Source organism: Glycine max, chromosome 2 (genome assembly GCF_000004515.6).
Source record: "Glycine max cultivar Williams 82 chromosome 2, Glycine_max_v4.0, whole genome shotgun sequence".
Taxonomy (NCBI): Eukaryota; Viridiplantae; Streptophyta; class Magnoliopsida; order Fabales; family Fabaceae; genus Glycine; species Glycine max.
The window spans coordinates 32853853-32925941 of NC_016089.4; the positions used below are offsets into that span (position 1 = coordinate 32853853).

General features: G+C 34.0%; 3 protein-coding genes and 1 long non-coding RNA gene across 6 annotated transcripts; 2 read left to right on the forward strand and 2 right to left on the reverse strand.

The window, feature by feature from the left end:
• Positions 1–9351: 9351 nt before the first annotated feature.
• Positions 9352–12195, forward strand: LOC106796306 (zinc finger BED domain-containing protein DAYSLEEPER). The gene is made up of 5 exons (XM_026125877.2): positions 9352–9575; positions 9740–9893; positions 11100–11500; positions 11583–11904; positions 12007–12195. The coding sequence occupies exons 3-5, from the start codon at positions 11270–11272 to the stop codon at positions 12078–12080; spliced, it is 627 nt and encodes a 208-aa protein (XP_025981662.1). The 5' UTR covers positions 9352–9575; positions 9740–9893; positions 11100–11269; the 3' UTR covers positions 12081–12195.
• A 1569-nt stretch (positions 12196–13764) lies between these two features.
• LOC100783624 (uncharacterized) lies at positions 13765–27500 on the forward strand. The gene is made up of 15 exons (XM_003519017.5): positions 13765–14176; positions 14665–15091; positions 15273–15366; positions 18319–18505; positions 18596–18851; positions 19585–19800; positions 19886–19972; positions 20064–20198; positions 21539–21652; positions 21752–21999; positions 22132–22212; positions 22440–22671; positions 25881–25979; positions 26123–26308; positions 26962–27500. The coding sequence occupies exons 2-15, from the start codon at positions 14738–14740 to the stop codon at positions 27058–27060; spliced, it is 2388 nt and encodes a 795-aa protein (XP_003519065.1). The 5' UTR covers positions 13765–14176; positions 14665–14737; the 3' UTR covers positions 27061–27500.
• A 6179-nt stretch (positions 27501–33679) lies between these two features.
• On the reverse strand, positions 33680–34992 carry LOC100808363 (dehydration-responsive element-binding protein 2F). Its single transcript, XM_003518062.5, has one exon. It carries the CDS (start codon positions 34924–34926, stop codon positions 33997–33999), a length of 930 nt encoding a protein of 309 aa, XP_003518110.1. The 5' UTR covers positions 34927–34992; the 3' UTR covers positions 33680–33996.
• A 9023-nt stretch (positions 34993–44015) lies between these two features.
• Positions 44016–48343, reverse strand: LOC102670520 (uncharacterized). 3 transcript variants are annotated; one of them, XR_005887681.1, is made up of 5 exons: positions 47890–48343; positions 47103–47293; positions 46376–46482; positions 45184–45271; positions 44016–44915 (listed from the first exon to the last, which is right to left on the reverse strand). It is a non-coding gene; the product is annotated as an uncharacterized lncRNA (long non-coding RNA). The 3 variants fall into 3 exon arrangements; XR_413211.4 differs by having other exon boundaries at positions 45376–46482; XR_413212.4 differs by having other exon boundaries at positions 45184–46482.
• Between the last annotated feature and the right edge of the window lie 23746 nt (positions 48344–72089).

Genomic DNA, 72089 nt, shown 5'->3' on the forward strand with positions numbered 1-72089 from the left:
GTAATTGGCGAGAGCTGAAGTGGAGCCCTAATTTTTCGCACCACGATGAATCCCTACTCACCCACACATCACATCTCCAATACTTGCCCACTCCACAAGTGACACGTATGCATGAGTGTCGTGAATGCCCCGCACACACCTGAATCAACGGGTAAAACATAATATTTTTCTTTAATGCATTCTCTAATGGTTAGAATATGACAGAGTTATCAAATACAGAGGCTTTCCTCACCTAACACGTCAGACCTCACCTGCAAAACCAAAAGTATGTCCACTGTTCACTCCGAACAACTTAACAGGAGCAACCCGAACAACACTTGTCTAGGCTAGGGGGCTTCACAAGCTTGACAGACCTGCAAGTCTCACTCTTACCGAGGCCACCACTCTCGGCACCGAATAACACTTGTCCATACGGGGGACTCCACCAACTCGTCACCCTCATACTGTAACACCCTAAAATTTTGATAACTGAAAATCAATGTTTAATGCATTTCTTATGTTATTTGATTATTTGATTGATTTCGATGAGTTGAGGTGTTGTTTGAATTAGCTATATGTGATTGCTTGATGTGGATGTTAGGTTATGTGGAGTTTGATTGACTTATGTTAAAAGTGTGAGATTTTAAGTTTTACCCAAACCTATTTTGGTAAAACCACAATCCCAAACTCGTTAATCGTCAGATCGGCTTCAAATTTGAACTGTAGGTTTCGTGACTTATGTTTGCATGTTTTGACCATTGGGATTTTCCAAATAACATTTTTGGGCAGCACACTTAGCGAGACGAGTGCACTTAGCATAATTCCCAACCCGAGAGGGAAATTCGCTTAGTGAGACAAGCGCACTAAGCGTAATTTCACCCCTAAAAGAGAAATTTACTTAGCGAGACCAACGTGCTAAGGGAAATTCCAACCCAAGGAGGTAACACACTCAGCGCTAGAGGTCACGCTCAACGCCAAAAGTGAAGTTTCACTTAGCGAGACGAGCTCACTAAACATGATCTGCATATTATAAATATGTCCAATAGCGTAAAAATACGCATTTTAGCTCTCTCTCTCTAAAATTCTGCCCAAAAACCCTAACGCCTCCTCTTCCACCACCCACAACCACTGATGGCTACCTCGAGTTGTCGTTGCTTGCTACCGAACCACTACACGGAGAGGAACGTTTTAATCAAAGTGGAATCCTCAAAATCCACCTCAAAGATTCGATAGAGAAACTACTCTCAACCCTTTCTTTCGTAGTTTCTCTTAGCTAACATTGACTTCTATGCCTTTCTCCTAGTTAGTTTGAGTTTCTCTTAGTATCTGTTGTGTTTTGGGTACCTTAATAGGATATGTTTACACTTCCTTTGAAAAACCCTTAAAAATGAGACATTATAAAAGTTACCCTTTTATGAAATTGATGATGTTTTCATGACCTTCATTGAACCCCGATCACATTGGTGTGATTGGATTTTCAAAATGATGTCTCTTTGATGTAGGAACCAAAAATGCCATTTTTTGTCCCTTTTAAAACTGAATGGGTATTTGACCCAAATGTTGATATTAACCTTGCCCTTGAAATCTATACTAAATTGTTTTCAATTTGGAATATATGACTCTGTGTTTGGACTAATGAACTTGAATGCGAGTGACCTCCACACGATGCAGAGAGGAGTTGAAAGAGAGATAATGATAGGGGAGGGGAGTTTATTTTGGTTTACCGCTTTGATACCATAGTTGGGGTCAGGGAACCCAACTATAGTGATGTATGTTTGTTCCTGTTGCATGCTAGTTTTCAAAAAAAATTTTGCTTTTTTACTAATGAGATACGATTTATTTGTTATTGGTGATTGAAATTGTAAATGATATTGTTGTTGTATGAGACTTGTGTTGTTTGAAGACCCGAGGAGTGTGAATCTCAAGCATAAAATTTATATGTATATATATGTGGAATGCGATTACTGGTGACATTGATAACATAGAGATAAGATGATGTTGATGTTTATGATAATAATGATATGAGATGATGTTGATGTTTATGATAATGATGATATAAGATGATGTTGATGTTTATGATAATGTTGATGTGAGATGATGTTGCAATGAGATGATGTTGATGTTGATGATGATATTGAGATGAGATGATGTTGATGTCATTGTGATGATGTATGTTGTGTATGTACATGAGGGGTGCAGTGACCAAGTTGGATGTCCATGGTGGGGGAAATAGCGTGGTTAAAGAGTTTTAAGCATCTTTGATGGAGGATGACTTACATTCTTTAATTATCTGCGGTCAGTGCATTGATGGTGCCTATGTTTCATACTTCATACTGCATGGAAATAGTATAAACTTTGTCAGTAAGTACTTGTAGTTTTCATGAGGGGAAATACTTGTACTTGGGGGCATGTCACTCAATTTGGAACTCCCTTGTGACTCAGGCTGGGGGGGGGGGGGGGACCTATGCACGACAGAGTGACCTCGACACTTGATGTCTAGTTTTTCTAAGTGAGAGTGTCGCATGGACACACTTAAGCTATTTCCTGACAAATGGCTCCACATTGCATTTGAGAGTTAAGTCAGGTGTATGCATCATTCTAAGCATGATTGATTGGAATCATGGAAAAATTGATGACTAGTTGTTAAGTGTATGTTGAACTGATGGATATTTGTGTATGGTTATGGTAATTGTTATTGTTTTATTGCTAATCATGGTCATTTGATGTTTGTTTATTTCTTTTATAATAAACTCACCCTTGCAATTTTGTACCATGTGGTTGGTACCTGTGATGATCGCGAACCTTCATTCGTGGGAGGAGATGAACAACGGTAGATGATCTGGAGAGAGATTCTTTTGTGGGAGCTGCCAAGCTAACGTGATGACGTTGTGATTATTTTGGGAGAAAGTTGTGTTTTTTTATCAACTCCTCCATAGTGGTTCCATAATTATTTTTTATTTGGGCATGTAAATCTCATATTTAGATACATGTAAAAACTAAATTATTTTTTGTTATGTAAATGGTGTATAATGGTTTAAGATATACATATATATGTGTTTATTTAAGTGTTTGTGCATTGTTTGGTGAATGTATATCATGGAAAATTTACTCTCACTTTCATAATAAAATTAATGGATATTTCATTTAAAAAAATTGAAATTATGCGTTTTAGAGTTGGTGATATCATAGCGACGAGGTGGGTCGTTACACCTACTTGTCAAGGCTCCTACCCGGACACCAGACGAACTTCCTCGACATAGGATAATCTCCTTTGACACTAAACAACCTCTTTCACCTGCAAGCTAGCTCAGAGCTTGGGGGGCTTATGTACTGTCCAGGGTCCACAAAGTAGACGTGTCATGCTACATAGCCCTCTATTACACACGTCAACCCTCTATGCCAGCCCTGACATAGGAGCACAGACACCCAATCCTTAGTAACTGGGCTCCCCAACTAACAAGTTATCTCCAACCTCTTATTATTTGAATATATTGCCATCCTTTGTCTCTTGGCAGATATTCAATTATCTACAAGGCTACACATTATCTGTAAGTAACAATTATCTACTAGCTTTTGTCTCTAAGCTATACATTATCTCTAACTTTATTTATAAGCTATCGACTATTATCTACAAGTTGGTCATTATCAGCAAGGGATGTAACAATCCCTACAAACAAGGACCCGCAACTCCCTCTACACACCATAAGTACCAGGTTCCCTCGTACTCTCTCGACATGCTTACGCTTACACCTACGAGCATACACAACTCACACATTCATTTGTACTCAGTTAAGACGAACGCATTCACACCTACTTATATACTTATTCTTTCTTACTCTCCTAAATCATATACTTACTTAAGCATCAAAGTCATTTGTTTTGCAAGTTCCCCCTCTTGTCCTCCTAACAAAGGCCACTCTCAGCCATACACATGAAGTCTAGGAGCCCACCTTAGCCACGTTCACCCTGATGTGTACCAGCTCTGGATTTTGGTAAGTACAAATGTCAACCACTATGTTGTGAATTTGGCTAATGATAAACCAATCTATCCACACCATATCTTGGAAGATTTCAATGTTTCAAGCTCGTCAAATCCACCAGCAAGCCATAACAAAAAGGATACCAGCATGGCCCTACGATTTACTCTTCAGCCAATCTGCAAAGTGCTTGTCATCATCATAACCTGGTTGGTTAAGTTGAAGATTGAGAATGTTCTAGATTCTCTACACCTTAGTGTAATTAGACATGGCAAGAAAACCCGTACCCGTAGGTACTCGCCCGAATTCATCCCGACTTTGACGGGTAATACCCGAGTTGACCGGGTATGGGTTCGGGTTTGAGTTTTCCCCGATAACCAAAAGTCGGGTATGGGTACAGGTATGGGATTACTAGACCCGTCCCAACCCCAAACCCGAACCCGCCCTGCCACTTAAAATCTTTAAAATTTTTGCATAATTTAATCAAAAGGCATAAAATTTTTATTACTAGTTAATTTTATTTTAGAATTTTTACATAATTTAATATTATTTTCTTAACTATTTTTGTAGATACACGCGCTATAATAAATTTATTAATATATAAGTAGTTAAAAATAAATGTTTAACAATCAATTTATTTTTTATAAAATCAAATTTTTTATTTTTATTTTACAAAAAAATATTTTTCTAATTTGAATCGTGTATGGGACGGGGTCGGGGATACCCGATGCCCGACGGGTACGAGGATAAGACAATAAACTTAAACCCATCGGATATCGGATACAGGTATGAGGATATGTTGGGGAGTTAGGGTAAGGGATTGGGGAGACAATACTCGTACCCGCCCCGCCCCATTGCCGTGTCTAAGTGTAATCCCTTAGTACATGGAGAAGAGATTCAAGAACTGCACCACACTTGATGCAAATAAGTGTTGGCATCTAAAAACCTGTAACAACGAAAAACATTAGTAGGGAAAGAATTGTTGCTTACAAGCCACAAGAAGTGTTTAATATTTTCAGGGATAGACAAAGACCAAACCTAGGTTCTAGCATATAGTAAAGTGTTATGGGTAAAGCGACCTCTAATGATCCATCTATAGGAAAATTTGGTGTTAGGCCATCAGGAAGCATCCCAAATGACAATGTCGTGAGCATTGTTGTGAATGAAGACTAATCAAGATGTGTTTCACTGTTTAGGTAATAGGAGTTGGAAGCATGTTCCAGTGAATAAAACCATCATAAATAATGTCCTTTAGCATGAGATTAGTGTCACTTATATGAACATAATCAACCAATTGGCTAAGAGCACCTTGAGAATTCCATCTATCAAACCAAATAGTCAGTTTTCCCTCACCCACTTTGAGTCGGAAACCATCTTGGAGGATATTGGTAGCTTTAGTAATAGAGGCCCATAAGTAAGAACACCCATTGGGCAATTGCATGAATGGGAGATCACCTTAAGGTATTGGTTGTTACTTCCTGCACCTCCAATTGCTTCGTACACCCTTTCTGGAATGTTTTTACCTTTCGAATTGGTCATTTTGGAAACCAAAAAAAGGTGCATTTCGTAATGTAATTTTACATTCTGGAAGCCATAAAGGAGGTGTTGGAAGCAACTTGGGAGGTGCAGGAAACAATAGCCTAAGGCATTCGGCCGAAACAATATTGACCCAAAGCTTATTGGGCTCGTGGAGCAGGGTACAAAGGTGCTTTCCTAAAAGGGTAACATTCATATCCCTTGCAGTCTGGATACCAAGGCCACCCCTATTCTTTGGCCAAATAACTGTATCCCATTTAACCCAATGGATGTAAGGGGATCCCCAAAGGAAGGTCCTTGTCAATTTATCAATCTCATCACAAACACCTTGGCTAGAGTAGTCCTTCTAGCCTTACTCAACATATTCATTTTCCAGCCAGCCAGTTTGCTTTTTATCCTATCCAAAATATGAGAAAAATCATATTTTTAACTCTTCCAGAAAGAATGGGAAAACCAATGGGTTTTAATAATATCTTTAATGAGTGGTATTTTTTTACGTCATTGTTAATGGGTATTTGAATTAATGCATTTAATAATTGGTTACTTTCATTTAATCCTTGGGTCTTGCTACCTGTTGGTCTTATGACATTGGTTGAAAAGTTTTCACTTTACTGTGAAGATCATAGGAGAGCGTGAAAAAAATCATGAACAATGCAATTTTGTACGTCCTAATAAAAATCTTTTTCTTTTAAGTTTCTTAACCAATGTGTCAAGGACACTCATTAGTACTTGTCTTCCTCCTTTCATCCCAAACTAAGTGTTGTCTTAAGTTATTTTATATAGACCAATAAAATCTAATAAATAAATGAAATACAATAGTAATTGTACAAAACTAATCTTATTATTAATATATTACATAGAAAAGCTAACAAAATATTTATTTGGGTAAAATATGTTTGGGCCCTTATAAAATTTAAAAAGTATTAATTTTATTCTCATAAAATTTTTCATATTAATTTGATTCCTATAAAAATAAAACATATTTTTATGGTTCTCAATGGTAACTCTATTAGATGGTTTCCTTATGTGGCTAACAAATATAATTACTTTCTCTCTTTACCTTTTCAAGCATACTTAGAAGACACCAAAACCAACTATTATTTCATCTTCCTCCCTAATCTCATCAAAAAGTGTGAGAAAATCGAGCACGAAGTGATGAAAAATTATAATTTTTGGAGGGTTTTAGCCAGAAAAAAAATGTTTAATTCATTTATAATCAAATTTTACGATAAGTTTGTTAACCATGCTAGATTACCGTTTAACAAAGTTATCACTGAGGACCATAAAAAATACGTTTTATTTTTACAAGGACCAAATTAATACGAAAAGTTTTATGAAGACCAAATTAATAGTTTTCAAGGATTCCAAACACATTTTACCTAATTTATTTTGAGACAAAATTTTCTTTTGGGCAATTATTTTTGGAAACAGAGGAGTAATATATTTATGAATTTGATTTTTTTTTAAAAAAACACCATATTTATAACATAGAATAGAAAGAACTAAAGTTATTAAAAAAAAGAAAGTTAATTAGTAATTATACACTATACTATAGTAAAATTAACTAAAATTATTTATAACATAATTAATTTTCTTTGATGGAACACTATACTGTAGTTTGGTTAAAGGGCTCTAATACTAATAGAGGTACCGAGAGTTAAGAAAAATATAATATAAATCAAGAAAGGAGCTAGGAAAAATATAATATAAATCATGAAAGGTGGCAAAGCCTCCTAATTAGATTATATTATATTTTAGCAAAAATTAAAAATACAATTAATGAATATCAGAGCAGGCGGAAAGGAAGGATAAAATTAGATAGATAAATGGTACACTCTTTTTTTTACAACAAGAAATTCTTTATAGGTTTTCTAGATATTAAGCCGAGTACTGAAGAGCACTAACAACCCACACTCTTTGGGTCTTACAAAGATCTTATTTTGCTCAAAGCACCAACCTAATCATAAAGGACTTATATATTTTATAAACAAACATGCACACATTTTCAAACTTACAAATCCCAGGTTTTTGAAAGAAAGAAAGTAAAATACAAAAAATGTCCAGGTTCTAAATCATATTCACATTTTCTAAATGAAATAACTAAGACCCCTTGAGGGTACCTTCGAAGAACTTAGCTAGCTATGGTAAAGAGCAAACTTACAATAAGAAGGAAAAGGAGGGAGAGGAGACAATTGGGAATTGAGGGTAGGTGTAGGGTTGTTAGGGGTATTACAACGCTTTGCTCGTAACTCTGATGTGAGTTTGTCTATTATTGGTGACATTTGTGAGTTTGTAGAGATTAATAAATAATCTTTTTATAATAGTAACTGATCTACAAATTTCACTATACAATTTATGAGGATATACAACTTTTGTCCTGTTATCAGGATCCCATAAAGGTGTTTATACCAATTTCAAAGACCTTTGTTTAGCAAAGTAGGCTATTCAAAGCCCAATCTATAAAGGATTTTATTCAAAAGAAGAAGCAGAAAAAGCCCTTGAATTAAATACTACTGATATAAATAAAATTAAAGAAGCCCTCCTCGAACCCGAGCCCACAGCTGTAGGCATAAATGCTGACCAAACCAAAACTACTCCCAAAACTTACAAAGACTCTGTCGGCCCAAATGTTCCTGAACCAACAAACCCTTTGAATCTTGATAATTTCAAGAAAATCCAAAGATTATTGTTCAAGGTTCACACCAGCCAAACCCAAAATCCTAATTTTTACATAGGTGTCCATGCCTATTTCAACCAGAAATTTGTGTGTACTAATAAAACTCCATTTTGCGAGAATAAAATTAATTGTCCTTGTAGAATAAAATTCCTTTTCAGAAAAGTCAGATTAGACCTAGACCAATTCAAATCCTTCAGATTCGAAGACTTAGCAATTACCACAAAAAGTCTTCTCGACTATGGTTATCTAGAATCAATTTTAATCCCTCCCTCGGACAGATTTGAAGGGTTTAATCCCTCTATAAATGAAACCATAAACCTTATACAGGATGAAATGATGGACTATATGTCCATCAAAATTGTAACCTGCCCGAGTAATTTTACCTCACAAAATTATCCCACCCATGTTATGAAACTATTGCCTGAAGACCACAAGTATTTTCCTTGTCTGTTTAATGACGAATATGAGAACTGGGATGTGCAAGGCAATATACAATACCAATACAGCCTCATGAGAGCACAGACACAGGGTTATCAATGGTTTTTCTCAGAATTCGATAGAAGGGATTTTGACCTAATAAGAGAGACCTTTGACACAAAACTCTTTTTACCTGCATACAATGAGAATATTTTCATATATTGTCCGATAGAACATAACAATAAATTAGTACAATTTTTCCAAAAAGAAAAGAAAGATAAAGAAATATATGAGGCCAGTGGTTGCCACTGATAGAGCCGTCAAAATGGGTTCCGGCCCGTGGGCCAGCCCAGCCCACTGCGGGCTAGAGGTGGGTCGAGCTCAAGTTTTTTTAAAAAATCGATACCGACAACTTTTCAGTCCGACCCACTTAGCCTGTGGGTTAGGTGGGCTCAACGTGGGTTGGTGGGCCAGCCCGTCAACCCACCAAATTTAAATAATATATTATTTTATTTTATTATTATTATAAATTTATAATTGTTAAGAAATTAAATTTTTATTTTGTAGCTAGCAACCCAATTGGCAATTCCCATTCAGTAATAGAGCAAGCCCAAACAATAGCAAAGCCCAATTGAATTAGCAACTGTTAATTTGTTAATGGTCTGCAACGCAACTACCCAAAGCCTGCACCTTTCTTAATTTCTTTGCAACCTAAAGCAAAAGCAACAAACACATTTGACATTACACTTACGCACAACAGAAAAGAGAAAAGTAGAAGACCTAAATGGCAACAAGTCAAGAAAAGTTACGAAACCTAAATCCCTAATAGTGCGAATTGCGAAAATTGATCTGGTGGCACCTCCACCACACGAGCCACCGACGGTGACGATGACCTCCGAATGCTCGATTGCCCGTCACCACAGCACTGACCTTCCTCTTCCACCTCGTTTCAGTCGTTTGTGTCGTCATTGTGGTTGACCTCCAAAATGGTCATTTCTCTCCTATTTTCATGCTTTTAATTTCTTTCCTTTTCTTTGTTAAATGTTAATTATTCTTGATGTATTGAATCTGAGTTGAATGGCTTCTAACTGTGAACCGATTTGAATCTGAGTTTAATTTCTTTCCTTTTCTTTGTTAACTACAACTACATTAGATTGATGGAAATGGCTTATGAAACTGTAAATCGAGTTGACTCTGTTGATGATATTGAGTTTATGGAAGATGAGGAAGAAGCCAGGGTTGAACCTAAACCAAATGCAAAGGAGAAAAGAGGTGACAATGCTGAAAAAGAGAGTAAAAAAGTTAAGGTTTGCACTTCTATAGCTAGGAAATATTTTACTAAAATTGGTGTGGTAGATGGTAAAGAAAAGGCAGAATGTAATGCATGTGGGCAACAATATTTAATTGGTGGCAGTAAAGTAGGTACTTTACATTTATTGCGTCATGTTAAACTCTTGTGTAAAAAGAAAGCTAAATTTCATGATGTGGGGGAATGATAATTGATCATGCTGGAAAGTTAAGATCTAGGGAAGTTGACCAAAAGCGTGTTCTTGAGCTTCTAACAATGTGTATTGTTCGACATGGTTTGCCATTTAACTTTGTTGAATATAAATGGGTTAGGGAATTACTTTCATATATAAATTCTGATGTTAAGCATGTGAGTAGGAACACATTGGTGTCTAGTTTGCTGAAGCTTCATGGTGAGATGAAAGAAAAATTAAAATATGCAATTCATAAATGTCATAATAGAATTTGTTTGACATCTGATTGTTGGACTGCTTGTACTCAAGAGGGGTATATCTGTTTAACAGCACATTTTGTTGATAATAATTGGAAATTGAATAGTAAGATTCTTGCTTTTTGTAAATTAGAGCCTCCTCACACCGGTGAAGATTTGGCAAACAAAGTGTTTGAAGTCTTGACTGAATGGGAAATTGATAGGAAAATATTTTCCATTACTTTAGACAATGCTAGTGCTAATGATCGTATGCAAGAACTTTTGGGTGAGCAATTAAGATTGCAAAATAGCTTGTTGTGTGATGGTGAATTTTTGCATGTGAGGTGTTGTGCCCATGTGTTGAATCTTATAGTTCAAGATGGATTAAAAGTGGCTGAAGTTGCTTTACAAAAAATTAGAGACAACATTAAATATGTGAGAGTATCCGAGTCAAGAAAAATAGTATTTACCGAATGTATTGCTCAAGTGAGAGGTATTGATACTAAAGTGGGCTTGAGGTTGGATGTGCCTACTCGGTGGAATTCTACTTATATCATGCTTGAGAGTGCTCTTAGGTATCGTCGTGCTTTTGCAAGTTTCACTATTCGTGATAGAAAATACAAATGTTGTCCATCTAATAAGGAATGGAAAAGAGCTGAAAAATTGTGTGAATTTTTTAAGCCATTTTATAAGATGACTAATTTGATTTCAGGTATATTTTTTCAAACTTCATAATTATAATGAATAGTTTCAGATTTATATTTATAGTTTAATTATCTTATTTGAATTTTTTTAGGTACATCTTATCCAACTTCCAATGAATACTTCATGCAAGTATGAAAAATTGAATGGTTGTTGCGAGAAACACTTAAGTGTGATGATCCAGTATTGCAAAATATGGCAGTGTTGATGATGGAAAAGTTTGGCAAGTATTAGAGTGACTATAATGTCATTTTTTCAATTGCTATGATTGTTGATCCACGGATGAAGCTTGAAGCACTTCGGTTTTACTATTCAAAGCTTGATACTTCTACTTGTGATGAAAAGATTAATAACATAAAAGAGAAGATGTACAAGCTCTTTGATGAATATGTGAGTGTAAAGTCAAGTTCATCTACTGCATCAAGTTCTCAACAACCTACTGTTGAAGAAGATTTCAGTATAGAAGAAAATCAAGAGATGGATGATCCATATAATGTTAGTCTTTTCTTTTGTTTAATTATTTAATTGCTTTATTATTCAATTTATTTAATTTAATTTTTCTCTTATATTGTCATAGGAATATATCAATTATGTGAGCCAAAATGTAAATGTCAATGACAAGTCTGAATTAGATCTCTATTTGGCTGAGACACCGCTTGAACCAAAGTTTTTTCCTAAGTTGGATATTCTGAGTTATTGGAAGGACCGCCAAGAACGTTATCCAAATCTTTGTAGATTGGCATGTGAGGTGTTAAGCATTCCTATAACAATTGTTGCTAGTGAATCGACATTTAGCATTGGTGCTCGTGTGCTAAACAAGTATCGCGCTAGTCTTCTTCTTTCCAATGTTCAAGCACTAATTTTAACCCAAAATGGGATAAATGGTTTTGAAGATATTGGTAATTTACATTTCTTTTTCCATAATTTTTAGTTTGTTATTGGTGTGCTATTTTATTTATTTGACTTGTTAATGATATTGTTTATTTTTTTTGTCTTTGTAGATGAAATTAATGGTGATGTTGAGAAAGAAGAGGAAGTTGTTCTGAATTTCACAGTCTATGACTCTAATGTTTAATTTCAATAGTTTAGAAGTTTATTTTTTATGACATTTAAATTTCAATTATCTTAATATTGAATGTTTATTTTGAAGACTTCAATCACTTTAATATTGAATGTTTGGATTTGATTTAGTTTGGTTTTTATATTGGGTTTTATTTTAAGTTGTTTGGAATAATTTTTTTTTTTTACAAAAAAAGGCAGAAAAGTGGGCTAACCCGCATAACCCACCAACCCGTGGTAGGCCGGGCCAGGCTGGCATTTTGTTAGCCCACATAAAAGTGGGCTGAGCTGGGCTAGCCCACTTTTAGCTCAACCCATTGCGAGCCAGCCCACGTGGGTCGGGTTGACCCATTTTGACAGCTCTAGCCACTGACAACAAACTCTTTCATTCCCATCCATTGATTTTTCTATGGAAGATTCATCAGACATTATTTGTTCATCTTCAGGAAACATCCAAGAAGAAGAGGGTGTTACCATCACAAAAGTCTTCAAAAAATTGACAATTCAGGAGACAAGGCACAGACACATCATCCTACCAAAACACAACTGTAATTTAAGGTGGGAATCTTTCCTTTATTTGTTGGCAGAATCTTTTGCTTTTAGTCTTCTCTATGATAAGCTTTTGTAAAAGTAGACCATGTGACAAAGTAAAAGAATAGTAAATTGTTCTTGACTGAAGGGGTCTTTTGTCTTCTTCTTTCTTATTTTCTCTATATAAAGAGCCTTAGAGCTCAGTTATAGGAACAAGGAGAAGAAATAGAAAGAGTTTGTAATACACTTTACTATCAATAATATTCAGTGTTCTTCGGATTGTCCCTTCTCCGTCCTTTTCCTTCTTATTATAAGTATGATCTTTACCATGATTGACTAAGTTCTTCAAAGGTGCCCTCAAGGGACCTTAATTATTTCATTTAGAAAATGCGAATATGATTTAGAATCCGAACATTTTTTTTATTTTACTCTTTCTTTCAAAAACCTGAGATTTGTAAGTCTGAAAAGGTGTGCATGTTTGTTTATAAAATATAGAAGTCCTTTATGGTTAGGCTCATGCTTTGAGGAAAATAAGATCTTTATAAGACTCAAAGAGTGTCGGTTGTTAGTGATTTTTAGTGTTGAATTTAATGTCCAGAAAACCTATAAAAAATTTCTTATTGTAAAAAAAATAAAAATATGAGATTATTATATTCTATATTTTTTAAATGTCATAACTTATAGTATTCACTTTAGGAGTATCATCTATCTGTTTATTTTGACCCTTCCTTTTGTTTGCTCTGATATTCATTAATTGTATTTTTAATTTTTGCTAAAATATAATATAATTTAATTAGGAGGCTATGTCACATTTCTTGATTTATATTATATTTTTCCTAGCTCATTTTCTGATTTATATTATATTTTTTTTAGTTCTCGGTTCCTGTATGACCTTGTCTTCGTGCAATTATTTAAATTTTAAACCAAAAATCAATAATTATTCCCATTCAAAAATTGTGAAATTGACAATATTGCCCGTACAGGAAAACTCTCTCGTCAACGGTCTTTAACTGCGGAAATACAAACGCAACTTACGCAAAATAGCCTGTGTATATTATAGTCATTGTTCCCGTTATGAAAACAAAAGAAACTTCACTGCCAGAAGGGCAATATGGTCTTTTCAAAACGTTAACGTGAAAATCAGTTGCGTTGGGACCTGATTCATCTTCCGAGAAAGAGAACACCTTGGCGGCTTCTGAAGGTGGAAAACGCACAAGATTCCATTCCATCCCTTCAATCTGAATTACTATCATTTTCTTTATATGTGAAACCAAAATTCAGAATGTAACATTCGGAGGAATGAAACAACAAGTGAGTGGTCCCGTGTTCATAATAGAAGTGTTGACAATGTGGGCTTAAATAGCTGCCCGAAAACAAAAAAAAAAAGTACAAAAAATTTAAAAAAAATAAAAACAAAGAATCAATTTTGGCATTCCCGTTGACCCTATTGCAATTTGCGGTAGCTGGCACTTTAAAGGAGCCACCTTGTCAATTCAATTGTGGAATTGGGCAACCTTGGTTCTTGCCCATGTTGAATCTCAGCATGGGGTTCTGTGTTTTGGAGATTCAGATCCGAGAAAGGTGAGTCAACGCTCTGCAGATGTCAGAGAACTAATGTAGGGTCATGTGATTGTTGCCTTTGTTTATTGAACTCATTTGTGATTCTTCAGTTTTTGTGTAGAAAAATCCAAATGGGTTTGCATTTAGCTTTATTAGTTGTAATTTGCTGCCACCGTTTTCTTCTCTTCATGTCTTAAGAAAAAAAAAGGCTTTCTTAGTTTTAGGCCTAATTGAGCTTTGTAATGGTATGCTGTGTTGGTAGCATTTGTTTATTGAACTCACCAGTGATTCTTCAGTTTGTGTTGAAAATCCAAATGGGTTTGCATTAGTATTAGTAAAGTGTTGTCATTGTTTTCTTCTCTTCATTTCATAAAGAAAAAAGGCTTTCTTAGTTTTAAGCCTAGTTGAGCTTTGTAATGGTATGGCTGTGTGTTTTTGAATATGCAGATGGGATATGGCTTTGGTCATTGTGAGGAATAGTGATAGTGATTTTACTGTTGCTATTTCAGGTTATGATGTCAAAATAGCCTGGTGAATCAGAAGAGCTTGAGTTTGTTTTGTAGTGTTGCATTGCAGTTTAGTATGGCGAGGGACTTGTTAGATTTGTTCTCCATGAACAAATGGAGGTGTTCTTGGTCTCTTGCTGCAACAATTGCTTCTGTTGTGGCATTGGTTTCTGTAGTACATTTGTTCTTGTTCCCTTTGACACCCACTTTCAATTATTTTAAGATAGCCCAGGACTCGTGCTTCCCAACTAATGCATCGGCAGAATTTCCAAGCAACCGTGACCAGGAGTGGCCTGCAGTTGATTTTAAGCGTCAGTTTCCGGCTGACTTACACGGAGCATTTGTTTATCAGGGTGCACCGTGGAAGGCTGAAATTGGCCAGTGGCTTGCTGGTTGTGATTCTGTTATTAAGGAAGTCAACATCACTGAGGTAACAAGTGATAGTAACTTTTATTTCTGTCTTTCTGTTTACATTATTGCCTTCTTTCTGAGTTGTTAATTCAGAGGTTTCCTGTTAGTTTTTTAAAAGTAGTATGGTTGTTATTTTCATTGACTTGATATCTGCTTATCAAAAGTAATTTTTGCCCCTTAATAATATTGTTGATTAACAGATAATAGGTGGCAATAACTGCAAAAAGGACTGCAGTGGCCAGGGGGTTTGTAATCTAGAATTGGGACAATGTCGATGTTTTCATGGTTATTCTGGTTAGTTTTCTTCCCTCCTTTCATTTTATTGACCTGATACATAAGGCTTACTGAGAAGCGACTATTGTAGGATTAACTCATTTTGACAATCTTGTAGGTTTAGCTCTCATAATTTATTATCTTTCATAATATTGCTGTGATCAAAGACTGATGTTCACACACATTCTTTGGTGACTGGTAAATCACACACAATCATTTCCTCAAGGACCTACTTAGTATTTTTTAACTTGAATATTCTTGAAGTCATAATTCTCCAATGAATAGGTGTTGTTACTAGTTAGATACAGAGGTCTTTACAAAATGTTTTAGAGTTAGTTAAGCATTTAAATCCGAGATATATCTCCGGCGACATTTATTGTACCAGCTAATGGCTGATGTGTTATTTATCGTCTGGGGATTATAGTAGGTTAAAACTACTACATGCATGTAATTCCCTTGTTTGTTACTAGAAAAATAATATTAAACTTTTCTAATATTTCGAGTTGTTATCTGAGCTCTTTGTCTTGAGGGCTCTACTTCCATGTCTAAACCCTAGCTTCCTTCATTGTGGCACCTTTTCCCTTTCTCTCCTTCATTGTGGAGACCCTCCTTGCTAGCTTGTTTGCCACTGTTCAGACCGAAATCACGTGTGCCCACGAGCTCATTGCCAGTCCAACATGTGTAGTTCACATGTAGTCCTCAATGTCGTTTCGAGTTGCTGGTTGCACTACTCTGCTTGTTGGCACTACTCAGCCTCTTTTAGTGAGTGGTTGCCCTAGCTGTGGTGTTTTGAGCCTAGTTAATAGGTTTGCAATTCTTTCTAGTACGTGGTACGAGTACGGGTGTGTGGTATGCTACCTTACTAAGTATGTGGTACATGGGGGTATACTTACCACTTGTATCGACTGCCCATGAGACATTTATATCTGCTAGTACCAATCCTACTCTAGAGGCAAGTGTAATTGCTGCAATGTGTATCTAATTGACAAATTCAACCTAGTCCAGCAACCACAATTGTCTGAACTAGAGTATTCATTGGAGAAAAGTATTGGTAGCCCTGAGTCTTCAGTAATTCTCCTTCAGAATTCAGATGATTGCCTTTATAGTTCTGATTATTTACCCATTGACTTGAGAAAAGAAAAAGGTCAATGTCGGTGAGTGATGTTTTTTGGCTGACATCAGTTGAGGTTATTCGGCCAACATCAGACATGACTATTTTTTTGATGACATTTTATAGCCAACATCACCTGAAAAACCCTAATTGATGTTAGCTGAAAATAGCCTCGGCTTCTGTTAGCCATAAATAGGTCTAGGCGTCTAGCTGATGTTGGCAAAAAACTTCACTTATTGGCCTCAGAAAAAATCCTAACTGATGTTGACCAAAGGAAATCCTAGCTGATGTTGACCAAAAAAATCCTAGCCAATGCTAGGAAAAAAATAGCCCCCACCAATGTCGGCAAAAAAACCCTAGTTGGTGTAGGCAAAAAAAAAATACATCGGTCGATGCCGGCCAAAAAAACCCTAGTCGACATCGGTTTCAAAATAGCCTTGGCCAAAAAATAGCCTTGGCCGATGTTGATTGAAACAAAACTTAGACGATGCCGGTTGAAAAATAGTGACCGCCAATGTCAACCGCAAAAATCCCTAGTCGATTGAAAAATAGTCTCAATCAATGTCGGCTGAAAAACATCATCAGCCCATTGGCTGAAAAAACTCGGGATGACATCAACCAAAAACATCATCAACCGATGTTGGTAAAAAATACTCTAGACAACATCGGCAAAACAATAGCCCCAACCAATGTTGGCTGAAAAATCCCCTAGCCAATGTTGGCTGAGAAACATCATCAACCGGCATCAGCCGAAAATCTTTGGCCGGCATTTGTCGGAAAAAATGCATCAATTGATGTTGGACAAAAATAGCCTCGGCTAATATCAGCCAAAAATTTGCTTTTGACCAACCTTGGCCAAGGTTGTTTTCAAAGGAATGCTTTAAAATCTGAAAATCCAATAAAGTATTCAATCCATATCCAAATAATTGGATTGGATTTAAAATCCAAAAAACTAGATTTGGATATAAAACCAATCCATTAAAATGGATTAAAAGTGGTTTGGATATGGTCGGTTATGGATTGGTTTTAACTAACAGGATTTTTTTAACACCCCTAATTGGAGGTGTATACAAATGTAGATTATGTCTGATCAATTGTTGATAGGAGATCCACCTCAGGATAATGCATTTTCTCATGTGATAACTTGGAGGAGCAAGAAACAAAATGTGGTTGCAAGGTTAAATCTTAAGGTCCAAGGAGTTTCTGAATTACTCTGGATGAAGGTCATTCTGGAAGATCTCAAAATAGCGTATGGAGTCCCTACGAGAATTCTACGTGGCAACAAATCTGCCATTTATATTTCTCATAATCCAGTCCTATATGATAGGACAAAAGGCATAGAGATAGACTGAGACTTTATTAAGAAGAAATTGGACAATGGCGTTATAGCAGCAATGTGTGTCCCTTCTAGGAGTCAAACTAACAGATATATTAGCTAAGGACTTTCCACGGAGTGCTTCCATTATTTGTATATCATGTGGACAGAATATTTCCATGTAATTTTGATTGTGTTTTATTTTTTGTAACTGTAATTATGATAGCAAGATTATTTCCCAATAAATACTAGGTTAGAAACTTAGAACTAGTATATGTATCTAATTCCCCTGTATGCTATTAATTAGAAAATTGATATTCACCTTTTTTCAATCTCTTACTAGTTACTTCTAACTTTTAACTTGTTTTTTTTTTTTTTGCTAAAGGCGTTGTTAACATTCTCTGATATGCTTAAAACAAAACAAAGAAGAAAATTACATAATGTGCTGCTACCATTTCCTGAATATGTTTGATTATTGCAGAAAGGCATATTTAATTTATTAGTTGGTCTGAACTCTGAACCATCATGCTAATTTCTGAGGTGACAGGGGATGGATGCACTGAAAAATTGCAATTGCAATGCAACTTCCTTGGATCACCAGATCAACCATTTGGGAGATGGGTTGTCTCAATTTGCCCAGCCAACTGCGACAAGACAAGAGCAATGTGCTTCTGTGGAGAAGGCACAAAATATCCAAATCGACCATTAGCGGAGACATGTGGGTTTCAATTTAAGTATGTAAAATCCTATACCTAGCATTGAGTTTCATTGGCAAGCTTTCTCAATGTGTACTATTCAAGTCTCACTCCTTTCATCTGTTTCAGTCCACCTTCTGAACCTGACGGTCCCAGAATAGTGAATTGGACAAAAATTGACCAAGATGTCTTCACAACCAATCGTAGCATACCAGGTTGGTGTAATGTGGACCCAGCTGAAGCATATGCTGGAAAGGCAAAAATTAAAGAAGAATGTGACTGCAAATATGATGGTCTTGCGGGCCGACTTTGTGAAGTGCCTGTGGAATCTGTTTGCATTAATCAATGCTCTGGGCATGGCCACTGCCGTGGCGGATTTTGTCAGGTGATTCTTTTGTTTATTCTGCACATGGATTCGTTGTGTTACTTGTGTACTGCAAGAAAAGCTTTGCCAATCATCTATTATTTTCATTTTCTAGTTGTAGGAATAGTGGCAAATAAATTACTACCAAGACATATATGATAAAGAAAATTATTTTAAAACATTAAAGCCCATAATTAAAAGTCTTATTCCTCGAAAAGTTGCTCTGGCTATGTTTATTTCAAAATCAAATAACTTGAAGTTGGAGGAGGATAAACCTCTAAGGAAAGAGTTAAAGAATACAGAGGAATGAAAGATCAATGAAGGATTAAAAATTCATGAACAAAATAGCACAGGTTCTTTGGAATCCTTTTGTACAGATGCTATTTCAATTTCTGAAAAATTGTGTTTCTGTTTACTAGTGTAGAGAGTCTGAACTCAGTAGAACTAGGAAGCCTATAATGTGAAGCCAATTGATGCTGAGTAACAATTAAAAGAATGAACTCTCTTTGAAGTACTAAATGCCAGTTATTACCTGTCCAAAACAGTGTCTAGTTTCATTCCTCTAAATGACATTGATAAGTTTCTCAAGGGTAACAACAATAAGATAAAATGGAACTATGACCTTCTGTGCTATATAAATTCTATCTGTTTCCATTCGTTGTATGTAGATAAACTAAATGTTTTGTATTTATAGTGTGAGAATGCTTACTTCCATCCAATGTCAGTAAATAAGGTGAATGTAGTGTATTTTCAGTGCGACAATGGCTGGTATGGAGTAGATTGCAGCATGCCATCTGTTATTTCTTCTATTAAAGAGTGGCCTAGTTGGCTTCGTCCTGCCCGGATTGATATTGCTGACGATACTCATGCCAATGAAAAAATGATTAATCTCAATGCTGTGGTTGCAAAGAAAAGGCCTCTTGTATATGTTTATGATTTGCCCCCAGAGTTCAACAGCTTGCTACTTGAGGTCAGGATAATCTGAATGTCACTCTTGGTTAAATCCTAAGAGCAAAATTTTGATTTTTTTTTTACTTCTATTTTGGTTATTGTAGGGACGCCATTTTAAGTTAGAGTGTGTAAATAGAATTTATGATGGCAATAATATAACAGTTTGGACAGATCAATTGTACGGGGCCCAGGTATTTCATGACTTTTATATAGGAGCATTTCATTCGATCAAATTTAACATTTATAGCAATATATTTATCATGTGCTGCTGCTTGTCCGCAGATAGCACTTTATGAGAGTTTGTTAGCCAGTCCTCATCGAACACTAAATGGTGAAGAGGCAGATTTTTTCTTTGTTCCTGTTCTTGATTCATGTATCATAACTCGTGCTGATGATGCTCCTCACTTGAGTATGCAGGTATATTTTACTTACTGTTGTTTTTATCAGAATATATATGTAGAATATTTATTGCTGCATGTGGCATGCATATAAAGACTGACTGCATCAGTGTTTCAGCCTATGCATGCTAGTAGTGCTTTCAGATCATTTTGAGTTATAATATCTGTGATTAATTGGATGACATGACAGTCAACACTGACTGGCATCTATGTTATGATGTACATGGATTTTCCCTTCCATCAACTTTCTTGAATAGTCATAATTTTGATATTGGAAAAGACCAGGGCCGGCCCAATAGCAAGTGAGGCCTAAAGCAAATTTTAATAAAAATATTTTTATTTTAAATGCGAGAACTATATATTGGGCCTTTTTGCTAACATATGTGACATTTTTTTTAATGTGGCCTTTTTAGCTTTATAAAAACTAAAGGTAATTATTTTTTATTGGTGGGCCTAAAGCTTGAACTTTAGTTGCTTTACCCTTGGGCCAGGCCTGGGAAAGACAGTTGTATGTAATGTTCTTTTTTCCCTTTTCAAATGGAAGGATAAAAATATCTTCAATTATCTATTACTTGTTTGTTCTTACCATCAGCAAATGCTTAGATTATGTTATGTCACTCCTGGTGGTAGATCTGTTTTGTAGTTGTTGTCGTGTAAAAATTTAAAGTCAACTGAAATACGTTTCGGCTAGTCTTATCTCGACAAGATCCCAAAATAATGATGATGATTTATGCCAAGAAGGGGAATCTACTCCTTGGCTATGGGTTCCCAAGCTACTCCGGAAAGCGCTTGGTGTAGGTGAACAAATAAGAAAGGGAGAAAATAGGATTTGGCGTGAAAGGTAATGGTTGAAAGGCTATAAAGGAAAGTGGTAAAGGAAAGAAATAAAGGAAAGGCTGTAAAGGAAAGCTTTATGAAAGCAATAAATGGCAGAAACTGTAAAGAAAAGTGATAAAATAAGTGCAGGATAAAATAGGTTTGTGTTTTGGATTGATTGTGTGCCTAAAATTTGAAGTACAACGCCCATTTTTTCTAGTCATGCTTTGTAACCTCCAACAACTCCCCACTATGCATTTTGAATTTCAAACTGTTGCACAACTTGCTTTCTATTTTAAAGGAACCATTATATTTTCTTTTGATGCTTCTAATGCACTATCCATTGACTTGGTCTTCTGTCACAATCTTAACCAACTTATCAACAATTTATCCATCAACATATTTTTATTTTATTTTTTCTGTTGCCAGTAGTAGTAGTGTTAGTATATTTGTGTGTGTGTGTGTGTGTGTGGCATTGGCTATAGATTCCATGTTTTACACTGTTATTTTTCTCTTTTTCTTACATTGTTTTATAACATTAAGGAGCATATGGGATTGAGGAGCTCTCTCACTTTGGAATATTATAAGAAGGCATATATTCACATTGTTGAACAATATCCTTATTGGAATCGCTCATCAGGAAGGGACCACGTCTGGGTAAGGAGAATTGTTTATCTTATGTTGAAGATTTTTTAATGAAGTAACTTTTACTGTATTTGCTTGTGCTAATTATTTCACTTCTCTTTTTGAAGGCAGTCTTTTTCATGGGATGAAGGTGCTTGCTATGCTCCTAAGGAGATATGGAACAGCATGATGTTAGTTCACTGGGGAAACACAAACACAAAGCATAACCATTCAACCACAGCATATTGGGCTGACAACTGGGATAAAATATCTTCTGACAAAAGAGGCACTCATCCATGTTTTGACCCTGACAAAGATCTCGTGCTTCCCGCTTGGAAAGTTCCTGATGCTAATGTGTTGACTTCAAAACTTTGGGCTTGGTAAATATTTGTCCAAAAATTAATTTTCACCTAAGTGATTTGCTTTGTTTTTCTGGTCATGTTTGAATCTTTTATTCTATTCATTCAAGTTCTTGAAAGCAAACAATGCAACCATGTTATAATTTTTTCCAGGTCTCATGAGAAGCGGAAGACTTTGTTCTACTTCAATGGGAATTTAGGACCGGCGTACCCTCATGGAAGACCTGAAGATACGTAAGTTAACTAAAAAATTATTTTGGAATTTGTAGTATGGTATATATTTGTTTAAAGCATGCTCACATTTTCTTTAATTAGTAACCTTTACATTCTGTTGCCTAATGTTATTTATGAAATTAAATAATTTCTCACTTTCTTGTTACTATTGTTGGTCACCTGATGTTCGTTCAGGTTTAGATGTATTGTTGGTCACCTGTAGTATGGTATATATATATTGTGTGCAGGTATAGCATGGGTATCAGACAGAAGTTGGCAGAAGAGTTTGGTTCTAGCCCTAACAAGGATGGAAAACTTGGGAAACAGCATGCCAAAGACGTCATTGTGACACCAGAGCGTTCTGAAAACTATCACTTGGATCTAGCAAGCTCTGTTTTCTGTGGAGTGTTTCCTGGAGATGGATGGAGTGGTCGCATGGAGGACAGTATTTTGCAAGGATGCATTCCTGTGGTCATTCAGGTAGTAATTTAAGCTCTTTTTCATTTCTTATTTTTCCCCAACAGAATAAAGTTAAAAAATGTATTTGTATAAATCTTATCATTAATATCAAGTTGCTTGTTAGTTTTTTAATCTAGTGACCTGGCTTTGCCATTGCCAAGGAGATTTAAGTCACTTGGTTAGCTGACAAATCCTATACATTTGAATTCAACAAACAAATGGATGTTAACAGAGTGACGATTCATAATGTATTGGAATTTTTTGTGGTTCATCTTCAGAATGTTTTCATAACCTTTTCTCTTACAAAGAACAAGTCCAGCTCCATCTGCTTGGTTCTGGAATGCAGCACTGGGTTGTGGGCTAGAGCAACAGTGCTCATATTATCACAGAAGACCATGGGTGTAGTGTGTCTGACTTGTAATTCAGACAGCAAGGTCTGAATCCTAGTTACTTCGGCAGTAGCAAGAGCCAGGCTCCTATACTCTGCTTCTGTGCTTGACCTAGCCACAACTTTCTGCTTCTTAGATCACCAGGACACAAGATTAGGTCCTAAGAAAATAGCTGCTTCTGAAGCCTAGTCAGCATCACAGTATGCCTGAACAGAAAAATTTGAAGACTTGGAGGGCTGTAATCTTAATCCAAGAGTAAGAAACTCATTCAAGTATCTTAGAATTTTCTTTACAGCTTGCAAATTCTGTTCTGAAGAACTGGACATAAACTGTCATACTTTATTGACAGAAAAGCTGATTTTTGGTCTGGTTATGGTGGCATACTGAAGTGCTCCCACCACTGATCTGTAGAGAGTAGGATCTGTTGTAGAGGCCATTTATTGGTGATAGCAAGAGTGAGAATGATCCTAAAAGTGACCGGTTTTATCACTGGTGAGAAAGTCTCATTATAATCATGTCCAAGCCTTTGATGAAACCCTTTTGGCAATCAACCTTGCCTTGTACTTGTTGATAGAGCCATCTGGATTCTGCTTGATCCTACAGACCCACTTACTGCTAATTGCAACTTGTTGAGATGGTAATTCAACTAGGGTCCAAGTACCATTGCTGATTAAAGCATCATATTCAGACTTCATAGCTGCATACCAGGTGGGATTTGAGATGGCACTTTTGACATATTTGGGTTCAGCATGAGTCAGCAACAATGTGGGGTTAAGTCTAGGTTTCACAATTCCTGATTTTTCCCTTATGGACATAGGATGATTGTTTTCTGGTCTAGATAAATAAGTTTGAGGTGGTGCACTGGGTTGTAAAGGTTCAGGAATGAGAGATAACTGAGAAGATTTGGCAGAGGTGGTGAAGTGTTGACAGGAAGGGAAGAGGTGATTGGCTCGGGTGGAGGAGACTGTTGCTGTGGAACAGAAATAGAGGTGTCATGGGAAGAAAAGCTAGGTTCTGGTGAAGGCTGATATGGGGAATGCGGCTGTTGTATAGAAGCAGTAGATAAAGGTGAAGGTTGAGGAACAACAGTAGCAGGGATAATGGGTAAAACAGTAAGGGGTGTGGGAGTAGGTTGAGAAGGAATGGGTGTGGAGGTTTTTTGAAGGAAATAGGGCTGGGTAGGGAAATTTTGACTCATTGAATAACACATTTTTTTCTGCCATCTGATGCTAGGCATTTATAACCTTTGTGTGAGTATGAGTAGCCTAAGAAGACACTCCTGTGATCTGTATTGAAGTTTATGAGAGTTATAGGGTCTTAGAAGGGGGAAGCATGCCCAGCCAAAAATTCTGAAAAAAGCCTAATCTGGGTTTTTGTGGAACAGCTTCTGAAAAGGAACCTCATTTTGAATTGATGTAGAGGGAAGTCTGTTGATTAGGTACACCAGTAAGAAATGCATGGTTCCAATAGTGAAGAGGCATAGCTGCTTGGGACAGCAAGGTTAACCCCATGTCAAATATGTGCCTATGCTTCCTTCTATTACCCCATTTTGATGATGGGTATGAGGGCATATTAATCTGTGATTAATACCCAAATCATTTAGAAATTTGGTAAAAGGTTTGTACTCTCCACCCCAGTCAGATTGAACAGCTTTTATAGGGAAATTAAACCGAGTATTAACCATAGCCTTGAACTGCTCAAACTGGTGTGGGCATCTACAAAAGTAACATAATACCTGTATCCTGAACTAGATAAAAAAGGTGCAGGGCCCCACAGGTCTGTAAAAACAAGTTCAAAAGGACTAGATAGATAGTTAAGGAGATGAGGGCAATCTATGTGATTTGCGAAGACAACAATGTGAACAGAAATCTGAGACAGTTTTATTGATAGATGGAATTTTACAAATCTGGAATACATATCTCATGACATCTGCACACTAGGATGACCCAGTCTAGCATGCCAAGTGGCAAATGACAAAGCATTACAAGAGGCAGAAATGCAGAATTGCCAACAGTAGTATTATTTGAAGAACTATTTACAGATTCAGAACTAGAATTTGAGCACAGTGGTATTAGCAAAAGACTTTGGCTTGTGAAGTTGAAGTATGTCTGTACATAAGGCATCTGAGAATAATAGTATGGAAAAGGAGCCATTACAGGCATGTACTGCTGAACAGAGGGAACTTTCTGTGTTACAGCTTGTTGTGTTGAAGGTTGCTGGATTACAGATTGCTGTGTGGAAGCTTGCTGTGTTGGAGGAGTGGTTTCTGTGTTAGCATAGATCATGGGCTGTGTAGGATCATGGTTTTCTTCATAGTGACAATAGCAAAACGAAGCTTCATGACCAAATTTATGACAAACTTGGCACTGAATGTTAGCAAACCTACCTCTGCCACGGCCATCTCCTCTACCATAATTGTTGCGACCTCCATTGCAGCCACCATCACCACGACCACCACGTCGGCCAGAGTTAATCGGTGGTGGAGGATTTGAAGGATTAGAATTGTTGGTTGCGGAAGCCATTGTTAATCCTTAAGATTGAACAAAGCTCTGTGATACCATAAAAAGATTTCAGAATTGAAAGCGAGAAAAACTTAAACTTTAGAAATGCAGTTTTTGATATTAATTAACTCGACTGAGAAGTGGTTACAGCTCTAGTATATATGCTAGAGTGAGTACAACTGTAAACAGCTGTCATAACTGACAGAATGACTGTCAACTAACCTAAGGTTAGTTGAGTTAACTAACAATACTAACTCTGCTTAACAGAGTAAAAAGAAAAAGGAGTAATTCTGCTCTTCTACTCAAATAAGTTTTGCCTCTTTGTTTCCTTGTTCTGTAGGATGGGATTTTCCTACCGTACGAGAATGTTCTCAACTATGACAGCTTTGCTGTTCGTATACCTGAAGCGGAAATTCCAAACTTGATAAAGATCCTCCGGGTATTTATTTTCCCCATTTTTTTCTATAATTTTTTTTGGGTTATTGCTTAATTTATCTTACAATATAATTCAAGACACTTTGCATAAAGTTGTCATCCTGGGCAACATTGGTTGAGTGGTTGCTAATCCTCTTTTTCTTTCAGGGATTCAATGACACAGAAATTGAATTCAAGCTAGAAAATGTTCAGAAAATATGGCAAAGATTCATGTATCGTGATTCTGTTTTGCTTGAAGCTGAAAGGCAGAAAACTGCTATTGGACATGTTGATGATTGGGCAGTTGAATTCTTAAAGCTGACAGAGGATGATGTCTTTGTCACTTTAATACAGGTACTTCTCTTCGTTTTTTCAAAACTATTTTTGAATGAGGTTTGAACTTTGGTGAGTTAGCAACTAGGTGTTATGATACCCTGACATCAACATGTTGATTGAGTGCACAGAATGTTGATTGAGTGCCCCACCCCACAGGCACAAAAAATCCCTCAAATTTGTTATTGTATTGAAACAACTAATTTGAAGTCAGCTAACAGAACCTTTTTAATTATGCTTTTCAATAGCTTCCCTCAAGTTTAAGTTTTTAATCTACTGCTAGTTCTCATCTCACCAAGATCATTAGGCACACAATGTTTTGGCTCGAAAGGAGTTAAGGGGGGGGGGGATCAGAAATCCTTTTTGATTTCAAAAAAATAATTAATTTCCAATTTCTAATACCATAAGATACTGTAGGACAAGTTAGATAACTCCTAATGATATAATCATGCTGTTTGATTTCATGGCAAGTAATTTCAAATTTTGATACACTTTGACTTGTACATACCGTGGATCAAAAGAAGCCTGATGTTTTAATCATCAACATTATATGCAAAGTGGAAAATAAATATTCTTAGATTGCAATTCATGTATTTATTTGTCTATATATATATATATATAGATAGATAGATATATATATTACCTTTTAACTAAATAGCTTTTTGTTATACAAGATTTTGCATTACAAGTTACATAATGACCCTTGGAGGAAACAAGTTCGCCACAACAAACATTTTGGATTACCTCACCAGTGTCTGGTAAGCACCAGCTGAGGAGCATGGATAATGTGAAGACTACAAAAGACCAAGTTACTCTAAGAGGAGTAGGGGAAAGGATAACCTTTCTGCTACATTTTGGGAGTCAAGATGAAAAACATTATGTATGAGTAATTTGTAAAAGGACAAGTTCCTTGTAGTTACCATCTCCAATGCAGTAAATCATTCAACCAAGGTGGACGTACAACATTCTTTTTCCCTTCTCACATAAATATGTGCATGGAAAATGCATTTACAGTTTTTATTTTTTCAGAGGTTTATTCTGTCAGGTTTATTCACAAGAGGTTTTTATGGAGAAAAACAAAGAGAGAAAAAAAAAGGTTACATATTTATTTTACTTGTTTCATTTTTGTTCCCTGGATATTGTTAGGCAATACAGATCTTTGAATTGGGTTAACAAAGTGGTGCTATGCCGCACTCAGCAATTATTTGATAAATAAGTGATATTGATACTGCATACATATTTATAGAATTTTTCGTTTTGACACCTTTTAATTAACTATAGCAATTAATAAATAAGTGGTATTAATACTGAATTTTGAAATAGAATTCATTTAAGATAGAACAATGGAGAAGACATAATTACCTTTTGGCAAGTAGAAATTTGAGAAGCTAGAGAAAATTGGAGAAAGATGGTATGGGTACCAAGAAGAGCACCTCACAAGTGAGATTAACACAAACCACACTTGGAAGTTGGATCGGTGACACCCTCTACCCCTCACATATATATTAATAAAGGAATAAAAATTCAAATATTAATTAAAAGTATTTTTAAAACATTTTTTTTTCGAAACAAGTCTTTCAAAGAGGAAAGAGGCTCACATTCATTTTCTTCTACATCATATTTAAACTTGTCCAAATAAATAATAAAGTAATCTCAACTCAAACAAGGTCGTCTAAGCTTCATACAATTAATATAGAACCTATATCCTAATGTCACATCCTATCAGAGCGTTGTGTTCCCGTGTCCTCTAGCAAGTTAAAGATCATCACAGGATCCAAACACAACAACACATACGAAGTGAGTTATCACATTCCTAGCTAATAGAGAAACAAGACAATTAAATATACATATTATATAAATGAAATAGCACTTGCTTAAACATAGCTCACGTAATTTCACCACTTTGTCATTCAAAATTCATTTTTCAATCATTAATCACATTACACAAGAATCCCACACTCCGATCAAGATATAATAACGCATCAATTTCATAATAAACAATTAGCAAGCGTATGCAACAGTTATACTAAAACTCAATCCTATATGCAATGTGGTACCATGTCAGTGAAAAACCACCCTAGGGCGCTTAGGAGTACATAACAAGACGCACCACACAATGGGTTTGTCAGGTCACTCTCACTAAGTAATATCATAGGGAGACCAGTCAGGATCACGATATTTTGTGAGAATGCTCCAACCATATGGGATCAGCATAGGCTTAAAGGAATATTCAAACCCGATGACCCCCAAGGCCTACACTTCGAAGAGTCCGTCAGGATCTCTCCCTCCTAATTCAAGTCCAATCCCTAAAATCATTTTAGCACACAGACACTGCTCGTGAATTATACAATACCCACGACCTCACACTCGTGTATTAAACACGTACAACATATTGCGCTACAATTTAACACTGGTTCTTAAATAGGAAACCTACACTTTCTCTTTAACACTGGTTCCTAAATAGGAAACCTACACTTTCTTTTTAACACTACGCATTTACAGTTTTCTCAAGATAACACTGGTCGGGTTATTGTACAATTCACAGCTTACAGCACCAATAATGTCACATCAAGAGTTAATCACACACTTATTCACGACCAAAACTCATTCACAATTTCACATCTCATAATGTCACAATCCACCATCACATGTTTTCACGCATCTCACAATTCAACACCTGTTCTGCTTTACACTTTTACTCAATCTCAATAACAATATTATAATCTCAAGACAACATATTATTCCACAATTCATCACATATTTCATTTATAAGCACTGCTCATGAATTATACAATACCACGACCTTACACTCATGTTTCAAACATGTTTAACACAATTGCGCTACAATTTAACACTGGTTCCTAACTAGGAACCTACACATTCTCTTTAACGTTGCGCATAAACACTGGTCAGGTTATTGTATAATTCATAGCTCACAATATAATTAATGTAAAATCAAGTGTTAAACACGTTCACTTATTCACAATCAAATATCATGTCCACACTTTAACATCTCATAACATCACATCAACCATCTCATAACATTTCTAATGATATTCATAAGGTACAACATATATATGTTCATCAAATTTAACCATAATATTCTCAAACTCCAACACTTAATAATTTTTGGAATCATACTATAACACTCTACAATATTATTTACATAAATTATTAATATAAATAACTACCTCTATATACATAAACTAGCATACATCATATTGAATCACAAATTTCAAAGTAAGCTTTCAATGCACAAATTCTAAAATAATTATATGAACACTTCGGTCAATTTCAATTATGATATTAATTTTTTAAAATTATATATAAAAACCTAAAAAGCAAGAAAAAGAGAAAATACAAAATCAATATATCTCTCTAAATTTTTCCTTACTTTATTTCATCAATTCATATTAATTAGAAAAATGCTCGATTTATAAGGTTCACACTCAACACAATAGCATATCAATTTCACAACAATTGGTCTGTCAAACATATATAATTAACTGTAATAATTATAAGGATAAAATGAAAATTGCAAAAACACCCCAAAACTTATTCCAATTGATATCTCTAAGGATCCCTACGCATGTTCTCACTATTCTTCAATTGTGAATAACTCATCCCTTACCTCTAAGCGGACTCACGTGTCTTCCGACAGCGATAGCGGCATCTCTAGCAGTTCCCTGAGATTCCTCCAATTTTTCCTCCGACTGCTTCGATAGAGTTCCCAAAGGTCAGAGAGACGGAGAAGGGATTGAAGCCTCCACTTGTATTGTCTTCATGCGATTCCTTTTTCTCCCTCCACGAATATTTTCTCACAAATCCCAACGGTGAAAGTGTGAGCTATTGAATTTCAAACAACATATCCAAATTTCATGAAAATCTAACGGTTAACGAAACCGGGATCGTAGGAAAAGAGAAAGCTATGGTGCGAGGGGTATTTCTCTTAGCTCCGACATGTGTTTTCAATTCCCAACGGTGAGAATGTTCGGAATTGGGTTACAAACGTGGTGATCAAATTTCACGATGATCCAACGGTGAATGAGTTCAAGATCATAGTTTTTATGAGACAGGTTTGGGAAAAAGAAAGAATTTTGAGAAGAGAAGAGAAAAAACGAGAATGAGGAAAAGAGGAGGCACCGTCGGTGTGAAAACTGACCTAACGCTATTTATAATTATGTTTACTCTATTTATTTATTTATTTATTATTTTATAAAAACAAACTCTATTTTATTTTCTATCAAACAAATAAATGAAATACTCTTTTTATTTTCTCTCAAATCATTATTTTAGTTAATAATTATATCTCCTTATTTATTTATTTATTTATAAAATCTCATCATTTTTTTTTCTAAAACTCTATTTATTTATAAATAATAATTTTTTTTTAAAATTAGCTTACGAAAAAATGAGATGTTACAGGATCAATACAATTAACTCACAAACAGACTATCGCTTGCTACCTCAAAGTTGATCTTATTGTTTCTATTCCTTTTGAATAATGAATGATCAATTTAATCTCTGAAATTATATATCATTATCATTTTAGTCTTTGAAACCGTGAAAAACTCAAGTAAGTAATTGAAATTTTTTAGGATTTCATTAATTAATTTTATATCCTTAAATGAAAGTCTAAATAATTTCAGAAATTTATTTAAATTTTTCTTAGTTTTAGGAACTAAAATTCAGAAGCTAAATTGGTGTTTACTAATTTCTTTTTCAACAAAATGGGCCTTCGAAGTAAATTTCTACAAGAAAATATTTGAAATATCCTTGCTTTGATGACTTGCTTAAGACCTATATTCTACGGAAGAATTAATTAATTAATATTAGAATGAATTACTAATGTATTATGTTTCTTTCAAGTCTTATCAAAACTTGTTATATATAGGATGATTAACTTAGATAAGTTCAATGATCATAACTAAAAAGTTAACTTTAACTTATGCAGAGATCAATTTTAACTGAGTTTTTTTTCTTCTTCTCCTACAAGTGTTTATGGAGAAATTTATCAAATAGATAAATAGGCAATTGGGTCTAAGTAGATATGTTTTTGTTTGAAACGAATATATAACTTAAAACATATAATAAATTTTGATATATTATTATTATTATTATTATTATTATTTTTATTATCATTATAATTATTATTATTCTCTCATGAAAGTTATTTAGTTAAATTACACTCCTCTCCAGTCCACTCTTCGAGAATATCTACTTCCTTGAAACTTGAAAGATGTAAAATGTGTTGCATATGAGTCCATTTTAATGTAAATGTGCATTATTGTAGAGATTTTTTTTTTCTCTCTCACGATGATTCTCAACATAATTAATAGTCAATTTTAAAGGTTTATTATTATTTTTGTGTGACCTTAAATGAAAATTTTAGAAGAAATCTTAAAACCAAAAATATAGGTATTTAAATTTTATTTTACCTTCTAAAATACTAAAACTAATAATAAAATATTCAAAATTACTCACCATTATTAAGAGGTTCATTTATATTGAAAATGATTAAAATATATAACTTATATTAATCTCTAAAAATATAGTGTGTACATTTTAAATTAAAAGAGTCACAAAAAATAAATTAAAAGATAAAACTTGTAAAAATTTAGCATCTTTTAGAAGATAAGAATGTAACTGCTGTTGTTGTTGTTGTCAAGTTAGGCCATACGCCCTTTGGGATGGTATATTTTCACCACTGTAAACTTTTATAATTATACAATTAATTTGTCAGAATTTTAAAATAATAATAAAATTTGTATGGATATTCGCTTGAAAACTATTTAGTTGTTATTCTACGCTTTTGATTAATTGTGTTGTGCTCCGTATACCTTGAAGTGATTATTCAATTTTGATGTGATTGCACAAAAGGCAAGAAATATTTACAGAGATTCTATATTTTGATAATATTTAAAATGCTAGCGGCATATTTTTAACATATTTTTCTTATTTACTGAAATTTATTAAAAATTATGAGTCTCATCTTTTATTTAATATTTTTTTAATAATTTTATAATTTTTAATAAATTTTAATCAATAAAAAAAGTGTGTTAATTACGTTGTTATCTTCTTAGAAACATTCTTGCATCAGAATTCTGTTTGTGTTATTAAAGCTAAGGTTTTGGACGTTGTGATTCTTCTTTTCTTCCTAGTATTCAGGCTTATTGCCTTCCTTTTGATCACATTGTTGAGATTTCAAGAGCATGGACAATTATTCATAAGTAAATAATCCATAGAGAAAATAAATGCTACCAAAACTCTAGTTTTTTAATTATTCATACCATTATGCTGCTCGATTGTTATTATTTTGAAATCTGTGTAAAAATTGCAGATAATGATAAAGCATATACTGTATGTTCAGATGAAATGGGATTTTGGAGAAGTCGAGGATTCTTCAGTGATTTCATGTAATAACTGTCACCTACTATATTTTTCTTTTCTTTATGTGAAAACCAGCATTTGCAAACGTTTTCTCAATTACGTAATTCCATGATACGCCAATGAAAAATCTCGCTTTGCAAGGCCATGATTCCAGGAATTAGAGTGCCATCAAAACTGCTAACTGCATACATTATTGAAGTCAACGATAACGCCATGTGCATACCTAAACTCTCTTTCATTGATTCCACAATTCCATGATTGTTTGTGTTGCTAAGTCATACTTGAAAGAGTATATTTGGATAACAGAATTTAAAATGAGAAATTTTAAATTTTTTTTTTTTAAATATTTCAATTGAAATTCTTTTATTTTTAAAATTTTGTATTTGAATAAAAAAAATTAAAATTGTGAGGGTGAAAGAAAATAAATGTAAAGAGAAAAGAATATATAGTTGATGTACTTCCAATGAACAGAATATTGATGCAACATAGGAGGTGGCGGCAGAGAAATCGGAATACGATGGCGTATACCCCTACACCTGACCACAACATTCAGTCAATGACACAAAGCATGACGAGACCCTCTGTGCCGGCAAGCACCTCTGCCGCGTGATGGGTAGCGACAACTACTCTCCTGACCGACTGGTGCATCTACGTGTTCCCATACACCCACACTCGATTAATGCTCCACAAACTCATACAGTGTTTCTTGAAGAAGAAGTTCATTGGCGTGAGAGAAGAGTCATGAGTTTAAAAATGAGATTTCGGAAACTTTCAGGAAGAAGAGAGAATGAATGTTATATAAAAAATAAGCAAACGTTAAAAGATTCTTCTATCAAAAAGAGAATTTTAATTTCTCACCTTTAAAAAAGAAATTGAAATTCCACATTTTTAGTTGTTTAAAATTTTGTTTTAAAATTCAAAAAGTTTAAATTCTTCATAAAAAAACATCCAAACAAAGAATTTTAGATTACATAAATTTAAATTCTCTATAAATTACTTTCCTCGATTAAAATCTTCTCAAATACACTCTTAAAGATTCGCTAACACTTCGCATGGTCATGCGTGAGATCTTATAATCAATTCTGTATGTGCGTGAAAGACGTTAAATATTTTTTATACTAAGCTACTTTCCCTCTAATACATTGCTAGCTGCCTAACAACAGAATTTTTTTTTTTGCTTAAAACAAACTATAATAGAGTAGTAAATCAAAGGTCCAACATGCACTCTCTGATTATATTGATAGAATTGGTTGATGACTTGATCTACTCTGCACCTAATTTGTAACTAGTTTCAACCATATCAAAGCTAGATAGTTTTCTTAATAGTTCCAAATGGAAGGGGAGAAAGTAAGGTCCTCGTTTATGTCATATGCTTCAAACTGGATTTCTTCTGATGCACGATAAAAACTATCTGCAACTCCATGGTCATGCTCATGCATCTCAATCAATTCCTCCCAGTTAACACTACTCATGTCAGAAAACACTCCTGCTTGTTCACTGCTCTCATCTCTTGATGCAGCTTCAGACACTGTTGTTGAACTTCCTGAGCTATTAGTTTTCTCTTCCTCTCTTTCTTCCTTTAGTATTCCCATCTGCTGAAGAAACTCAAGTAGGTCAATCTGAGGCTTCTCCTCAAAATCACCAACAATAGTTTTCTGTGATGAAACTCGAGAATTACCCTCTTGCAGTGGAGGAAGAATTTCTGCATGGTTTTGGATGTCAAAGTTCTCAAGGTCCACCACCTTTGGATGAGTGGACAATGAACTAGTATGTGGTGATGATTGAGTTTGACTTGTTGCAACCACCCCATTTTGCTTAAGCTCTTGCAGCTTCTGATGGATGACATGGACACTAGGTTGAGCATTGAGGTTGAGCAATCCACCTCTTGAGGGAAACATTGAAATGAAGTTCTTGGAAGGGAACCACTTGAAGTACTTGTGAGATTTTGTGGCGGTGGAATTTGTGAAGATAGTTGGTTGCATCATCATGTGGGGGAGGTTAAGGTAAGCATCAGGGCCATAGAGTCTCCTTGCAGCCTCATCATAGGCCAAGGCAGCTTCTTCTGCTGTGGCAAAAGAGCCAAGCCAGAGCCTTGTTCTCTTCTTTGGCTCTCTTATCTCAGCCACCCATTTGCCCCATGTTCTTTGCCTAACACCTCTATACTCACATGAGGAGTTTTGAGGGCCACCTTTGCCCCTTGTTGGCCCTTTCTTCCATGGCTTTGGTGGAAACATTTTGCAACCTTCCATGATGGGAAATTTAGTAATGCAAGGTGGTGGAATTGATGCATGATGTGGGAGGAATGGAGCAGGATATGTAGGAGCAAGAGTGGAGTTTGGTGTTAAATGTTGTCACGTTTGGAGAAGTGGCCATGTGACCGTTACTTAGTGAAGGCAAATATTGCTTCAAATTCTGCAGACTCTCAAACATGAATAACTTAAAAATATTTTTAAGACCAAAAACATGTTTTGAGTATCTTAAAACTGATTTTTCAAAATCACATTATCATTTAATTGATAACACAAAATAAAAATTTTGATATGTAACCCAAAAAAATATTTATTAAAGATTTTAAAATTCGATTATTTATCAAAAACTTTAAAAAGTTTCTTTTTCTTCATCTTAAATATCTTAAAGTTATTTATCTTTGAGAGTCTCTAGTCCCAAAATTAAAACATACTCTTTAGTACTTAAATTTATTAAATATTTTATTTAGTCTCTTCTACAGTGAAAAAATTCTCACAAATTATAAATTCAAATCACAAAAAATTGCACAAAGAGACTAAAAAAAATATTTTACAAATTTAAAAGATTAAAAAAGTTGATTTGAAAGACAAAAAAATAACCTTAAATTCAAGGATTAAAATCAGATTTAAATTTTTTATAAGTTCTTTTAACCAATAATATATTATTTTTATGGGCTGAGTGAATTCTTTGGCTGTTGTCGTGAACTTTGTATATTACACGTGTTGATTATTAGGAATATGAGATTGCATGGTCTTAACATGTGGTCTTAACATGTGGTGGTAGATAAGTATATATTTTTGTTGTCTAAATCTAAACATAAGATAACTTGTTCCACAAAGGGATATAGTCAAACTGAAAAGCTGAAAAAAGATTAGCTTTTTAATAACTTCTTTCACGAAAACGGGGTTCTTGAAATTAAGGTCAAGCGTTTTTAATTGAGTGACCTAGTTATTTTGGATATCTGTTTTGCTTTTGGAAGTCACGGGTAATGGATTGTTATGACATACCCACGATTATTCAAGCTTATTAGTGTAATACACCGTGTGCTGCACGGATGTTGAGTATACAATTTATGATTTTTTTTATATTATTATATTTTTATAATATATTTATTAATTTTTTTATAAATTTTATATATGTAAAAAAAATAAGATAATTATAAATATTCATATATATTTAAATAGTTTTAGTGTTTTTTGAATTTTTTTCTAAGAAATATGAGATTGTGTGTATTGAGCTGGACGGATGTAGTTGGATGGTAATCATTTTTATATTATTATATTTTTATAATATATTTATTAATTTTTTTATAAATTTTATATATGTAAAAAAAATAAGATAATTATAAATATTCATATATATTTAAATAGTTTTAGTGTTTTTTGAATTTTTTTCTAAGAAATATGAGATTGTGTGTATTGAGCTGGACGGATGTAGTTGGATGGTAATCATTTTTATCCGTCTAATTAGAATAATACTCATCATATATTCATTCGTTATCTTCACGATACCTATTAAGAAGATGTCTATAGATTTTTTAATATCCAAAACTATCCACGGATATGCATGAATAGTTTAAAAATATTTTAACAAACATTTTTATTTTAATTTTTATATATTTTAATATTTTCTTGAATTTTTTTTAATTATTACAACTAAAGTTATTCAAATATTCTAGGATCTACACAATAAAGATGCCCACATGATTAAATAATTAAATAAATATTATGAACTCCAAACAAAATTATCTAAAAATTAAATTACTTTCTAAAATATAAACTCAAATATAAATACATTAAAATATAATTACAAATAAAATTATATTTCGAAACATAGGTACAAATAAAAAATATTTACATATTTAAGTTTGGTATAAAAAAAGAACATTTAAATTAAAGTACCATGATACTTACCCCATGTCTATTAACAAAATGGCAGTGAAGATACATGTAGACTGAACTTATTATCCAGTATCCACTAAAGATACTCAGTTAGCATCTATTGCAAAATTTATTAGCAAATATCAGTGGGTGTGAATTTCTTTGTCATTTTTAGTTGTATATATTATTTTTAACTAAATATGAAATAATTTAATATATATTTATTTTTGTATAATATTTTTAATTAAATGATAAAATATATTTTTTAAATTTTATAATTAAAGTAATCTTATATAACATTTTTTTGGAGGAAATCAATATGAAATTATCATCTGACATCATTTTATAATATATATATATATATATATATATATATATATATATATATATATATAGATTTGAGCATAGCTTTAGTTAAATTAAGACAAAGAAAATTCGGTCATTATGATTAATTAATGGTTGTTTAATAAAAACTTAATCAAACTATGATTTTGAAAATGATAGCTAAAGGAGTTTTAACAGTAGTTCGTCTTAAGCGTCACCTTAAATTTCACATGACATACTCTACGAAACACTGGACAGGAGAATCATCTTGAGTATAAAATATACAAGTTTATCCGTTTGATCCTCTAACCAATTCAATTAGATCTTTGACTTCAACAGAGTTACAATTAAAGGTATTACTTTACCTAAAAAATGGACCGATCCGGTGGGAAAGATTAATTTGCTTTCAAATGAAAAAACCCCAAATACCTTTCCTTGAAACATAAAGGATTTGATATGGAAGATAGCAAAAGGTTATTAAATGTTAGGCAGTGACTCCAGTAACAAGGGAAATAGTTTTTTCGAGTAATTGTGAGTGCTTTGAATGAACTCTGACATTCTTCTTTGGATTCTATACATTAGCTGTCCTCGAACGGACAAATTACAAGAAGATCCACCTCAACATTTTCCAATTTCACGAGCTACATTTCACATGTTTTGCTGCTATACACAGCCTGATTCTCGAGACCCAGTTCACCTTTATCCCATGCTTTCCCTCTATATGCCTAGCTATGTCATCTGTGAATTACATTCTTAATTATCACCGAAGCCTACAAAATGCCCTTTTCAAGCCAAACAAAACATTGGTGACAAATATAGACACGACAATGAATGATGGTATGTGGTAAAATTGGTGCTGAGAAGGCAACCGTATGACATAATTATACTTGGGGTTATTACAAGACAAACTGAAAATAGATGATTCGAGGAAAAGAATGAAATAAAATAGAGGAAATATACAATTGTGATTACATGAATCACCATTGTAAAACATATGAAGAGATATACAATTAAGATTTCACTACATATTTATACAAGCGACCAATTTTTTGTGAAAATTTATACCAATAATTGATTTTAAATGATCAGGTAAATCAACCTTACCATTGCCTCATTGGCAATCAAATGATTCAGAGCTAATCAACCTTATCAGAAAATGGCATTCAAGTCACCACTTCCATGATTCTCTTTTCTTGTCACATCGTGCAACTTTCTTGTTATGCTAATTTAGATAAATCTCTTACTAATGTGTATAAAGCAGATCCCATTAGCAAATCTGAAATTGGCTGGAGCATAGCTTTTGAAATGGGATGTTTACCTGTTTAGTGTTTATTAAGCACAAATGATCTGGCACTTTCAAATGTCACTTAGAGTCTCCCTTGAGAGATTTATACATTTTAGTTGAGAGCTTTTGAGATAAAAAGCTTGAGTGAGTGTGTTCACTCAGCTGATCATTTTCATTAATATATAAGTAAACAAAGTCAATACAAGTACAAGGGCAAGGCAGAGGTGCATACTGAGGCACCCTGAAATACAACTACAGCAAAATATAAAATACATGTGCTAACAATTTTCATTCACCATTTTTGTTTGGTCAGTTTCTTTTCCTAATGCCGAATCGCTTAGAGAACCGATCTTGGAAGCTACTCATGCACATACAGATTACTTGAAAGAATGGAGTGGATTATTTCCTCAGAATAACAGTTATATAGTGTTTGTAAATGATGACAAACGTGATGACCATTCAAATAAGGATGCTGGGAACTCCACTGATGCAGAAAACATGTTAGAAAAATAGAACTTACCTTAATTTTAGAGAAAAGGAATTTTAGAGAATAAGAATAAATCATCTAAAGAACACTTGCTTGAGAATAATTTTTCACCCTAAGAGGAGGAGTAGGGTTCACTCAGCCGATGATCATCTTACAAAACACCTTCATGAAAAGCAAGTTTGTGTAAATGAATGTAATGATTTCTTTAGAAATTCAAAGAGGATTAAGTGTTATCCATGTACATTGAGTCTAAGAAAGAAAAGCCAGTTTCTCAACTCAGATGGGAGGTGTCAGAACATTTGAAAGAATTGTAATTTCTGAGCAAAAACAGCATCATGCAGAAAACAAGAAGGAAACTGTTAACTGTTTGACTCTTGAAACAGATTTTTTAAATTGTTGCTAGATTTTTTAGGATATGCTGTTATGCTGCAGATATGTTGTTAGGCTGTTATGCTATTTTTAAATTTATCTTCTATTTTTTAGGCAACAACCCGTAGGAGTTTTATCTATATATTTTAGCATCTCTTTGTAAAAGGTACTCTGCTTTTCAGATCAATAAAACAGCCTTTCTTCTGCAGTAATATCCGGAGTTTCTTTATCTTTTAATCATTCGTATCTTTCTAAAAACAACAAATTGGTATCCTGAGCCTTATTCTGAGGGATCTGAGAGATTGAGAGAACCCATACACATTCAAAACACAAACACACATAACCTAGTCAGAATGAATCCAGAAGGTTCATCCATTCCACTTACACTTCCGCTGTTTGATGGTAAAAGTTATCATCTCTGGGCTTTTAGAATGGAAGCCTATCTCGAAGCAGGTGATTTGTGGGAAGCTGTTGAAGATGTGTACGAAGTCGAACCCTTGCCGGACAATCCAACGGTTGCTCAAATAAAAAATCACAAAGAAAGGAAGCAGAGAAAGTCAAAAGCAAAAGCAACTTTGCTTGCAGCAGTTTCATCCACCATTCTAGCCAGAATAATGACACTTAAAACAGCCAATCAAATTTGGGACTTTTTGAAACAATAGTATGAAGGAAATGAAAAGGTTAAAGGCATGCAGGTGCTGAATTTTATCCGAGAATTTGAGATGCAGAGAATGAAGGAATCAGAAACGATTAAGGAATACTCTGATAGGCTTCTTGGCATAGTCAATAATGTAAGGCTCCTAGGTACTGAATTTTCAGACGCTAGAATTGTTCAAAAAATTCTAGTCACAATACCTAAAAAGTTTGAAGCCACAATTGCATCTCTGGAGAATTCAAGGAATTTGTCAAGCATTACATTGGCAGAATTGTTAATGCACTACAAGCACAAGAACAAAGGAGGCTTATGAGGCAAGAAGGGTCTGTTGAGGGTGCTTTTCAGGCCAGATCACAGAATTACAAAGGAGGCAAAAATAACAAGAAGAAGCAGAGCAACAACAAAAATGGCCAAAGCAGCAAGACACGTGTCTTTTCACCTTGTCCTTATTGCAAAAAAAATAATCACCCACACAACAAGTGTTGGTGGAGACCAGACATAAAATGCCACAAGTGTGGTCAATTAGGACATGTGGAAAGAATATGCAAGACTCAACAACAACAACAAGGAGAAGCCAAGGCTGCTGAAGATCAGCCTATGGAGGAGCAGCTGTTTGTAGCATCATGCTTTGCAACCAACACCACTACGGAGAGCTGGCTTATAGACAGTGGTTGCACAAACCACATGACTTATGATCGTGAACTTTTCAAAGAATTGGACGAGACAACTATTTCCAAAGTCAGAATTGGAAATGGAGCACTCATTGCAGTAAAAGGCAAGGGAACGGTTGCAATTGAAGGCCACTCAGGTTTGAAATTAATTTCTGATGTATTATATGTTCCTGAAATTAATCAAAACCTTTTAAGTGTTACTCAACTGCTGGAGAAAGGATATAAGGTGCTGTTTGAGGACAAAAACTATGTGATTAAAGATGCAAACAACATAGAAATGATCAAAGTTCAAATGAAAGGCAAGAGTTTTGTCTTGGACTTGATGAATGAGGAGCAGCAAGCAGCTGTACACAAAGAGGATGATAATACAATGCTTTGGCACAAGAGATTGGGGCACTTTCATCATGCTGCACTACTTTTCATGAAAAAGAACAACATAGTGAAAGATATGCCAGAATTAGACGATTTACCTCCAAAATGTGTTGCTTGCCAATATGGAAAGCAAACCAGACTTCCTTTTCAACAAAACAAGACTTGGAGGGCTTCACAAAAGCTGCAGTTAGTACACACAGATGTGGGAGGACCCATGAAAACACCATCATTGAATGGCAGTAAATATTATATTGCATTCATTGATGATTATTCAAGAATGTGTTGGATTTATTCTATGAAGTTTAAATCTGATGTTGCTGACATCTTTGTGAAGTTTAAAGCTTGGGTTGAAACTCAAAGTGGATGCAAGATGCAGGTGATCAGGTCTGATAATGGAACTGAATATACCTCTGAAAAATTTAACAAGTTTTGTGTAGATGCAGGCATTGAACATCAATTGACAGCACCATACACTCCGCAATAGAATGGTGTTGTCGAGAGGAAAAACCGAACAATTATGGAGATGACAAGGTGCTTACTTCATGACAAAGGGCTACCAAAGGAATTTTGGGCAGAGGCTGCACACACAACAGTTTTTTTGCTGAATAGGTTACCAACAAAAGCTTTGCAGAAAAAGACTCCATTTGAAGCATGGTACGACTACAAACCAAAGCTAACAAATCTGAAGACATTTGGCTGCCTATGTTTCTCTTACATACCTCAAGTAAAGAGAGACAAGCTTGACAAGAAAGCAGAACCTGGAATTTTTGTAGGTTATAGCTCAACTTCAAAGGCCTACAGAATCTACCTACCACAGAGCAACAAAGTAATCGTCAGCAGGGATGTCAAATTTCTGGAGTCAGATAGTTGGGACTGGAAAAATGATAAGAGGTCTGAGTTTCAGGAGGAGAATGAAGATGTTGATGAAGAACCCATCAGAGGAACCAGATCACTTTCAGACATCTATCAAAGGTGTAATGTTGCTGTAATGGAGCCTGAGGGATATGAAGAAGCTACAGCTGATCAGAAATGGAGAAATGCAATGAAAGAGGAGCTTATAATGATTGAAAAAAAATAAAACATGGGAGCTGGTGGACAGACCTAACCACAAGAAAGCGATTGGTGTCAAGTGGGTTTATAGAACCAAGCTCAACTCAGATGGTTCTGTAAACAAATACAAGGCAAGGATTGTTGTTAAAGGATATGCTCAAGTGTTTGGTGTTGATTTTTCAGAGACTTTTGCCCCAGTTGCCAGACTAGAAACCATAAGAATGTTGATGTCTCTTGCTGCACAAAAAGGTTGGATTATACATCAAATGGATGTGAAATCAGCCTTCTTAAATGGATACTTGGAGGAAGAAATTTTTGTTGAGCAACCTGAAGGGTTCGTTGTTCAAGGACAGGAGGAGAAAGTATATCGATTAAGGAAAGCTTTGTATGGTTTAAAGCAGGCACCGCGGTCATGGTATAGCAGAATTGATGCACACTTGGTGAACTTAGGCTTCAAAAAAAGTTTAAGTGAATCTACTTTATATGTGAAGAAGACTAATGGTGAAATGCTTGTAGTATCTCTATATGTTGATGATCTACTGGTTTTGGGAAGCAGCGGGGAGCATATTGACAAGTTCAAGGAAGAAATGAAAGATGCTTTTGAAATGACAGACCTTGGAAGGATGACATTCTTTCTCGGTATGCAGGTGGATCAAAAACAGAATGAAATATTTCTTTGCCAGGAAAAATATGCAAATGAAATTCTCAAGAAGTTCAACATGGAAGGGTGCAAACCAACTGCAACTCCAATGAATCAAAAGGAGAAGTTTTACAAAGAAGATGGAGCTGAAAAAGTGGATGAAAAGCTGTATAGGAGCCTTATAGGCTGCCTAATGTATTTAAGTGCATCAAGGCCTGACATCTTGCATGCAGTAAGCTTGTTATCAAGGTACATAAACTGTGCTAGTAGAATTCATTTTCAGGCAGCAAAAAGAGTTCTTAGATATGTTAAAGGCACAATTGATTTTGGAATAAGATACCATTATGTTAAAAACTTCAGACTTCATGGTTATTCTGATAGTGATTGGGCTGGATGTGCTGATGATATGAGAAGTACTTCAGGTTATCTTTTTAGCTTTGGTTCTGGAATTTTCTCATGGTATTCAAAGAAACAGGAAGTAATAGCTCAATCCACAGCAGAAGCAGAATATGTTGCTGCAACTGCTGCTGTAAATCAAGCTCTTTGGATCAGAAAGCTTATGACAGATTTGCATATGGAACAACAGGACAGTACGCAAATATTTGTGGATAATCAAGCTGCAATTTCAATTTCAAATAATCCAGTATTTCATGGCAAAACAAAACACTTCAAGATAAAGCTCTATTTTCTCAGGGAGGCACAAAAGGAAGGAGAAGTGAAATTAATTTACTGCACAACAAAGGAACAAAGTGCTGATATCCTAACAAAGGCGCTTCCTAAAGCTAGATATGAATTCTTGAGGCAGAGGCTTGGTGTATGTTGTTCCAGAGTCAAGGAGGAGTGTTAACTGTTTGACTCTTGAAACAAATTTTTTAAATTGTTGCTAGATTTTTTAGGATATGCTGTTATGCTGCAGATATGTTGTTAGGCTGTTATGCTGTTATGCTGTTTTTAAATTTATCTTCTATTTTTTAGGCAACAACCCATAGGAGTTTTATCTATATATTTTAGCATCTCTTTGTAAAAGGTACTCTGCTTTTCAGATCAATAAAACATCCTTTCTTCTGCAGTAATATCCGGAGTTTCTTTATCTTTTAATCATTCGTATCTTTCTAAAATCAACAGAAACTCTGCACTGGGTTCTCAGAGGATAGTCACAAAAGATACCACTTCCATGATTCTCTTTTCTTGGCACAAGATCTTGCAACTTTCTAGCAAGAAAAAAGGCAATCCCATAAATGTAATATGAGACCAGCTATGACAATATAAAAGATCATCTGCCTAGTGTTTCTGGGAGGAGGAAAAAAATGAAATGCACTAGACATAAGCAAACAATATATATATATATATACACCGATATACATGCATACATATATAGATAGATCGATGTCATACACTTAATCGAGTAAATATCGAATTTTTAATTAGCACATTCATGAGCCGAAAGAGAATATATATTCCTATCCAACATCTTGATGCAAATGCAATCTGCTTTTTGTTTCCATTCATAGAATATTAAGGACGAGCCGAGAAGAAAACTACAATTTCTACTGACTACTATCAACTTTAACTGTTTATTTTCATTTAGAGGACAGGAAGAGGAAAACTGAATTTTGAAGCTATAAATAAAAATCCATGAACCATATTCTTACTTTTTAAGGTCAAGATATTACGAGACAAAAACCTTGTTTAGATCATATATATTAGTACAGATAACATAAAGATATGGGTCCTATCCTTTCTATCAATCAATAATATCGACAAAAGAGGAACTAGATGCAGATTTTCTTCGTTTTTTCTTTTAAGAAAAAAAGGGACTAAAATATCTCCTGAACTGAAAGAACGTGGACAGAAAATTCACCAAATTAGCAAGGGAGAGCATGACACATAGGTTCAATCCAGATCTAATAAGCTAATTTTTTATAAAATATAAAAAGTTTACCCATAAACAAATTGAGTAGATCAGGGTAGACCTGGGACCTTGACTAATCTTTGGAGTATCACTTATTGTATTTTTCAACTAGTGGATGTCAGATGAGTATGAGGAACAGCAGCAGACAGACTTGACCAATCTTTGGAGTATCACTTAAGATGAAGCCTTTCATTTTGATTTGAGTGAGCTTTGCAAATGTTCTTCCATGTATTCTTCAGGTCTTGTGGTGTATGATGCTCACACACCCTCTCAAACACATGGGTACCGAATGCCAATTTTTTTTTTCCATTTCTTTGGGTCATTGAAACTAAACTTCTGCACTCTCCTTCACAAAGAAAGCAAGCAATTACTACAACAGTTGAAAACATATATATCCTTGAGATAATTAAACTTCAACACTCAAGGTGGAAGAAACACATACAAGGATCCGCGTCCTTTAACTTTCTAACACAATATTAGATTGTTCTAAATCAAAGAATTGTTGTGGAAGCAAAAGAAATACATGTCTGGGGAATGATGTTTACACACAAACATAATGCAGTTAGCTACTTATAAAGTATGAAGAAGTAATGAAGAAAAGAAAATGATGATACCCTTATCAGGTCTTCCTCCTTAGCTGTCCTCGGAGTTTTCTTTCGTCTTAACTCACGACCCAGAAATACTAGGCTTGCTTGGGGTTTGCTGTAAGTCAAAATATCCAATCAAATTAGAATGGCCAAAATAGATATAGTCCTTACCACAAGGTAATTATCACACATTTGCATCACAAATCAGTAATTGATCACCTTCATAACACTTTAAACAAAGATCTTGTTCTGCCTGCTTTTTCATTTCAAGCTTAATCTTTTCACCTTGATACACAAAATCACCTCTACCCACAACAATTTCTAGTATGACCTGGAGCTTTAACACTAGCAATTTGCCGTTGTAAGCCATTTTGATCTTTGAGTTATAGATCTGTTTCATGTTTTAGACCAGAGTTTACTTCCAGAAATCTTATGCTGGATTCCAGCTGGAAGTGCAACATGTGGAATTGACTCAACCTGTAGTTGCTAAGAATTTTCACCTCCAAATGTATCTTGAGGCATCAAAGTATCATTAAAAGGAATATTAGATTCATCGAGAAAGACTTCAATATGACTGCTGGATTGACACAATTTTGAAGCAATGCATCTATTCTGACTATCCTCTAAGCACCCATCACCCGAAGTTTCTCTGTTATTATTTTCTGCATGATGCTCTCGTTACTCAGAAACTAGAAGTCTTCAGGCTAAATGTTCTGACACTTTCTGTTTGAGTTGAGAAACTGACTTTTTCTTTAGACTCAGCTTGTAGATGCGTAACATTTAATCCTCTTCAAAATTTTAAAGAAATCATCACATTCATTTTCACAAACTTGCTTTTAGTGTTTTGAAAGACGATCATCTGCCGAGAAAACCCTACCTAGTGAAAAACTATTATCAAGCAAGTGTTCTTTTGATGATTTATTCTCATTCTCTAAAATTCTCTTTTTCTACCATGTTTTCTGCATCAGTGGAGTTCCCGACATCCTTATCTAAATGATCATCACGTTTGCCATCATTTACAAGCATTGTATAACTGTTGTTCCGAGAAAATAATCCACTCCTTTCTTTCAAGTAATAAGTACCTGAATGGGTACCTTCCAAGATAATTTCTCTCAGCTATTCAGCATTAGGAAAATAAACAGACCAAACAAAAATGGTGAATGAAAATGTATAAATCTCATAAGGGAGAGTTCTCGAAAGAAAATGATACTTCCATTACCTGCTCTTAGACAAATTTGAAAGCGCCATCTCTTTGGTGCTTAAAAAACATGTAAACATCCCATTTCAAAAGCTTCGCTCCAGTCATTTTCAGATTTGATAATGGGTCTGCTTTACACATTACAAAAAGAGTGAAAGATATTTATCTCAATTAGCATGACAATAATATTACCCTCATCAAATATGGCAAATGAAATATTTAGAGCCTAAAAACAACAAAAGTCACATTTTCATTATTTTCGGTAAAAATCTTTGAAAACATAATACAAAGTAAAATCAGGTGACACTTTTATAATTGTTTATGAACACAAAAATAAAAACAGGAAATGTTTCTAAAAACAGTTGCTCAATAATGACTAATGAGTGACCGAATTAGTTTAAATAGCTTCTAAGACTATTACAAAGTAAACTTTGTCACTTACATGTGAATGTTTGCAAATTTGATTTGGGTTAAAATTAATTTTGAACTACAGTAATTTATGTGTTGGATGTTTTCATCCTGAAAGCAAGTTTGATGTAAAACTTAATACAAACTTTTCAACTTAACTCAAAAATTACTTTTTTTTTATCACTTCTAGTCAAAATAAGATTTAGAGGCAAAAAAATCAATACCTAACAATAACAAACGTCCTAATCTTCACTAGTCACATTTAACACGAAGGAAAAATCAATTAATCCTAATACTTCCCACCGAGATATCAAACACATGCACTTTGAAATTGTTTTACCTAACCCAATATCTCCTGGAGGACATCTTCACAACCTCACAAAAAAAAACCCAACTCCAGAATCCAAGGTAGAAGAAGCATCATCAGGTCAACCACACAACTGAACAGTTTCTCCAGAACACCTCAAAGCAACCCATTCCATTGTAGTTTCACTAAATTTTCCATGCCCACAGGTGCTGCATCAATTAAACCTATAACAACAACGATTACAACACTAATCAAGAATGAAAGGGAAATGTGGCTGTCATGCTTGAAGATTATTCATAAGATTATTGGGAAATGTGGTGGTAAATACTCAACAGTGTTTTCCTCCTAGTTGGATCTGCTAGATTGGTTATTAGGGATACTTTTGGAATATAAACAAGAATGTTGTCTCAAACAAAAAATAGGGAGATTTATGGAAATAGCTTACAATATTCCCAAGGAAAAGTCAAGTTAACGAAATGCAGGTTTAATAGATTCCTATGAATAACATTCCGAGAGTACTATTCTGAGGAATGAAAAACCAACTGTTAAGCCAAATGCACCCTAAAAGTAACTTACCCAAGCCAAAAACTTAATCAAGCTTGGCTTCAGGAATTTATTAAAAAATTAAATCACTAATTCTCAGTTTCAACATCCCAAAAAGTATTCATAGCATAAGAAACAAAATACTTCCTTCAGAAAATCTTGTTACGAAAAGTACTTAAATCACTGCACAGGACCAAATAAGGCAAAACCCCTTAGCAACTCAACTAATCAGAAGTTAATTATCACACATGGTAGGGAAATTAGTGTAGGAACTTACCATTGTTTTTATGTTCACGGAATCTCATGAAGTGTCTACTCAACCTGTTCAAAACAATGTAGGACCTTCTTTTGAGGAATTGGTGAAGCAAATAACCACGAGCAATATTTAGTTCCAACAAAAATGTGTCTATCACAATTCAAGATTTGCAAACTCAGATTGCCCAATTAGCTACAACTATGAACCAACTGCAGTGCAGTAATAGGTTCTGGCTAACTTCCCTCCCAAATAATTGTCAATCCAAAAGTGAATGTTAGTGCCATGTCTTTGAGGGGTAGAAAGGAGCTGCAACAAAAAAATAATGTAACAAATTCTAAATTGAAGAAAAGTAGTGTTGCACAAGTTATGAATTTTAGAAAACAAGTCCAAATGCAACACTCCCCAAAGCTCCCCTCCATTTTCCATCCAGAGTTGCTTCTCCAAAGAGACTTGAGCTAGATAGCGAGATGATGGAGATTTTTAGGAAACTTGAAATCAACATTGTTGGTGTGATACCTTCTACCCCAACATATATATATATATATATATATATATATATATATATATATATATAAAATGCGGAATCAAATTAAATCAAATTTTATTTAATAAAATTGTAAGTAAATCCACATGAGTAAAAACTTCACATTCGATTCACAGTTACCAAATAAAACTTCTTAGAAACAATTTAAGCACAAAACAAGGTTGTTTCAATTTATAAAAGAACTCAAGTTAAGCAGTAAAATAAAATAAAGTAAAATAACATGTTTGGAACATCATGCAAATAAAACAAAAACACATGCTTCAATGTCACATTCTATCAAAGCATTGTCCTGGTGTGACACTCTCTACCCCGACATACATATATATAAATAAAACATATAAAAATATTGATAAACAAATTTACATGAATAAAAGGTTCACACTCACTTCACTATCACCAAATAAAACTTATTAAAAGTATATCCGACATAGAGCAAGGCCATCAAAGTTTACAAAAGAAATTTTGTTAAATCAATGAGGTAAAATAAAATAAAATAACATCATGCAATTAAAATAAAAATTCATCCCCAATGTCACATCCTATCAGAGCATTGTGTCTCAGCATCTCTAGCACGAGATTCTTTAAAGTTATTCACCTAGTCATCTGCTCCCACAAACACAAGGTTTAAGATCATCACAAGATCCAAACACAAATAACACATACGTGCATGTGAGTTATCACATTTCTATAAAAATAATATAAATAAACAAGGACATAATCAAAATAAATTATGGAAGTAATTATAACATAGCTCAACTTAATACAATTCACGTCACATCACCACTTTATCATTTAAAATTCATTTTTCAATCATTAATCACATTACGCATGAATCACACACTCGGATCAAGACGTAATAACACTCATCAATTTCATAATAAACAATTAGCAAGTGTTATGCAATAATTATACTAAAACTCATGCATATATGCAATGTGGTACCACATCAGTGAAAAACCACTCTGAGATGCTTAGGAGTACATAACAAGACACACCACACAATGGGTATGTCAGGTTACTCTCACTATGTAAAATCATAACGTGACTAGTCAGGGTACTCTGTTTTGTGAGAATGCTCCAACCATAAAGGATCAACATAGGCTTAAAGGAGCACTCAAACCGAGTGTCTTTACCCCCAAGGCCTAGACTCCGAAGAATCCGTTAGGACCTCACCTTCCTGATTCAGGTCCAATCCCTAAAACAATTTTTGCACCCAGATACTGCTCATGAATTATACAATACCCACGACCTCACACTCATGTTCCAAACACGTTTAACACATTGCGCTATAATTTAACATTTTAGGTTCCTAACTAGGAATCCTACACTTTTCCTTTAACATTGTGCATCAAGTGTTAACCACACACTTATTCACAATCAAATCTCATGTTCACAATTTAACATCTCATAATGTCACAATCCACCATCACATGTTTACGTGTATCTCACAAATTAACACATGTTTAACTTTATACTTATACTTAATCTCAATAACAATATTATAATCTCAAAGCAACATGTTATCTCACAATTCATCACATATTCAATTTTATCATTTACACTCAATTTTAATCACAATTTCATGATCTCAATATTACCATTTATCATGCTCACCTAATAAATCTTATCCAAAGTACAAACAATTTATACAAAAATGTTTCTCATAACATGGGATGTAAAACCCCTCAAATAATTTCACATAATCATATCAAATCAAGGAATCAAAATCATAGCTAAAAAGAAAAACATGGAAACACCAAGAGCATTCAATTTATCAACCAATTCGCATCAAAATATCAATTGGTTCATCAAACACAATAAAATCATATTTATAATCATAAAGGAAAAATTACAGTTCAATAAACATCCCAAAATAAATACAATTGAATCCTCTAAGGATCCCTACACATGTTCATTCTAACCTCAATAGCGATAAACTCATTTCTTACCTCTAAGTGGGCTCACGTGTGTAATCTAACAGTGATAGCAGCGTCTCTAGCAGTTCTCTAAGATTCCTCAAGCTTTTCCTGTATTTGCTCTGTTAGGGTTTCCAAGCGTTAGAGAGAAGGAGAAGAGATTATATTTTACTGTCAATGTGCGAGACTAATTTCTCACCCCAAAAATATTATTTCATACATCCCAACGGGAAGACTATGCAAAAAAAATTTTCCGAAGGTGGTGTCCAAATTTCAATACGATCCAATAGTTGACGAGTACAGGATCGTAGTTTTACTGGGATAAGTTTTGGGTTTTTGCAGGAAAAGAGAAAGCTACGATGCGAAGGATATTTCTCTCACCTCATACATTGTTTCAAATATTCCAATGATGATAATGTTTGAAAATGAGTTCCAAAGCCGATGCTCAAATTTCACGATGATCCAACGGTTAACAAGTACAAAATACTAATTTTACTAAGACAGGTTTAGGTGTATGAGGGAAAAAGAGAGTTTTGGGAGAGGAAGAAGAGAAAATGAAATTGAGAGGAAGAGGAAGCGTAGAGACGTATCGTCAGTCTAAAAAACTAACCTAACGTGTCTCTAGTTATAGCTAGGGTACTCTCAGCCTATTATTTATTTTATTTTTTCTTTATTTTTATTATTTTATAAACAAAAACTTTATTTTATTTCCTATCAAATGAATAAATAAAATATATTTTTTTATTTTCCTTCAAACGATTATTTTAATTAATAAAGTTATTTATCCTTATTTATTTAATTGTAAAAACCTCATCATTTTTTTAAAACTATTTATTTTTACAGAAATAAAATCATTTTTAGTTTATTTTATGAAAAATGGGGTGTTACACCTGGCGTCCTCCATCACGAGTTTCATTAAAGCAAATCCACTTAGTCATATGCTCCCACAAACATAAGGTTCGAGATCATCACAGGATCCAAACAAAAACAATATAGAGGGAGTGAGTCATCACATTCCTCAACAAATAGAGATAAACGAAAACAAACAAGTATGATATATATATATATATATATATATATATATATATATATATATATATATATCAATAATATAATTATAACAACAATATAGGTACAACAAAGGCTGAACATTGGCACAACTGGCATCATTTCAATACTCAACACATAACATCAATTGTCCTAGAATTTAATCATAAATCACATTCCACGCCTTCATGATTAATCACATATTCAAGACAACACATCTCAAATACAATACCACATCTCACACTTACGCAAGTCATTACACACCATCACATAACAAGTCACAATGATGATTACATAGGCATTATGCAATAGATACACTAAGACTCAATCATATATGCAATTTGGTACCATGCCATTGAAAAACATCATCGAGCGCCTAGGAGTATATGACGAGATAGACCACACACTCGTAAGTCAAGTCATTCTTACTAGCTAAAATCATAGGGAGACCAAATAGGGTCACGCTATTTTGCGAGAATGTTTCAACCCTGTGGAATCGACACATGCTTAAAGGAGCACTCAAACCAGGTATATTTAACTCTAAGGCCTAGACTCTTCTGTTAAGGCCTCTCCCTCCTGATTCAAACCCAACCTAGAAAATATTTTAACACGTAGACTCTATCTACGAACTATACAAAACACACGACTCCTTAATTGTTATCAAAATAATTTTAACTCATCCTGCCTCAAAGTGATTCAACTCGTCAGGTTCTCACAGTGGATCTCACCAAAATATTTATCGTGCATTAACTCGGTGTCTATAAAAGGTCGTACAGTCGTATGATTGTATGGTTCATAGTTCACAACTCAATGCACACAACATCTCAATACTTGTATGATCTCACAATTTAACACATACTCAACTTGCCACTTACACAAAGTTTATCACACTTTCATAATCTCAAGACATCTCTTTTGCCACTAGAGTTGGAACTATGCAATACAAACAACAACTCAATTATTTTCAAAATTATTTTAACTTGTCGCGCCTTAAACTGGTTCAACTCGTCTGGTTCCCACAATGGATCTCATCACAATACTCATCGTGCATTAACTCGTCGCCCTTAAAGAGTCTTACAATTGTGTGGTTGTAGAGTTCATAGCTCACAACTTAATGTGTACAAAATCTCAATACACATGTATCTTACAATTCAACACATACTCAATTATCACATACACCCAATCTCAATCAGAATGTTATAATCCCAACACAACATGTTATCACACCTCATGAATGATATAAACATCACATAATATTAATATTTACATGACACAAAAAATGTAAATATTAAATCAAATTATATCATTTTCAATTAAAAAGAGTTAATAAATAATTAAACTAAAAATACATTGAAAGTATTTATCGTTGAATCATAATATATTAATTTCCTTCAATTTTAATTTTATTATTTGAACTATTAATTTCTAATTTATTTTAACAATTCATATACATAAATATATGTGTTATAATAATCAACACGTAATAAACTTTTGAGACCAAAACATGACAGAGAACATTTCCAACATTCATTCTCACCTTAATCAAGTAAATCTTGTCCAAACACAAATGATTTATACATAAATATTTCTCACAACATGGGGAGTAAAACCCCCTAAAAAATTTCACAAAATCATATCAAAATCATAGGTTCAAAAATACGAAAACACCAAGAACACTCAATTTTATCAACCAATTTGTATTAGGGCATCAATTGGCCCGTCAAACATAACAATCTTGTAATTATAATCATAAAGGTAGAATTACAATACAATAAACATCCCAAAATAAATCCCAATTTGATCCTCTAAGGATTCCTACACATGTTTATTCTAACCCCAATTGTGATAAACTCATCTCTTACCTCTAAGCGAGCTCATGTGTGTAGTCTACCAGTGATAGTGGTATCTCTAGCGGTTCCCTAAGATTCCTCAAGCTTTTTCTCTGGTTACTCTACTATGATTTCCAAGCATTAGAGAGAAGGAGAAGGGATTGGAGCCTCAATTTCACTATCTCTGTGAGAGGGACATTTTTCTTTTTGCAGACATAATTCCGTACATCCCAATGGTGGGAATTTCAGGAAATGAGTTTTGAAGGTCGAGTCCAAATTTCATGACGATCCAATGATTAACGATTTTGATATTGTAGTTTTACTGAAATAGGTTTGGATGTATGCGGGAAAAATATAGGATTTTGTAAGAGGAAGAATGGAAAACAAATTTGAAAGAAAGAAATAGCGAAGAGATGTATCGTAATTGTAAAAATTGACCTAATATGTCTCTATTAATAGCTAAGGCACCCTGAACCTATTATTTACTCTATTTTTCTTTATTTTATTATTTTATAAAAATGAACTCTATTTTACTCTTTCATTAAATAAATAACCAATGAAAACATCCTTTTATTTTCTAAAACGTCATTTTAATCTATTTATTTTCTAATACTATGAAATCCTAATTTTGATTAACAAAAATCATTTCCTCTCATTTATTTAATTTCTAAAATCTCTATTAATTTTTAAATAAAACTATTTTTATTTATTTTATGAAAAATGGGGTATTACAGTTAGACACTAGATGATCCATCACTAAGCAACTCAATCATCTCTTAAGGTTTTGATGAAATCAAAGATATATATTTTTGTTAACCACCTTGTTGCATGTAAGTCAACAAGGTTGATGACTGAAAGCAACACCAGGTGAAACTTATCCATTAGTGGATACCTTGTCTACTAAAAGCCAAAAGTACTCGTCCAATCCATCCAAACAACAATTGAAATAAGCATTTCATTTGAATTATTAATTTATTTCAATATATATGATCTTATTTAAAAGAAACGTATCTGTGAATCTATCCTTAATTTCCTTTTATATGTCTAACAACCATATTGAACTATGAATGATCGATAAAGAAAGTCATGATCCTATAAGACAAAAACACACAATATCTGCTTAATACGGAAACAAGATTAATTTGCTTAAAGGTCATATTATTCAATCCTAAAGATACTCTCCACAATTGCGAGCATCTCTCTACCTATAAATACGACATCAAGGAGTGAAGAATGACGACTAACAAGTGCAGAAAAACAAGAGTCGCGAATCAATAAACCAAAGAAAAGAAAAGCATTAGTTGAGAAATACACTAAGCTTAAGAGAGTCCATTATTTGTAATACACAAAGTACTTGTGAGAGATTAGAATCTTATTTTAAATTCACTCATTTAGTGTTGTAAAGAATCTCTCATTCGATATCAAACTTTTGTTTGTGAAAGCCAGGAGTTAGTGAAAAAACAATACTTGAGTGTTCTTAGATTTAGGGGGAGTCTAAGAGTTGTGCCAGTAGTGACATTGAGAATACTTGTAAGCCAGAAGTTGCAAAAAAGAATACTTATTGTAATCAAGTTTGATTAGTGGAACCCTTTACGGATTAGTAAAAATTAGCCCAATCTTCTTGGAGTCTTCTATCCAATGCCCTTGGGGGGTAGGATTGCATTACAAAGTATTTCAAAGTCTATTATTAAAACATTCTACACACAAGTTTTTCACTTGAAAATAAGTTTTATACACCATTGGACGACAATCCACTCTTAATCATTGGACGAAGGCTCTTATAAACTTGTTTATCACAACATTTTCCATTTTGAAAAAGGTTTTACATTTTGACAAACACATTATTCAACCTCACTTCTAGTGTGATTTATTCTATTTCTGTTGACATGTGTAACATCCCAATTTTTGTAATCTAAATTAAAAAGGATTGTTATTTATAAATAAATAGAGTTTTAAATAAAATGATGAGATTTTATAAATAAATAAATAAGGAGATATAATTATTATTTAAAATAATGATTTGAGAGAAAATAAAAAGGGTATTTTATTTATTTGTTTGATAGAGAATAAAGTAAAGTTTGTTTTTATTAAATAATAAATAAATAAATAGAGTAAATAATAGGTCGTAAATTCCCCAGCTATAAATAACAACATGCTAGGTCAGTTTTCAGACTCACTCCTCAGCCTCCTCTGCCTCACAATTTCATTTTTTTCTCTCTTCTCCCAAAACCCTCTCTTTTTCCCGCGGGCCACCTAATATGTCTAAGAAAAATGACGATCTCGGACTCATTTACCGTTGGATCGTCGTGAAATTTGAGTACTGCGTTTGCAACCCAATTCTTAACATTATCACCGTTCGGAATTTCAAAATCATATCTGAGCTTAGAGGAAAACCCTTCGCATTGTAGCATTTTAATTTCCCGCAGAAACCCAAAACTGTCTCGTTAAAACTACGATCCCGGTTTCGTTAACCGTTGGATTTTCATGAAATTTGGATATGTTATTTGAAATTCAATTTCTCACACTTCCACCGTTGGGATTAACGAGATAATATTCGTGAAGGGAGAAAAAGGAATCGCATGAAGACAGTACAAGTGGAGGTTTCAATCTCTTCTCCGTCTCTCTGACGTTTGAGAACTCTATCGGAGCAGTCGGAGGAATAACTGAAGGAATCTCAGGGAACCGCTAGAGATGTTACTATCACTGGCTGAAGACACGTGAGCCCGCTCAGAGGTAAGGGATGAGTTTATCACAATTAGGGGTTAGAATGAACATGTGTAGGGATCCTTAGAAAACTAAATTTGGGTTTATTTTGGGATGTTTATTGAATTATAATTTTTCTTTATGATTATGAATACAATATTATTGTGTTCTATGTACCAATTGATGTCTTGATGAGAATTGATTGATAAACTTGAGTGCTCTTGATGTCTTTGTGTTAACCCATGATTTTGATTAATTGATTTTGATACAATTGTGAGAAACTATTTCAGAGGTTTTACATTCCATGTTGTGATAAAATCTTTTGTATAAATTGTTATGTTGAGGTTATGAAATGATGATTCAAACTATGAGTATGTGATAAATTGAACATGTGACGGATGATGAAATACATGTGTATTGAGATGAGATGTGTGTATTGAGTTGTGAACTATGAACTGTGCAATTACACAATTGTAAGACCCTTTAAGGGCGACGAGTATTGTGATTGGATCCACTGTGGAAACCCGACGAGTTAAAATGATTTTGAAAACAATTGAGTAGATGTGTGTATTGCATAATTTATAGGTAAAGTGTATATGATTCATGAGGTGTGATAACATGTTAAATTGATATTATACCATTGTGATTGAGATTAAGTGTATGTGATAAATTGAGTATGTATATGATTGAGATATATATGTGCATTGAGTTGTGAACTATGAATTGTACAATCACACGATCATAAGTCCCTTCAAGGGCGACGAGTTAATGCTAAGTCCCTTTTAGGGCGACGAGTTGATGTTAAGTCCCTTTTAGGGCGACGAGCTAATGTTAAATCCCTTTAAGGGCGACGGGTTAATGATAAGACCCTTAAAGGGCGATGAGTTAAAATTATTTTGAGAACAATTGAGGAGTCGTGTGTTTTGTATAGTTCATAGATAGAGTCTGTGTGCTAAAATGTTTTCCGGGTTGGACCTGAATCAGGAGGGAGAGGCCCTGATGGACTCTTCAGAGTGTAAGCCTTGGGGGTCACACAGTTTGAGTGCTCCTTTAAGCCTATGTTGATCCCATATGGTTGGAGCATTCTCGCAAAACACTGTGACCCTGACTGGTCTCCCTATGATATTACCTAGTGAGAGTGACTTGACTTACTATTGTGTGATTTGTCTTGTCATGTACTCCTAGGCGTCCGATGAGGTTTTTCACTGACATGGTATCACATTGCATATAGGCTTGAGTCTTAGCATAATTGTTTCATGCGCTTGCTAATTGTTTATTATGAAATTGATGTGTTATTATGTCTTGATCAAAGCGTGTGATTCTTGTGTAATGTGATTGATGATTGAAAAATGTGATTGATGGATGAAAAGTGAACTTTGAATGACAAAGTGGTGGAATTACGTGAATTACGTGTAAGTAAGTTTTATTTGATTTATATGATATGTATATCTAGCTGTCTTGTTTCTCTATCAGTTAGGAATGTGATAACTCACTCCCTGTGTGTTGTTTGTGTTTGGATCCTGTGATGATCTTGAACTTTGTGTTCGGGGGAGCAGATGACTAGGTGAATTGCTTTAAGGAACCTTATGCTGAAGGACGTCGAGACACAACGCTCTGATAGAATGTGACAGTGGGACATAAGTTTTTATATTAGTTGCATGATGTTAGTCTATTTTATTTTATTTCACTGATTTAATAAAATATCTATGTAAATTTTGATGGCCTTATTTTGAGCCAAATATGTTTTAATAAGTTTTAATTGATAATAGTGAAGTGAATGTGAACCTTTTACCCGTGTGAATTTGGTTACCAATATTTTTATATATTTTGTTTATTTATATATATGTCGGGGTAGAGGGTGTCACAGCATCAGCGCTCAGCCTCTCGCATTGAGTATTTTTACAAATACAGAGGAAAGATCCTAAAGTCAAATAGATATGGAAGAAGGATAATCCACAAACAAGCTACCACTATTCAAGGGCATCAAATACGACTATTGGAAGGAACATATGATAGCTCATTTCAAGTACTTTGATATAGACCTCTAGGATATCATAGAACATGGCAACTATATTCCACTGGACGATTAGTTGAATGAAGTTCCCAAAACCTTTGGGACAGATGCTCAAAGATAAAGGTTTTTCTTGAACTGTAAAGCTTAGTCTGCTATGAACCCTCTCTCAAGAATAATATACAGAGGTCCACAACTATAGAAGTGCAAAATAAACATGGGACACCTTAGCTTTGACGTATGAATGATCGTCACAGGTAAAACGCAACAAACTCAGCTTATTGACATGTAAGTATGAACTCTTCACTATGGAATATTGTGAAGATATACAAACCATGTCTGGACGTTTCCAAACCATCTTAAATGAATTACTTTGTCTTAATAAAACTTTTGATAATTATGATAACATTGACAAAATTCTAAGGAGTTTATTTAGAAAGTGGAGACCATAGGTGACAACATTGAGAACTGTAAAGAACCTAGACTTTGTGTCTATTGAAGAAATGATTGAAGCCTTAAAGGTCCATGAGCAGGAACTTTAGCAAGATGAATGATTAAAAAAGGGAAAATTCTTGGCTTTAATAGCACAAAAAGCCAAAACCTCTTCAACATCAAAGAATCCTTATCCAGACCTGCGTCCAAAAGCTCATCCAAAGTTATTAACAATGATACCTCTTATAATAATGAGTCCAATGATGAATGCTTCGATGAAGATGATCAGTTAGCCTTCATCTCAAGGAAGATAAGGAACATTTGGAATAAAAGAAGTGGATCAAATTGGAAAGGATCCAAGAAATCACATAGAGAAAAAAGGACAAAGATAGAAGCTCTATCACATGCTATGAATGCAAGAAACCAAGACACTTCAAGTAAGAATGCCCAAATCTTGATAAGTCAAATCACAAGAAAAGGTGCTTCAAACCAAAGGACAAGAAGGTACTGATAAGCACATGGGAAGAACTAGAAAACACATTGTCCGATGAAGAGACAAAAGAGGAAGAATAAGCCAACCTTTGTCTAATGGAAGACACTGCATTAGAAGGATCAAACTCTAAATCAGATGAAGAGGTAAATATAAAAAACGTTGAAACTTTTCAATTTGCATATCATGAACTTCTCTCTAACTCATCCATTTTGTCCAAAGCTTATCAAAATATGAGAAAGGACTTCAAAGTCTTTTAAAAGATTACAAACAACTTCAAGGAAAACATGAAGAAAAGATAGATAATTCTTCAAAAATTTTCACTTAATCATGTGATGACTTTGGAAGTCTAAATTTAAAGACAACAAAGCTTCACCCTAAAAATGAGGAAATTTGTAAAGAAAGATCTAGTTTATTGGAAGACCTTTGGAAGTTGAAAAATCAACTAGAAAGTATACAAAATGACTATATCACACTCAATAAACTTCATGTTTGCCTAAATAAGGAAAGGTGTAATCTATAGGAAGAATGTTCACAAGTCCATAAAAATTATGAAAACTTGGAGCCAAGTAAACATAACTAATGGGTTAAATGTTAAAGATATAAGAAAATCTTGAAATTCTCAAATGATAAACTTGAATAGTATAAGGTTCTCCAAAAGCAACCCTAAGATGTTGTTATACTTCATCAAGAGATTGAATTTTGGGCACCTAAAGAGAAAATAATTCTTTTTGCAAATATATTCAACCACAACAAGAACACACCTATCATGCTACTTGGAAAGTGGCTTCTCATGTCACATGACAGGAGAAAAGTGTATGTTCCAATGCCTAACTCCCATGCATGGTAGAACAATCAGTTTCAAAGGAAATCAAAAGGGAAAGATAGAAGAAGTAGGAAAGATGAGTATTGATCCTTATCCTCCCATTGATAATGTATTGTTTGTTAACAGGCTTAAACACAATTTGCTTAGTATAAGTCAATTATGTGACAATGGAATTGATGTTTCCTTTAGCAAAGAAGGGTGTGTCATCCAACACAAAAAGGAACCCAATTTTTCACTACTAAAAAGAAAAGAAATCTTTATAAGATTAATCTTAGTGAAGAATCAAATCAGAATGTAGCATGCTTATTATCCATCAAAGGAAATCATTGGGTTTGGCACAAGAAACTTGGAGATGCAAGCTTGAGGTTAATCTCAAAACTGCAAAGACATAATCTTATGAAAGGTTTACCAAGAATTTCATACGAAGATGATTTATTTTGTGAAACATGTGAGAAGGGAAAGTAGATTAAAACCTCATTTTCAAGCAAATAATCAACTTCCTGTGATCATTTCAAACTTTCTCCAAGTTGGCCAAGAGAAAAAGTTGTTGAAAGTCTTGAGAGATCATATGAAAGACATTAGGTGAACTCTAGTTGACCTTCCTGGGATTAATCCTGCCATTTGCATGCATAGGATTTTATTTGAGGATGAGTTCAGACTAGTGAGATAGCCATAGAGGTCCCTCAATCCCAAAATCTAGGATGAGGTCAAGAAGGAGGTGATGAAGTGCTGGTAGCAAGAATCATTTACCCCATATCAAATAATGAATGGGTTAGTCCTGTATAAGTGGTTCATAAGAAGTCTAGGATAATTGTTGTGAAGAACCAAGACAATGAATTGGTTCCAAGTAGTGTGAAGAATAGTTGGCGAGTGTGCATAGATTACATGAAGCTCAACTAAGCCACTTGCAAGGACCCCTTTCCTCTTCCCTTCAATGTCCAGGTCTTAGAAAAATTAATAGACAAGACCCATTATTTCTTCCTAGATGGATTTTTAGGCTACATGAAGATTCATATTGCACTAAAGGACCAATACAAAACCATATTCACATGTCCATATGCCATTCTTGCTTACACCAGGATGTCATTCGACCTATGCAATACCCTAAGCACATTTCAAAGGTGTATGGTGAGCATTTTTCTGACTTACTTGAGAGTTTCATGTAGGTGTTTATGGATGATTTATGTGTTTGATGCATGACTTGAGAGTTTGTCCAGAGTTTTAAATAGGTGCATTTAGACTGACCTTATGCTAAATTTTGAGAAATGTCGTTTTATGGTAACTAAGGGTATAATCCTTGTTCACCTAGTCTCTAGCAAGGGTATTGAGGTTGTAAAGCCAAGATTGATATTATTTCTTCTCTTCCCTATCCCGCATATATGTGTGAAGTTCGTTCTTTTCTTGGACCTATAGGTTTCCACGAAAGGTTCATTCTAGACTTCAGCAAAGTTTCCTTGCTTCTATCCAACCTTTTTCAAAAGGATGTGGATTTTTTCTTTGATCAATCATGCTAGACAGCTTTCCAAGAGCTATAGAAGAGACTTACCACAACTCCCATCATTCAAGCACATGACTGGGACCATCATTTTGAGCTCAAGCGTGATGCTTTTAATTTTTCTCAAATTGGTAGAATTCCTCATGTCATAGCTTATGCTTCTCGCACATTGGATGCTACTCATGCTAACTACACCACCACTGAGAAGGAGCTTTTAGCTATAGTTTTTCCTTTAGATAATTTCTAATCTTATTTGGTTGGCTCCAAGATTATTGTTTTCTCTGACCATGCGCGACTTTTAAATTCTTGTTGATGAAGCCTGATGCTAAACCCAGATTAATTAGGTGGATGCTTCTCCTTTAGGAGTTTGATATAGAGATCAGAGATAATAGTAGTGTAGAAAACCTAGTGGTTTACCATTTGAGCAAGATTAAGAGAACACCAGATCATTTTCCTGCTAGGGATGATTTTCTTGATGAGTTCCTTATGCAATTGTAGACACATCAGTCTCCCCCTTGGTTTGTTGATATTGAGAATTATCTGGTTACTCATGTTTTACCACCATAGGCATCTAGTTATCAGATTTCTAAATTAAAGAGTAATTGTAAATATTATGCGTGGGATGACCCTTACTTGTGGAGATTTTGTAGTGACCAAGTGATCTGCAGATGCATTCTAGACCATGAGATCTAGTTAGTGCTTCATTTTTGTCATGCCTCCCCATTGGAGGACATTATTGACCACAACGAATAGCTAGGAAGGTGATTGATAGTGGCTTCTATTGGCCCACCATTTTTAGAGATGCACATTAGGCCTTTTCCACTTGTGAGCAATGCCAACATGCAGGAGTGGCCGTTGCTCACAGGCATGAGATGCCCAACAACCCATTTCTTGCTTGAAGGTATTGATTTCATGGGCCTTTTTCATGTTTCTTTTGGTTATTCATATATCTTGCTTGTTGTGGATTATGTCTCTAAGTGGGTGGAAGATAAGGCCAAAAAGACTAATGATGCTCAAGTGGTTGTAGACTTTGTCAAGTCTATTGTATTTTGTAGGTTTGGTGTGCCTAAAGCCATCATCAATGATCAGGGGAGGCATTTTTGCAACAAGACCATGCCAGATTTGCTTCAAAAGTATGGGGTTATACATAGATTTGCCACAACATAAAACCCCTAAACTAATGGGCAAGCTAAGGTTTCCAATGGTATAGTAAAGATCAAGGATGAGGCTACCAAGAAGACTTAAAAGGTTATTGGGGGAGGAGCCTATGGAGGACCTTCCTTTGGTCAAGCACATATTTCCTGAAGTGCAAATCTTTGCACCTTGAGGGAGTTCTCCTCCTTACTTTCTTTACACTTGTCTTGTTTTTGCATGATTTCCTTACATTGAGAACAATGTGTGATTTAAGTGTGGGGTAGGTGTTCTTAGTTTTAGTTGTTTTAGTTCTAGTTGTTCTTGCATGTTTCTAGCTATTTTGGCATGTTTTTAGGTATTTCTAAAAACTTGTCATTTAGTTAGTTTGCATGCTTTTAGGGGGAAAAATAACTTGCATGCTTTTTATTGGATTCTTGATTTGTATGATTTATGAGTAGTTTCATCATTCATGGTGGAAAGGTTTTATGACTTGATTTGGATATATTTTTGCATCTCTAGTTTAATGAGTTGACTTGGAAAATTTATTGTGAAGCATTTGTGATAGGTTGTTTACCTTTGTGAGGTTGACCTTTGTGTGATTTGCACTCATTTGCATAGTTACTCTACATTTTTCCTTGACTCTTTTTTATGCTTCTTGTTGCACATGCATTATTGAGATGATTTAGGCATTCTTTCTTTGTTAGCTTCTAGCCAAATGGACTCACCTTGCATTATTTTCTTTGTTCACCCCCTTGTGCCTATCTAACCTTTTCTTTCATTTTATAGCTCATTACTATCCTTGGAAGTGAAAACCCATGATTCACCCTAACCTTAGGGATTAAAGGAACTTTGGAATTGTTTTTGGGAATGAGTTTTAAATAAGTGTGTGGTGTCTCAAAGTTTTGAGAGTTTTGATGTGCATAGTTTTTTTATTTTTGGTTGTTGATGTTCTTTGGTTAGAATAGCATTCTTCTTCAACTTCTTCCTAAAAAAGGAGAGGAAAAAGTGAAAAAGAAAGAGAAAAAATCTATAGAAAAAAGACTTGTCTTGACTTAAATTGAGTTTGACTTTTTTGGGATACCTCTTTGTGCTTGTTGATTCATTACTCATTGCTCCTCTTTTTTCTTTGGTGCTTAGCCTAAAATCGCTTCTCTTATCCACCCTTCACCCTTGCCCAGTTGCAACCCTTAATAAGTCCTTTTGATCTTTAATTACATGTATTTCAAGTGGGAGAGATTAGAGGCTTGTCAAAATTTAGGTGATCTTGTTGCATGAAGTGCTTTAGGGTAAACACAAATCTAAACACATGAGAGCTTTAGAGAGTTATATCACATGAGTTAAGAGTGTGTATCTTGAGAGGATTCTATCACTTTTGGTTCATTTAGGATTTTGCTCGTCCCTTGTTGCCTCTTGATGTTGAATTTGTGTTCATTGATTGTTTGATTTCTGAATTCTTAGGATGCTTACGTTCTTGCTCACTTTTGTGCATTGTTGAGATTTAGTGGAAAGTGTGAAGCTTTTGCCTATGCATTAGTTTTTAAAATTCTTGTTTTGCATTTTACTCTTTTACTTTTGGGTCAATATTTGAGTTTTGCCCGGGAGTGCAAAAATCCAAGTGTGGGGATATTTGATAGAGCATTATTTAGCATTCATTAGTGGCTCATTTTGTGCATAATTGACATATTTTAATAATTGTTTTTGGCTATTTTAGTTGAGTATTGTAACATTGGGCTTCATTGGGTCAAGTGTTGATTTTTATTAATATTTTGGCTTTTTTAATTATTGACATTGTTTTACTTTACAAGCCATAATGTTTTACACAGATCTCAGATGCAGGTGATTCTTGTCTTATTTGAACGCTAAAAGGAAACTCTACAATATTATGCCTCACAAGCGCAAATTAATTCAGACTATTAATGGATCAAATTCAAGCTTCAATATTGCAGTCCAACACTTGTATTTTCAGCTTTAGCATTTTTGGGTCCAATTTGTAATTAGTGGCCCAATTACACATTTAGGTAGATTTTTGGAGAGTTTATTAGTGAGATTTATCAAAATATATTTGAAGATATCGTGATGTATTTAGTATTGATTATTGAGATTTAGAGTTAATATCATTAGGATATGTTTTCTTATCTTGTCTTATCTTTAGAATCGTTTCTTTATTAAGATGAGGATTCCATCTTATTAAGATTTGTTTCCTCTATTAGAATTAAGATTTTATATAATCTTATCTTTAGGTTATATAAGATTATGAATTTTTTAGGATTTATATATTTTCTTTCTTATCCTATAAATTGGAACCCATGTAATGGAGAAAAAGAGAATAATATTGAGAATTTTAATTAAGGGTTTCTATCATCTTTTGTCTCCGTCTTCCTTCTCTGTTATGCAATTTCCTCATTTGGAGCTTTCAACAAAGATGTTCATGGAGAGCTAAATTCATTTTTCAATTCAAGGATCCTAAAGCCTACAATAAATTTGAGTTCATCTATGCTTAAATTTTGAATTTTCAATATGTTTCTTACCCTTTTTTGGTTTCCAATTTTTTGAATTTAATGCATGATAATGATTAGATTTAGAGAATTGAATTCAAAATAGGAATAGGGTTGGTTAATCTTATAGTAATTGATTGATTAATTTCCAGTATGTTTTGTGCTTGAATTCGGTTAAATTCGATAATGCAATTGTTTGCTCAATTTTTCTAGAATATATGTGAGATAGTTATCTCATGAACTTATGTTGGATTTGATTGTTTGATTTCTTTCCAATATGTCATGTGCTCGAATTTAGGTAAATTCAGGAAAGTTGTTTTCTCAATTTTTCTGAATACATGTGAGATAACTATCTTATGAACTCATATTGGATTGCATGATTATAAATTCATCCTATAATTCTGGTATCGTGATGATTTAACTAGAAGCTTTGATCCTTGGGTTGATTTTATATGAATCTATTTTAGTATTTTTTATTGAATTTTGTGTTTTATTTTTATTAATTATGCAATCAACAAAATCCTCCCCCGTCTATTAGAATTAATTCCCAGTGTTTAATGAATTGTGTCTCTAGAAGAATGACCTAGGGTTGTGCCTTATTCTGGATCCTAGTAGCTTTTGATAGTAACCTCGACATTGTTGTCTATGGGAAATAGGCCAAGGCTTGGGCCATAGAAATATTAAACAAGTCAGGCCAAGCTTAGGTAGGACCTAACCCTGTCCAACCCAACCCATTTTCACCCCTAGCTATACATAGAGTTGGAAACATGGTGATTATAAAAAAAATAGAAAAAGAGCTAGAACATGCATCATTGGACAGAAAATCGAGCAATGTGCCTTGATTTCATTTCCAAGATTTCAAAATTCAATTAAAATCTTAAAACATAATACATATCACTTTTGATTTGTCTTCTTCCCTTTAATGTTTCAAAGGCTTCTCTTTTTTGTTATTTTCTATGTGGCCATCTCTTCTCTCTTCTCCCATTTCATACCATTGTCAAACTTCAACTACAGTGCCATGTCCTTCATTTGTTACCCATCTTGTCCCCCTTCTCTTATTTCATCTCGTTGCCTTGCTAGGCTTCAACTATGGTACCATCGTCATCATCAAGGACGTACCACACTTGATATTATTTCTTACACTACAACTCTTATAAGTACACATTCAATCATTAAGTGGAAACTATTTTATTAAAGGTAACATCCAGCATCCAACACATTGTTATAAAACTATTGTCCACTCCTTTGTGAAAACCAATGTCTATACATTGTTGCTTTTACTCACGTCCAATAGACCTAATCACTTACAATATCTTTTCTATATAACAAATAAGTGGCATTCTCAATAGTAATAAATCTAGTGTTAGCGACAAAAGGGAAGTGCACAAACCTAACCTCTTGAAATTTCATTATGCCTCTCTTATGTTTGAATTGTTGACATTTGAATTCAAGGTAGGGACAAAAGGAAAAGAATGAACAAAGGATATTCCTCTTGGGTCGCTTTCACAAGGAGAAGAGACAAATGCATCTGTATGTACCTTGTTCGAAGTTGTCAGTACTATGTTTTTTCTCTCTCTAATCAAAACACACCACATTGTTATGTGCCAAAATATGAGACAATGGTCATATAATGAAAGCGAGCATGGATCCCACAATGGATACTTCACTAAAATTTATAAACAGAGACCCAAGTTCTGAAGTGAAGTAGAGAAGTAAAATACGAAGTGAGGCATCAAAGTGAAAGCGATATTTTCTATAAGTCATTGGACGATACATTTTGTACTTAAAATAGTTCTATCCTTTGCTTAACAAAGATTATCTTTTGTATTCAAAGTTATTGTTTATCCATATTTGAGTGTCTGAATGATAGAATTCAATCAAACAATATGTTTGTGAAAGCAAGGAGTGACTTAGTATAAAAATAATACTTGGGTGTTCTTAGATTAAGGGGGAGTTTAAGAAGTGTGTTAGTAGTAGCCTTGAGAATACTCGTGTAGCCAAGGGTGACAAGTTAGAATACTTATTTGTAATCAATCTCGATTGGTGAAACCATTTACAGTTTGTGAAGGAAAACTAGACGTAACTCAGTTTGAGTGAGGTCAGGATATACCTCGAGGCTCAAAGGGAGCTTAAAGAGGTATTTATAGATTACCCACCAACAAGGTTCTCACATTGGCAATGGGAATCGAACCCATGTCTTCATGGGATATGAGCTTATTCCTGACCAACTATACCAATCTTTGTTGGCTATTTGAATAAGTATTATAAAAGTCATATTAGATCTTAAAAATAAATAAACTTATATCATATAAACAAGTTAGACTAGACTCATATGAAGTTTAACTTACATATTTACTTCTCGTTTCATGCCTTTAATGATCAGGGTAGGTCTTAAGGCACACAGAGCACTTATAGAGGTACTTACAGATTACTCATCAACAAGATTCTCACATCAACAACGGGAATTGAACCCACATCCTTGTGGGATATAAGATCATTCCTTACCAACTGGACCAGTCTTTGTTGGTCATTTGAATAAGTTATTATAAAGGTCATATTAGATCTTAAAAATAAATAAACTTATATCATATAAACAAGTTAGACTAGACTTATATGAAGTTTAACTTACATATTTCCTTCTCATTCCACGCCTTTAATGTAATGATTGTATTTTTCATAGTTTGTAGTTGTTTTAGATGGAGATTTTCCCCATTAATCTCTTAGTTGATTAGCCTAGGCTTGAATTAGTTTTAGTCCCACAAATTGGAAACAATTTTGATTTTGGTTCCCTAATTATAAATCTTCTTTTTTTAGTCCCTAAAATTCATGGAATGATGTTGTTAGTTTCCTAGAGTGAATTTGAGGAACTAAAAGAAAAAATATTTTTAGTTCCCCCAAAATGAAGTCAGGGGACTAAAAACAACATTTTGCGAATTTGAGAAACTAAAAAAAACAAATTTTTAATTGGGGGAGCAAAACTAAAAGTACCTAAATTAAGGGACTAAAAATGTTGGGGGGGACCAAGGTTTTTAATCTGGCCGAGGACCAAAACTAAAAGTACCCCCATTAACTTTCACTATGGCATGGCAAAAGTCACAACATTGTGAGAGAAACTATGAAGCTAATTTGTGACTTTTAGCAAATCTCATGGTGGGATGATGCCATATCTCACAACATTGTAATAAAATCTTGAAGCAATCACATGACTCCTAGAACGTGTCACAATGATGTGACATGTAACATCTTGGGCACTAACGAGGGTCAGGATTGATCCCCGATGCAAAACAGATGAAGCACAAAGAAGGAGTGACTTCTAGTAGGCTTCCAACATGAGAGATACATTAATGAATCATATACAAATTGAAATGAGAAGGTTCTAGAGGTTGTGTAGGTATGAGACTTCATAATTGAGGATGACTTAAAGGAACAAATTAATACTACCTATACCAATAAGATGTATTTACTTTTTGGTAGCATATCATTTAAGAACTCCACAATTAGGTGTTCTAGGAGCAATTTTGGTTGAGTGATCTATTGGGAAGTTTCTTATGAAATAAGTGAGTGAGGTTAAAGCATGCTAAAAAGTATCATGTTGGTTTATGGGGACAACCAATGATCTCGAAAGCAGTCAAGTGTTATAAGGGATATTAGAGCTGGTTGTGGATGTCTCTAAAAAGGCTACTTATGAAGGGTTTTGACCTATGAAAGGTTATGACTAACGAGGAAATTGAGCTAGTGAACTATTATTGAGTGAAATGTTGTAGAGTTTGAGCCACCGAGACGTCGATTCACATGGGTGTTGCAATCTGCAAATCGTAAGGGAGAGGATGAGCAATCCACTTTTTAGGGGAAACGAGAACCTCAACTAGATAGGATAAGAGGCAATAAGAAAAAGTATGGGAATGACTTGGAGAAAAAAGTTTCTAATTTTAGCATCGTTGGAAAAGAAGAATTTTGGGGGGGGGGGGGGGGTTTGGAACTCTCTTTTAACTAGGGATGCCAGTGGGACAGAGGGTGGGTACATGTAGTGGTCACCTGCTACCCGTCTCAAGAGATAAACAATTGATTTGTTACATATGCATGTATCTGTTAAGTGGATATCCATGTACTTTTAAATATCTGTTGATATCCATGCTTATTTTAAAAAAAAAACATATTTTAAAAGAAACTTTTATTATAATTTTTATTTATTTTAATATTTTCAAAAAAAATTATTCAAATATTCAACACAATAAAAAATGTCTACGGATAATTTTTAATAAAATCAATAAATAAGAATTTTTTTTGTGATTTCCAAACAAATTTATCTAATAATTACTTTATAAAATATAAACTGAAATAAAATTACATTAAAATGGAAGTCCAAATAAAATCATATTCCACTATATAAGTAAAATAAAAAATGTATATAAAAAATATTTAAGTATTTTAATATTAACAGGTAATGGATACCTACATATACAAGTGTCATAATATTTGTACTAGTCCCATTAACAAACAGATAGTGAAGACACCTATACTTGTTATCCGTGAGTGTCCATTAGAGATATCCATTTACAATTCTTTGGGATATTTGTGGGTGTAGATTTTTTTACCATTCCTATTTCTAATTCTCCTATCAACACTTTCTAGTGCACCAACAATTTAGCCCAATAATTCTAATTTTCAGTCAAGGCCCAAAACATAAGCCCAACACACAAACAACAACATAACACCAAATATTTACATTAGTTATATTTTTATAAACATAAAATAAATTTAACTTTCCTTGCAATTTAATAAAAATACTTAGTCACGAGTTAGGAAAAACAATTGTTTTACATTAATAGTTTAAATTAAATTTTGTTTGGTTTCAAATAAATAAAATAAAGACAAAAATAATAATAAATAAGAAAAAATGATTCTGACTGGATGGGTTATATACTTGCTACCTATCTCTTGGTATAATAGATAAGTCAAAGTCATGTATTTATTTCTTAGAAATAAATGCATTTTTTTTGTTATTTAATATTAAAATAATCTAATTTCTTGCTAATTTATTTATATTTTTATTTTGGCCTAAATATGTTTTTACCCATATAATATATTGCTTTTTTATTTGGGTCCTTATAAACTCTTTTTTTTTAAATGGTCCTTGTAATTTTTTGTTTTGTCTGGGTCTTTGTTATTTTGTTTTACTCCTTGTAATATATAGATAATTTGTGTTGTAGATGAAGAAATGTTTTTTGTTTCACAAAACCAATTTGAGAAGAGCATGATAGGTTATAAATATAATATATAATATATAACCCATAATATATATAATATACCAAGTTTATTTGACATTTTGATAAATTTTGCATTTGTTTATTAGTTCAAGATAAGCTTTACTACACACACATTGAGTGCATTTAAAATAGCACCATTCATAATATAATATTTAGCTTGAAGTCCGGAACTTAATGCTTGTAAGTAGATACCATAATTATCTCCTAATCACACAATTTAGTTATCTTGCACACATTCTATTACAATGAGAGAACAGACCTTAACGCAAAATGTGCTCTACCCCACTCAATGTATTTATTGCAAAACACCCCACCCTGCCTCACTTGCATTCTTTTTACCGTTTAGATAGATCATCGAATTTCCCTTTCCCAAGATTGTTTCTCATTTTCAAAAAGTTGTCAATCTTACCTAACTGCTTCTTGTAGCCCATTGATATACATTTCTAAACACACCTTCAAACAACCCCATCCTTGATAACCAATTATCACCTCCACCATTGGTTATGGCTACCTGAACTAAGTACGTCGACCCCTCTCTTATTCATATTCGTAGCCCCTACCATAGTTCCCAAACAAAACCCCATTTATCATTTCTTATACTCACCCAGGGTAATGGTTGTCTAACTCATTTGCATTTGTTCTCCTATTCACATATGTAGAAATGAGGTTCTAACCATTAGACAATTCCCTAAAGTTATCATCCCTATAGAATATGATAGCAAACAGGTTCCATTTGTCTTAACAATGGATAGCTTGAAGGGCTCTCAGATAGCACTAGTGAGAAAGGAAGATTGTGTTCCATATAGTATATATTTCGAAGGGTTGAAGGGTTCTAAATTAACACTGGTGAGACAAAAAGTTCTTTTTTTTTTAATATATATTTTTGAATTTCTTTTATTCATAAAGAGCATGATTCCTTCATTGTTTTTGTATTCTTTTCTGCAAAAATATTTTATTTTATAACAGGGCATAACTTTAACACATCACTGTCAATTGAACACAATATGCATGCCTAATATGGTCCACAGTTACAAATTTTAAACATGAAGAGGAGTTACAATTTGAATTTTAAACTATGTGAAGAGGAAGACAATTACTTGGAGGATCTATGGCACATTTGTGACTATACAACCAATTGCTTAGTTATCATTTTCTTCTTAAGTGGGTAAACGATCTCTTCATTAAAATTTCTATTCTTTTAGTTTGTAGACATGTTATGGATCCTTTAGCAATTCTGTTCATGGATCATCACTTTTATTAATAGTAATCCCAAATTAGCAAACGAGATAGATTAAAAGACTGCACGAATATGTTTTCAATCAAAGTAGGAATTCAAATTATATATATTCAAGATATGCTGAGCCTGTATCGGTTTAATTTTAATTCAACTACATATAAGCCTATGTTTTATGTAGGTATCTTTAATTTTTTTAATGAAAAACATTTATAAAAGTAGAATATTAAAAAACTAAAAATTACATGGAAATAACTATCTTTTTACTTAGAACACGAAAATATTGGTCTAATGGTATTTAGAAAAATAATATGCAATTTGTGTGATAATCTTATTGCAGTAAAAAAAGTTCAGATAATTATACTTGAGTTTAATACTTTTAAATCTTTTTTTCTTCTTTTTTTTCACTATATCTAAATTTATAATCACGAATGTTTAATTATCCTAGCTATTAATACTTGGATACATCGCATAAAGTAAAGAAAAGATTGTGACTTCTAGTCCTCATATATATATTAGTGACTCAAAAGGTCTGAAAGAGATAAATCAAAGAGAATGATTTATATGAAGACAACTCATGGTATAAAGTAAATGTCAATGTCAAAGCTTGCGCTTTTATAAATTATATAATAATGATTTTTCATCTCATGGTTTTAATACAAATTTCATGTTGCTATTTAGTTTTGATGTTCAACATACTGAATTGCAGCTGAACTTCAACAATGTCACACTCATATGCTTATCCAATGTCAAGAAATCTGGATTTAAAAGGAAACAATTGCTTTATTTGAAGATAAA

What these genes read in the sequence shown, in the direction of transcription:
- LOC106796306 (XM_026125877.2), top strand. Translation starts at nt 11,270, where the DNA reads ATGATTGTTGATCCACGGATGAAGCTTGAAGCACTTCGGTTTTACTAT. An exon ending in AGATGGATGATCCATATAAT is followed by an intron (nt 11,501 to 11,582) that starts GTTAGTCTTTTC and finishes ATATTGTCATAG; the next exon opens with GAATATATCAATTATGTGAG. An exon ending in AAATGGTTTTGAAGATATTG is followed by an intron (nt 11,905 to 12,006) that starts GTAATTTACATT and finishes TTGTCTTTGTAG; the next exon opens with ATGAAATTAATGGTGATGTT.
- LOC100783624 (XM_003519017.5), top strand. Translation starts at nt 14,738, where the DNA reads ATGGCGAGGGACTTGTTAGATTTGTTCTCCATGAACAAATGGAGGTGT. An exon ending in CTCCTCACTTGAGTATGCAG is followed by an intron (nt 20,199 to 21,538) that starts GTATATTTTACT and finishes TATAACATTAAG; the next exon opens with GAGCATATGGGATTGAGGAG. An exon ending in GCATTCCTGTGGTCATTCAG is followed by an intron (nt 22,672 to 25,880) that starts GTAGTAATTTAA and finishes CTTGTTCTGTAG; the next exon opens with GATGGGATTTTCCTACCGTA.
- LOC100808363 (XM_003518062.5), bottom strand. Translation starts at nt 34,926, where the DNA reads ATGGAAGGTTGCAAAATGTTTCCACCAAAGCCATGGAAGAAAGGGCCA.